This window comes from Tenrec ecaudatus, chromosome 12 (genome assembly GCF_050624435.1).
Source record: "Tenrec ecaudatus isolate mTenEca1 chromosome 12, mTenEca1.hap1, whole genome shotgun sequence".
In the NCBI taxonomy this organism is placed as follows: domain Eukaryota; kingdom Metazoa; phylum Chordata; class Mammalia; order Afrosoricida; family Tenrecidae; genus Tenrec; species Tenrec ecaudatus.
Window position 1 is genome coordinate 16,007,997 of NC_134541.1, and position 68,276 is coordinate 16,076,272.

Here is a 68,276-nt window from a genome sequence, read left to right on the forward strand (position 1 = left end):
AAAGGATACGACCCTGACAGATTACAGTCCTTTCTGATTTTAAACCAGGCTATGTTCCCTTGTCCTGTTCAAACAACTGCCACCTCTTGGCCGATGCACGTGTTCTTCACGAACACAACGGAGTGTTCTGGAATCCTCATTCCTCACAATGTTACCCATCATTTGTTATGATTCAGGTAGTCCAATGCCTTGGCCTCGTCAATAAAACAGCAGTAAACCGCTTTCTGGTACTCACTGCTTTCTGTCAAGATCTGTGCGACATCAGCAATGATAGCCCTCATTTCGTGTCCTCTTCTGACTCCAGCTGAACTTTCTAGCAGCTCCATTTTCCAAACTGGCTTCCGCACAATTTGTCTTGCACCGGGTTCCTCCTCTGTGAAACGGCGAGGGTGATCAGAAGAGCACGGGAAAGCATATTCAGCAACAATCACACCAGAAACAGTAAGGTGGTTTTGTGGCTCTCACAGGCACTGGCATACAAAAGGTGCTTGGATCCAGTGAGGTGCTCTGCCCATCTCCAGCTGGTCGATGTTGGACCTCACTTCTCCCCCCTGCAGCGTGGGATCTGCACAAGGTCCCAGTGAGCATTGAGGGAGACAGCTAGCACGAGTGAGTCCTTGGCCGTGTTTGGATCCGCAGGTGCCGTGATGCAAGCCACCACCCACAGATCTCCACCAACAGAGCAGCTGAGCTGTACCCCACGAAAGGCCATCGCCTGTTTTTGTAAATAAAACTTTCTTGGAACGCACCATGCTAATTAGTGTACATTCACTGTCGCCGCTTCCCCACTCGAACAGCAGAGTCGAGCAGTTGTGACAGAAGCTGAGTGGCCTGCAAAGTCAAAGGTCTTTCTATGTGGCCCGTTATGGAAAGTCCATGGACCCCTGGGAGAGTTAGAGCCACTCCAACTGTTATGGAACCTTCAGCTCTGGTGGCGGTGGTGTAGTGGTTAAGAGTGGAGCTGCAGCCTACAAGGTCAGCAGTTTGAAACCACCAGCCACTCCGAGGGAGAACGACAGGGCTTTCTAGCCTTGTAACGAGTGACAGCCTCGGAAACTCACATGGGCAGTTCTGCCCTCTCCGTAGTGCCATTATCAGTTGGTATCACTCAATGGCAGTGAGTTTGCCTAAGCTCCCAAGCCCCTTGGCACTCACCGTTAAAGTTAGCCTGACATAAAGTCATCTCCAACCCCTAGGTGTTAAGAATCATATAAAAGAACACGTATTCAACAGCTTCTCCATTCTAAACCCACTGCCATCAAAGTGATGTCACTCATGGTATTCCAAAGCCATCTGGGTGTCCCAGAGACCCGGCAGACTGCAGTGACTCGTGAAGAAATGGTGGTTGTTGATGCCAACCCACAGAAGCGTGGCATGACAGAGTGGAACTGCCCCAGAGGAAGGCTCAGAGGAACCCGTATAGGGCTTCCCAGATTGTAAATCTATAGAGGTGCAGACAGCTGCAGCTTTCTTCTGCAGAGTGACTGGTGGGTTTGAACTTTCAACCTTGCAGTTTGTAGTCCAATGCTCCCCTGACAGTTCTGGCAAGGTTCCATGTTAGGACTACCATTGAGTCGATTTGGGCTTATACCTACCTTTTTACGGAGCTGAAAGCCTCAACTTTATCCTGTGCAGCCCCTGGTGGGCTTGAAAAGCTGACCTTGCAGTTGGCAGCCCACTGCCTAGCCCCCTCTGCCACCAGGGCTCCTTTACTCTCTTTAGTCTCTTTGCAGTGTATTTCTTTCTTTATCTGTAAAAAGAAGAGGAAGACCTCCAAGCATTGTTGTAAGGATGTGGGAGATGGGTAAAGGAGAAACTTTGGCATCAAACAGAAAAGGGCTGCAGCCCGGGCTCTGCCCATCTCCAGCTGGGCGATGTTGGACCTCACTTCTCCCCCCTGCAGCGTGGGATCTGCACAAGGTCCCTGTGAGCATCGAGGGAGACAGCTAGCACGAGTGAGTCCTTGGCCGTGTTTGGATCCGCAGGTGCCGTGACGCAAGCCACCACCCACAGATCTCCACCAACAGAGCAGCTGAGCTGTACCCCGCTGCCTCTGCTCAGCGCCCACGGTCAGCCCTGGGTACCTCTATAATTAGCTCCATCTTGGTGCTCACAGCCTCTGACACGACTGTCACCTCCCACTCAGTTCCCCAAACCGCAGCTCTCGCTGCTGTTGAGGTATCCCTGTTGTGAAATAATCCCTGAGAACTGGAGTACAGATTAGTTCTCAACACCTTTTGAGTTGTCACAAGGAGTCCAACTCTTTTCCTTCTCTTCTGGGGTGTGCCAAAAAAAAAAAGTTAAAAAATAACAATCCTGCTGCCTCTTGGGTTGACTGAGAAAGCACGTTCCACCAAACCTCATAGACGGAGGGAAAAGGCCTCCTGTTTCTTTAAGAGACCTCCAGGGGAGGGGCGGAGACCGCCCGCGGTTTCCCCGGCTAGGCCCGCCCTCCTATGAGTGACAGGCAAACAACCCAATTGAACAAAGACATCTCGGCGTGACGGGGAAACAGAGCAATAGGAGCCCGGAACGGCCTCGAGGGGCGGGGCCCCGGGAAGGCGGGGCGGGCAGAGGCTGGAGGAGCCGCGGCGGCGAGACCCGGGCGCGGGAGCTGGGCCTAGGTGGGCATCCTGGTGAGTGAGGGGCACGTCTGGGGCCCGGGCTCGGCGGGAATGGAAGGGGAGCGGGGTCCAAGAGGCGGCGGAGGAAGAAGAAGAGGCCGGGCTGGGAGGGAGGCCAGGGGCCGGGGCCTGCCTCTGCCCTGGGACTGAGGGACTGGAGAGGCCTGAGTGGACCGCGCCCGTTCCACGGGCCCCCAGGGGGTCGCAGCCGGAGCTCGGGCGGGAGCTGAGCCCGGATCCCAGGCGGGGAAGGGGTGTCGGGAGGTTGGGGGGCAGCCGGGCGGGCCTAGCCGGGGCTGGGCCAGGCCGGGCCGGCGTGGAGGGTGGAGGGGCGTCGAGGCACTGGGAGGAGGAGAGAATGGGAAGGGGTCTGGAGGAGCCAGAGACCACATTCTCTCCTGACCTCGCCTCCTTCGCCACTGTCCATCGCCTGCCCACATGACCCGGCTGGCCCCGGAGCCCCCAAAGCATCCATTCCCCGTACACCCTAATGTCAGCTGTCGCCTGCACAGTTGCAGCATCCGCACTGGCCTGACCATAAGCCACTGTCCCACGCCTGCGTTGTGGCCACAGGGCCCTTTTCAGAGCCCTGGACACCCTACTGCTTAAAACAGCCCCACCCCTGCAGGGCCGGCTCCAGGGCCTCACCAGTCCGGACCATCAGCTGCTCCGCCAGGACTGCCACAAACCCCTTATAGCACCACTTGTTCAGTGTTCCTACCTTCCTTCCACTGGCTCCTTTGGGGTTCCTTCCCCAGATCAAGATCTTGGGAGTGAACGATTCCTACTTCTCCCAGGGCTGGGCTGGACTGGGTTGACCAAGCCAAGCCAACTCTCCATCCTCCCCATCTTTGCTCAAGCATCACTTCCCCTGCTCCCCGACTCTCCAAGTCATTTCCCCAATGTCATCACCCTAGGGTACTTCTTCACACACCTCTCACCCAGCTGCAGTTTTACATTTATTTGAGTATCCATTTCTGCCCATCTCACCAGAGGACCAGCTCTCCAGGGGGAAGACGGTGCCCATGTGGCACCATTGCCGCGCACAGGGCTGGGCACTGTAAATATGCACTAAATCAGAGGTGCTCAATCTGCCTCATGCCGTGACCCTTTCATCCAGTTCCTCGTGTGGTGGTGATCCCCCGCCCCAACCATAACATTTTCATTGCTACTTCATCACTCATTTTGCTAGTTATGAGTCGGGTGACCCCTGTGAAAGGGTCGGGCGACCCCCAAAGGGGTTGCGACCCACAGGTTGAGAGCCGCTGTACCAAATGGATGAGTGGAGAACTCGGAGGCCACATGAAGAAGGGCCTGGGAATGGCGGTCCCTGATGCCCGCCCAGGGTGGAAAGGGAGCCAATATCAGCAGTACTTTTTGTGTGCCGGGAGTATGCCCGAGTGATGTTGCCCAGTAGAAATATCATGCAAGCCACGTGTGAAAAGACAAACAAGCAGGTGAAGTTAATTTTAATAGTAATTTTAAAATAAACAAAAACACCAAACCTGCTGCCATCAAGTTGATTCTGACTCATAGTACTATAACCCTTCCCCCCTTAGGGCTGCTAATGGGTTTGAACTGCCAACTTTGAGACCAGCAACCTGACACCTAACTCACAGGGCCACCAGGGTGCCTTAATCTGCATCATATGTTTCACTTAGCCAAGTGTGCCCCCCATTCTTTTATTTCGACATAGGATCAGCGTACGCACATTTTTAATAAGCGGTTGTACCGTGTCTGTATTTTCCCCTTTGTTGTCCTTGGGATCCTGTGTGCATTTTTCACTGCCAGCCTGTCTTGGTTGGCACTGACTACATCTAGGTGTCATGACCCCAACCCCCATGAGTACTGTAGTTTGTCTGTGGGTCAATTCTGAGTCCCAGTGACCCTCTATGACAGGGTAGAACTGCTTCCTGAGGTCTCCCAGGCTGGAGGCTTTATGGGATCAGCTTGCAAAGTCTTTTCTCCTGTTTGAGTGGCTCGAGTTGGGGGGTGGTCAAAGCTCTGGCCTTTTCGCTAGTGTCCAAGCACTGCACCCCTGGACCACCAGAGCCCCTTCACATGTATCCAAACCCAACCCCAATCCATTGCTACGGAGTAGATCCGGAGTCATCAAGACTATGAGCGTGAATCCTTATGGGAACAGACAGCATTCTAGTGTTTCCCTGGCAGTTGTTGGTGGGTTTGATCTGCTGGCCTTGAGGGTAGCAGCCTCACACCTAACCCTCACACGTGTCTGCTGTTATTGTCGTTGCTAGGCTTCGGCTTCCAGCCGCCTGGGGACAACAGAAGGAAACACCATCTGGTCCTGCGCTGTTCTCACAGTCAGTTTGAGCCCAGTGCTGCAGCCACTGTGCCATTAACCCATCTCCTTGAGGGTCTTCCTCCTTGTCACTGCCCTCTACCTTACCAAGCACAATGGCCTCCTCCCGGGCTGGCCACTCCTGACAGACGGTCTCACCATCCTTGCTTCCAAGGATCATTCTGGCTATATTTCTTCCAAGGCAGATTGGTGTATTCTTTTGGCTACCCGTGGTTCTTTCGGTGTTCTTCTCCAGCACCACCATTCAAATGCATCGATTCTTGTGCGGCCTGTATTCAGTGTCCAACTTCCACATGCGTAGGCGGCGAATACAGGTACCATGGTCTGGGTCGGGCCTGCTTTGCTCCTGTGCAGCAGATTTGTGGTTTGATTTCTTGACCGCTTCTTCGATGAGCATTGATTGTGAATCCAAGCAACGTGAAATCCTCGACAACTTCAACCTTTTCTGTTTATCATGCCGTTGTCCTCTCTGTCCAGTTGTGGGTTTTCAGCACATTGAGTTGTAGCGCCTCCCTTGTATATGCCCCCTTGCACTTAATTGCTTCTGGGGGCTTTTGAGGTCATGGTTATTTTGAAAAGGAGCCCTGGTAGTGCAGAGGTTAAGCATGCAGATGCTAAAAGGAAAACTCTGTAGTTCAAACCCACCAGCAACTCTGTGAGAGCAAAATGCAGCAGTCTGCGTCTGTGAAGGTTTGCAGCCCGGGGCACCCTGTGGACACCTTGTCCTCTCCGGTCAGGATGAGTCAGAATCAGTTTGATGACAGTAAGTTTGGGTTTGGGCGTGATAGTACTACCTGCAGCTCCCTTATAGCAAAAGTAAAGCTAACAGTCACATTACCTGTTAGGAACTACCCTAGAGTTTGTGAGTGAAGGAGGCAGAATTAAGCCTTCTCCCTGCTAATCCTCACAGCCTGGTCTTTCCTGGTCCCATGCCACCACTGGAGGTGCCAGGGAAGTTTGGGGGTGCCAGGGAAGTTTGGGCCCACACTTCTGAAAAGCATTGGCATTAGTCTAGGGCAGGTTCTAGTTCATTTCCTGCAGAAGCTGTAATGTCTGGACCCATCAGGACCTGTCCAGCTGGTGTAGGGATGAGAGTATTTGGCAAGATTGAAGCGAGCCCTGCAAGGCAGCCTGTTGGCTCTGTGAGCCACTCTGCATCCCTGAGTCCCGCCGGCACGAACTCAGCCTGGAGTCTTCCCGAGAGCACCCCAGGATCTCGGGAGGAGACTTCGACACCCTGGAGTCCTGTCTCAGGGCTGAGTTGACAGCCTGGCCGGTGAGTTCACTTGCTCGTGAAGGATCTGCATTTGAGCTGCTCTGGGAATCTGAGCGGCAGTCAGCCTTCATCTTCAGGATGTTTGCAGTGTGTTTACGAAGACACGACGAGCTCACGGAGCGTGACCCGAGTTGGTGGTGTGCCAGAGGTGGTAAAGGGGCTGGCGTGGCTTAGCCACCTGACAATACCTTACTGTGTTGGATTGGAACTCTGTTAGGCTAGAGCCCCCATGGTGTAGTGGATATGCATTGTGCTAACTGCAAGATCAGCAGTTCAAAATCACCAGCCACTCCCATAAAGAGTTACATTCTCGGAAACCCACAGGGACATTTCCACCCAGTCTTCTAGGGTCAGTATGAGTCAGCATGGACTAGATAGCAGTGGGTGAGTGAGTGAGTGTCCCGGCTGTGTAGCTCACTGCAGACACTACCCAGAGGCTGCTTGGCTTATGTACTGAGGGGGCAGGCTGCCGGAGACATTGGATTTTATTTCTCCCTTAAGCATGGTCTTCTCTGAGCAAAAATTTGTTAAGGGCGTATTCTGTGCACTAGAACTGACTCTCAAACTCTCCAGGGCTCTTCAGCTAGGACCCTGTCATCATAACACAGCCCCCCGGGAGCAGTGGACTCCTTCTGTATTGATCTTCTTCCCCCGTCGTCTTCAGGCACACTCTCGTTTTGTCGTTGGCCTACCTCAACCTGGCAGGCTGGGCGGTGTTTCCTACCCAGGAAGCCGGGCTGCACTGTTTTCGCTCCTTCCTACATAGGGATTCTGCCAGGTACTTCTGCGGAAGCGCTATAGAAAGCTAACCTTCAGAAGGAGCCCTGGTGGTGCAGTGGTTAAGCACTCCGCTGCTAGCCCAAAGGTTGGTGACTCGAACCCCCCGGCAGCCTCCCATGGTTGTGGAAGGGAGCACATCTGCTTGCTTCTTGTAATTGGACTCTCCATGTCCTGTATGCACTGACGCCTTCTAATCTCATTGAGACAACTCAAAACGCAAGCTCACGGCCATTGATCGGATCGATGTGACCCAATAGGACGGTAGCACTGCCCCCTCTAGGTTTCTGAAACTAACACTTTCCGAGAGTAGCAAGCCCTTTCTTTCTCCCTCAGAGTGGCTAGTGGTTTTGAACTGCCAACCTCACAGATGCAGCCCAACTCATAACCGCTGCGCCACCAGGCTCCATTGTTGAAACAAAGAGCTTGAGAAGCCCTAGGCAAGGTGGAATTCTCTGTTGGTCATATTGTTAGTCTCTTTCAAGGACAGGGCTGGGGACTTGCTGAAGGGGGCTTGGGTGTGGAATTCAGCGGACAGCTGTGTGTTGGGCACACATGAGCCTGGCTTGGGGAGCCCCTGTCCTCAGGAGCTGTGGCCCACCCCTGGCTGTGGGTTCGGATCCCCTGGGGGCACAACCAGCATGGAGACATTCTGGTCTCGAACCCACCTCTCAGACTTTACCTGGGTGGGGGTGCCTTCGTAGGCAGATTCTGATTCGGTCACCTGGGCAGTGCTCCTGGGGTACAGATGGCACTGAGCAGCCCGGGAAGGGAACTGTGGGTCGGCAGAGCTGGGAAGGCATGGAATAAGAGGCCGCGGGAATGCGGATGAGGGTGCAGGTAATCTTGCCGGAGGTGAGAAGAATGTCTGAGGGGGCCTCAAAGTAACCGTTTGCAGCTGGAGTGCGAAGAAGGCCCAGACTCAGGAGGGCAGGGTGTGGGGGATCATGGTGGCCGGGGTTGGGTAGGGTCTGCACACGAGGACTGGCAGGAGGCGGTCCTAAAGCCAGGCTGGAACTGGAGTAGGTCCATCTTCTCAAGGCCCTCTGCCGTACGGCTGGGCAGCTCTCTGTAGATGGTGTCTAAAGGAACCCTGGTGGCGCAGTGCTTAAGCACTTGGCTGCTAACCCAAAGGTCAGTGATTCAATCGGCCGGGGTTTCTGGTGGGGGTAGGGGTGGCCTGGCCGTGTTATCCTGGGAAGTGGGTGGGGGGGTGTGCAGCCTTAGAAACCCACTGGAGCAGTTCTCTGCCCTCTAGTTGCTATGGGTCTGACTTGACGCCACCGCACGCAACTGCCAACCTCCCAGAGGGTTTCTAGACAGGATGAGACGAGACCTAGCACTTCTTGGGGTAGGTCTGAGGGGAAGAAGCCACCTCACACCTCCACCAAGAGGAGAAACTTTAGCTGCCCTTTGTGAAGGTCCCGCCCAGGGTTGTTGGACCCTGAATCCCTGCCCCCTCTTCAGGGCCTCCCTCACCTGTGGTCTGCACTAGGGGAAGTTGAGTCTCTGCTCCTAGGGGGTTTCCCAGGAAAGCCTCCACTCTGGAGATGGTGTGCGTGACCTCGAGTTGCCTTCCTGGAGGGGCTGTTTCTCTGGCCGGAAATACAGAAACCAAACTGTCCCAGGCCTCCCCCACGAAAGCAAAAGCAAAAACAGAACAGAAAGCACACAGCCACCCTCTGCCGACAACCGGAAGGGGGTGCGGAGGGGAGCCGAGCTGCTGGCTGGCCGGTGGGCTCCTTTCTGAATTCCTGCATCCTGGGAAAGGCTCTGCTTTCACATCCTTTCTGGGAAAGGACTCCTCAACCCCTGCTGTCAGACCCAGCGCCTCCAGCAGGCTCTGGGTGATTGGCAAGCTCCAAGGGAGCCCCTCTCCAGAAGGCAAGGAGGGAGCCTCCCACTGGGCCACTTTTCCTTGTTTCCCAGCTTTGCCTCCAAAAGACCTGGCTCCCATCCTCTGGCCTTTTGACAGTCCGCGTGCGGCTCTCCCACGTGGTCGCCTTTGGAGTGGTACAGATTGTCTTTGTACCTGTGCCATGCTCTCTAGAGGGTGTGATGGGGGAGGGCTGGGGAACTGGGCGGGCCACACCGCCCCTCTGGCCCTGGCCCTGGATGGGGAGCCCCCCTACTCCTGCAGTCTGGCCATGCTCTGTTGCTCCAGCACCACTGAGTGTTGGAGCAAGGGCTATTTATAACCCTGAGAATTTTGCAGTGTTTTTGAATTGCTTCGACCTAATTCCCACTCGCTTTCTCAAATGAGATGGAAGAGAGTAAGCAGGCGTGTGCTGGAAGGATTCCCTCCCTCCAAGGAGGTCTTGCCCCCCAGGAGTGTTACCTGCAGCTTCCATTCTCCGTCCTCCCTGGCTTCTCACTGTGAGGAGAAGGGCTCTGTTTTTCCTTTCCTTGACCGGGAGTCAGAGGTACTGGGTCTGATTTCCCAGCGAGACAGGTGCACTCTCGCTGCCCCCTGACCTCAGCTCCCAGGCTCTGCAGAGCCCTTGCTGTGGGGCTGCCCACCCTGCTTTCCCGTGGCTTTCGGAGAACTCCCAGCACCTGGGATCAAATTCCTGCTGTACCACTTACTGGCCACGTGACACTGGGCACGCTCCTTTGTCCTTCCGGTGCCTCAGCTTTCTCATCTATGAAGTGGTTCTGATAGCGTAGCCACACGGGGTGGCTCTGTGGACGAAATGAACCAATATGGGTAAAGCACTCAGAATAGGGCCTGGTACTTTTTGTGTATGTAAATGTTAACTGTTAATCTCATCCTTGTCATGCACAAAGTAGAACTGGTGTTGGGGTCAGAAGACCCAGACGTAGAGACCCTGATCTGATGTGCAATTTCTTTGTATTTGCGGAGGCGGGAAGGAGCCCTGGTGGTGAAGTGGGTTGTACCATGTGCTGCAAATCACAAGGCCAGCAGTTCAAAGCAACCAGCCGCCCCACAGGAGAGAGAGGAGGCTTTCTACTTTCATGAAGAGTGACAATCTTGGAAACCCTTAGGGGCAGTTCTAGTGTGTTCTATGGGGCTATTGTGAGTTGGCATCAGCTGGCTGGCAGTGAATCTGTTTTGGTGTGGTGGTGGAAGGTAGAGGGAACACAAGTTCCCAAGCCCACGTGAGCTGCATTTGCCTCACTTCACATTATTCCCCTAAAATAATGCATAAGCCGCGCACGCCAAAGAGACTGCCCCACGGGACTGTGCTATACCAAGTGATTCCTACCAAGTCGTGTAAGTGATTCGTTTTATATGCATCAGACTTAGCCAACTGGGCCCTGCTCCTCATCCACTCGGCCAGAGACGCCACCGTCTGCTCAGACCTCCCCAGCAGTTCTTTCCAGATCTGGTGTCTCTGCCGCAGGCTGGGTTTCCTTGCAATAAGCCGAAGTGCCGGCCCGCTCTATGGGAAGGCATTCTGTTGGCAAGGGTCAGGGGGATTTCTTGGCCCCCGTGTGCAGGAAGTACAACCATGGGATCTGGAAGGTCACCAGGCAGTCAGCGGCGGTGTTTCCCTCTCTTTCTGGGACTTTGCAGCTTCTGTCTCCACTGGTCCGCCCATTTCTGGATTCTTTCTTCAGCCTTCTGCAAGACTGCCGACTTTCACTTCTCCATCTGGGTGGCTCTGAGTGGCTCTGACTCGCGTGGCACCCGCTCCAGCACTAGCATGGCCTCACAGCTCCAGGGCCCACTGTCCGCCGACGCTCTTGGTCTCTGACTATCAGCTGTGGCAGGGCTGGGCCTCCCTGGTACAGATCTGGCTTCTTGGCCCCCGTGGGGAAGGATAGTCACTGAGAGAGGGTGGGGAGTGGGAGGACTGATGATCTCTTGGATAGTCCTGGTAGTTGCAGATCCCCATGCTTAAAAATGGATATGAATTTTGGGAAGTTGCCAAGAGTCATTCAGGGCTAAATGTGGTAGAGATGATCAGCCAAGGAAATGCCACACGATTGAAGTCACAATCGAGGGTACACAAACCCACTCCCCACCGCTCCAGTGGCACCAGGCGTGGAATCAACTCCGCAACAACACGTGTGGTTTATCTCCACAGATAGTCTCCAGAAAGGATCCCAGACAACCCCCCACCCCACCCCCCGCCAACCACCAAAAAAAGATTGTTTGTTGCAGGATCACTTCAGCAAAATGAGAACTCTAAGATGGTCCGGACTCCTTGAAACGTCCGTAAGTCCATGCCAGAGTCAGGACCTTGAAGCTAGAAGGCACCTTCCACTTGCTGGAGCTCAGCGCTCACAGCCTGCAGCAGCAGGAGGCTGAGACTCCGGTAAAAGGAACATGTCCACTGCCAACCAGAGACTTAGTGACCCTACTTAGAAGAAGGGTCGAGTCCCTCCTGGTTCTAATTCTGGTAGGAAGAAAATCCCTCTAGCCCACTGCTCTTTCTGTGTACACTGCCATCTACTTGTAAAAGAAGAGACCAGAGATCTAAAACTGCGGATCTCATTGTGGCGGGCAAATAAATAAAGCCACACGGTGCCGATTCTGTCTCTTGGAAATCCTAAAAGTACCAAGACTGCTGCCCTGTGATGATGGAAGTTAGAAGATGGTGTCCCTTGAAAGGCTCAGGTGTGAGGGAGTTTCCTGGGGTGATCAAAACACAGGCGGGTCCCAGATGAAGAGCGAGTTCTGTTCTCACTGACTTGGTGGCAGCAAGTTTGTTTCATTGGTGGAGCTGTCGTTAACCCTAATTTGGACGTACGCCAGAACAGTTCGGTGTGGTTCATAGCCCAACCTTTAGTCAAATGTTTGCCCTAGTGTATAGCACATAGTCTGCCTGTCTGTCCATAAAACACATTAAAGAATCACTTCCAGACAGAGTAGCGTGTCTCAGGCTTAATAGTACCTGGTCATCATAATGTGTTGATGTGTAGAACCTGATGGTTGTTATGAGCAGCAGCAGGTACCTTGCCCAGAGTTGTTCTCAGAGGATTCTAGTCTTTAAAATCTGCGACCAATCAGATACTCTACTGTAGACTTTAAACCGTGTGGTACCACTGGGTTTTAGTCCTGCTGGGTTTGGGACCTTCCCCAGCCTTGATGGTGGCAGGGCCAGAGGTGTCCTCTTTACCGCCTCACCAGACCCGTCAGTCCCAAGCACCCACTTGAGGCCCCTGCCTTCAGGAGCAAAGGAGAGAGTTTTGCTCAGGATGGGCGAAGAGTGAGCCTTGACCCAAGGGTTGGGAAGGGGAGGCTTAGGAAACCTAAGTCCAAAGTTCTGCTCAGCCAGCCCCCCAAACCTTACGGACATCCACCACTAACCCCTCGCCCCACCCTACAAAAAAAAACAACAACAACAAAACACCAGAAAGGTAAGAAAACCAACTAAATTCACTGCCATGAAGTTGACCCTGACTCCTAGAGACCCTATGAGACTGGGTAGAACTGCCCTTTGGGTTTCTGAGGCTCTAAATCTTTACAGGAGCAGAAAACCTCATCTTTCTCCCAAGGAACAACTCCTGTGTTTGATCCGCTGACCTTGTGGTTAGTAGCCCAATGCTTAACCCGAGAGCCTACAGGGCTCTCTGTTGGGTTTCCAGACACATAAAATTCATCAGGTGACCGTCCTGCCTGGAGCTGCTGGGCTGTGGATGTTTGAGGGGCTGTCATGCCACTCCTGCGACAGCAGGCACGGAAAATGGGCCCCAGTCCCCTTCCTGGCTTGGGAACGGGGTGAACTTGGGCCACTTAACCCGACTCAGCACTTCCGTGTGTCTGTTTCAAGTGGTGGCAGCAGCAGCGTGACTCTGCTCCTCAGGGAGCCCTCTGGAGACCCATGACCACGTTCTGGGGGCTAGCATTTGGCAGTGGCCTCCTGAAGCAGCCCTTGCTGGTCAGCAAATGTGAGCGATGGCGTCCCTCCTTCTGAGGCTTATGGGTGTGCCAGGACAGGGAGCTTGTCCCCTTTCCCCCAGCGAGCTCTGTGCCATACTTACCCGGCTGTAGGAACTGGCTTCTGTATTTGGACCGAAAATTGATAGCCTACACGCATAACAGCTGAGCCGCGGCCCAGCTACATATGCCCAGAGAGGCGCATCTGCAGGCATGAGAGGAGGGCAAGGGGCTTTTTCATCCAGCCAGAGGTCTTTGCTGGGCCTGTAGGCTAGGAGTGTAAATATACATTGCGTTAATCCATCAGTGCAGTGGCTGCCCTTCATCAGACCTTGGAGAGAAGGCTTGAGCGACTGCTTGGAATACCACTGAGCTAGCAGGGTTGCCTAGGATACCGGTCACATGGGCCCATCTTCCAGACTGGCCCTCAGTGATTTATTTCTCTTTATTTGGGAGAGTAGTGGGGGGGGGGGGCGGGGACTTGCAGAGCCTTGTCCTCCTCTGGAGGCCCTTTGTGTGGTGGCCCCTGGCCTGCCCACCCTTTGCCCTGGGGACTAAAATAGCACTTCCTGCCCCAGTTCTCTTCCCCATTTCTGAGCCTGCGTCCTCCTACACAGAGGAGGCTCCTCTTGCTGTCTTGGGGAGGAGGGCGGGCCGCAAGGAGTGGGGAGAAGGCAAGTGCCCACAGTGCGGTGTGCAGAAGAGACGGGAGCTGGCCCCCTCCTGAGCCGCTCAGCCCAGGGAAGTCCGTGCCTGCATATCCTTCTCTCCCGGGGCCCCAGACGGTTAGTAGTAGGCTCCCCTCCCCGTCGAAGTCTCCTGACCTGAAGTGTCGCATTGTCAGGTCGTGCCACTGGCCAAGCTCCCGATGACAGATGGGTTTGTCCGCTGAGTCGTGATCCTGCGGGGTCAAACTGAGGCGTTCCCTCCGTCCCTCTGCCAGGCCCCATCACCAGACGCTCGTGGAGAAGGACGACTTTTCCCTTTCTCCGCAGGCACCGTCGTTTGCGTGCGTGTGTCTTGGAGAGGTAGGGCTCTTCGGAAACGGCCATGCCGCCACCCTCAGACATCGTCAAAGTGGCCATCGAGTGGCCCGGTGCCAACGCTCAGCTCCTGGAAATCGACCAGGTAAGCTGCTGACATGAGGGGAGGGGTTCTCCATTGGTACTTAGACCAGTGATCGAGGGCTGCCCCCTCCCCCAGTTGTTGACAGCGAGGAAGGGAAAACCCATGTTTTTAAAAAGAAAGCAACAAGTGCTTTAAGGGAAACTTTTGCACGATTGGGAAGTTTGAAAGGGTATGGAGAAGCCTCATCAGAAACCGCGCACCTTCTGCGAAGGTGCCTCCTGCAGCACCCCAAGTGCTCTGTCTCGTGCAACTGGGCCCAGGAAGCCTGTAAAGGAGGGATGTCCCCAGGACCAGGACCACTGCACGAGGCGGGAGAGCAGCAAGGGGAAGCTGAGCTTTGGGCAGTCACCCCGGGGAAGGGCCCCCACAGGGCTTGGGCAAGGCTTCCTCTTCAGCAGGAGCTGTCCCGGGCAGCCCCTCGTGTCCGCACCTGGCTGGGCCTGAGTAATCACAGAACTCCCCCCCACCCTCTCTCTCTTTCAGAAACAACCCCTGACAGCCATCATCAAGGAAGTTTGTGATGGGTAGGTTGGAACGGCCTGTCTTTGGACAAGGCAGCTCAAGACTAGAGGGGCTTGTAACGGTCCTTCCCTTTGCTCAGGTCCCCGGTAGGGGTTTCTGTGTGTGGAGCGGGGTCTTCAGAAGTGTGGTTGACAAGGGTGACCGTAAGACCTCCTATAAATATTTGTTTTGTAAGTTCAGGAATGACCGTGACCTACACGAAGTCCTGCTAAGAGCCGAGTCCCACACTTGGTTGTCCACACGTCCTTTGGTGGTGGTAATCGGTGCCACAGGCGGCTGGCTCTTGTTTCAGCATCACAGCCTGACCCCCCATACTCACCCTTGGAGTCCCCCTCCTTTGAGCAGCCCTGCTGATAAGGACCCAGCGGCAGCTCTGGAGGAGGCCAGGGAGAATGGCTGAACGGGGCTGTATGTGTCCTTATGCACAGGTGGTCATTGCCAAACCCGGAGTACTACACCCTCCGCTATGCAGACGGCCCCCAGCTCTACATCACTGAACAGGTTAGCACTGAGGTGCAAGAGCCTCTGGAGCCCTGCTTTGGGGGAGCCTCGCAGGAGACAGACTTGTTCCCAGGCAGCTCCCGGCCTGGGTGTGGCTGAAGAGCTGCCCCTGGGCCAGATGGGTGGGGGGGGGTTCCCTTATTCCCTGGTAGCTGGAAGAATTGGTTCCCACCCCTGCCCTCCACCCCAAGAGCCTGGGAACCTCTTTGCCAACCAACAAGAAGGAGAGGAGGCCTAACGGGATCCTCCGTGCGGCTGCCGTAACCTGGACAAAGGGTTCCTGCTGACTCAAGCTGCCTACGCAGCTTTCTGGGTCCATATGCTTTCTTTCCTCCCTGTTGCTCAGACCCGCAGTGACATTAAGAATGGGACCATCCTGCAGCTGGCCGTCTCTCCGGTAGGTACCCTGCCTCCTCAGAAGCGCACTCACTTACCAAGCAGTGGAAACCACTCTGGGGGCCCGAGGGTGCGATGGTGGTGGCAGCAGGACAGAGTCACGCTGTCCCCCCGCAGGGGTGCCTGAGCGACGCGTGGTTTCTATGAGCAGATGGCCTGGTCTCTTCTCCCGCGGAGCAGCTGGTGGATCCGAACTGCCAACCTTATGTTTAGCCGCCAAGCATTTCACCGTTGTGCCACCAGGGTGCTTGGAAACGAGGGCTCTACGATGAAGGCCCGTCTGCCTTCACAGCAGAGTGGGGAGTTAGAAAATATAACACAGGCTCTTCAAAACGATGGGGAGAGAAAGTTGCTCAGGTGCTCGGGGAACATGGAAAGGGGCCTGGCTGACTCCTTCCCAGAGAAGGGCATGCTCAGCCCAGATGGTGAAGGGGAAGCAAGGGTTCACTGGAGAAGGAAGAAAACGAGCGATCGACCGCCGTGGCCCTGCGTGTGTCTGGGTAAGCGGCAGAGCTGGGTGGCTGAGGCCCTGTGGCAGCCACTGAGAGGCCAGGGAGTGAAGGGCCCTGGGGACCTGCTCACCAGTCGGAAGGCCGTGTGGGGCACTGAAGGACCTTTAAGCCGGCGACGTGTCATGTTTCAATTGATGTTTTACAACGTTTGCTTCCGTGGCAGCTGGCAGAGGCTTCGTGGTGGTAGGAAGGCCACTGAGAGGCTGATGGAGGTTGTCAGCAGCCCAGCTCGAGCAGGGTGGGAAGGCTGGGTGGGGCATCTTTAGGAGGCAAGCGGATGAACACGGTGGACGGCAAGAAGAGGGTCTTGTTTAGCCCCCTTGGGCTTCAGCAAGAACAGCTCGTAAGGATGGCGAAGGAAGTAGCCAGAAGTCAGGAGGGTGAAGTGGCGGCAGGAGGCCACCTGTGCAGCGCTCCCAACCGGAGGGCAGTGTGACCTGCAGTGTCCAGTGAGCGGGGAGAAGGGAAAGTGAGGACAGAAAAGCTGTCTGTTGACCTCAGAGGTCACGGGATGGCCGGTGCTCAATGGGAATGCTGCTTAGATGGGGCCGAGAGGTGGGAGCTGCTGGCACTGGGTGGAGTGGAAGTGGAAGAGCGAGGACTGAAGCATGTCGTGCCCCAGGAGGTTGGTAATGATCCGAAGCCGAGAGGGTGGTGCGTTTGAGAAGGCGTCTTTAAAAAGAGGGATATTTTACTGTTTCACGAATCAAGACCGTGGGAAAAGGACAGTGAAAGGTCTCCCTTCCACCATGCCCCCCACCACCTAGCTCCCCATCTCCTCCCACCTTCCCAGTTGGCACCTGCGGCTGCAGTTTGCATGTGACTTTGAAGATGTGTGTAAGAGGGGAGAGTCCTGAGTCTGTTGCAAGAAAGAACCAGTAAAGAGGGGGCGCTGGAAGGTGGCTGGTTAGTGAAACAGCCGTGCGGGGTCAGGACCCGGGTGGGGGCTTCTCCCTCGACGGCCCCGCTCTGAGGGAGAAGGTGGGCTGGGGAGCAGCTGGCTTCCATTTGTAGGAGGGCTGGCAGGACAGAAAGAAGGATGTGGTGGCCCCTGCCATCGGAGAGGCTGGGCACCAAGGAGGTGGGAGAATGTAGTCACCAGTAGGGTGTCTCGGAGGAGGCGGCGGAGAGCTGTGTGTCTGCCGCTGGCAGGAGCTAGCCCCGGGATTCCCAGCAGCTCCCGCTCAGAAAGGCCTGAGCCAGGCTGCCCGAAGTGCTCCCGGGCCAGACCGGGCAGGGCCCTGGTGGCTCATACTGAAGTGTTCTGGTGCAAATGCAAAGGATGGAGATTCGAGCCAATCCAGAGGTGCTGCGGGAGAAGGGCCTGGAGGTGAGGTTCCCTAAGGAGTACCGCCCCGAGGGACCGTTGGCTGTGTGTCAGAATTGACTGGGCGGCCAGCAGCAGGCCAGGGTGTGGCCCTGAGGGCTGCTTTCTTCACTAGCAGTTAGCCTTTGCCTGCACCTCCATAAGTACATCATGGCTTTCGGTCCATGCAATCACCTGGCGAGATGGATACTGTTGCTAGACCCAGTTTTCAGACAAGGAAACTGAGGCTCAGGGAGATTAAGTAGCTTGCCACTTGTACAACCCCAAAGTCACAGCCCTGGCTCTCAGCCCACATCTGTCCGACTCAGCGCCAGTTTCCCACCTCCCTCCTCTCCCGGCGTCCTATCCTCCTGAGCTCTGCTAATTTAGCATGACGGCCTGGGAGGTGCATTTATGGAAGCGCCGGATCATTTGACAGGCCTCTTGCAAGGAACGGCTGACTTTCCCCGACGTCCCTCTCGCCTGGGAAGGAGGCAGCGGCCCAGAAGTGCTGTCTCCGGAGGGAAATTGACATTTAGAGCTGGAGTGTATAGTGAGATGCAGACCAGTGCGCTCCCGCTCCTTCTGTCTGCTGCCCTTTCCTCACCGTCACAGCAGGGGTGAGGAAAGGCGGCAGGGATTATTAGCTGCGCGGCCTGCACTCCTTGGCTGTGCCAGAGTGCGGGAGAACATAAAGCCCAGAGTGTCGCGCTCACTACCCAGTTAACACTCCCTGTGTTAGAGTGGAACTGCTCCCCAGGGCTTTTGTGACTCTAGCCTTTACAGAAGCAGATTGCCAGGTGTAGCTTCCGCCGCGCTTCCGAGTGGGTTTAGAGCCAACCTTTAGACGGCAGTCAAGCACCTTTGTGCTGGCCGCCTCACTCCTCCATTCTCTCTGAGAACCGTAAATGCACGCAAAACGTAGAGACCAATGGAAGGGAAGATTGCGTGGCACTGACTAGGACTTCGGGAAGTTCAGCAGAGGGGCCTTGGATGTGGCTTGTTAGAGGAGGCAGGTGTCCTCGCCAAGAAAAGGCCCCAAGGAGTTTGGTGGAGGCTCGCTGTTTTAAAATGAACTGCTCCGGACTCCTGCACATCCTTGAAGTGTCCCCAGGGATTTGAAGAACATTGGTCAGAACTTAGAGTGCTTCAGAACAAAACAAGATGGCGAGGCCTCTCACTGTTCAGGGTTGCAGTGGACCTAACTTTTACCTTCAGTTCTCCGTCCAGTGCAAGAACCTCTTCCAGCACTTCTGTCACAGGTGGTTGTCCACATTCCACTGGGTTGCTCAGTACTTCAAGAGACGACTGTTCTACCCGCATCCCTCTATATTGGACCAGTATGGTTGGCCCTCTGTGTCTGAAGTCTCACCTTCACAGATTCAACTCACCATGCATTGAAAATGTTCGGGGAGACGGAGCAATTAAGTGGTACCCCAAATTGTAAAGCCGTAGCCCAAACACTAAACGGGAGTGTAAAGTGAAATTATGTATTAGGAATGATTAGTCATTAGAGGAGAATTCTACTGGATGGTGTGTGTAGGTGATATGCTAATTCTCTGCCATTTGACTCGATGAGCATCTGTCGATTTTAGTATTGAGGGGGTCCTGGAACCAATCCCTTACAGATAGAGAGGAATGCGTGTGTCTGTGTCTCTGTGACTGAGTAATTAGTGGACTATCCCCTGGGTCACTTTCAGATTCCCGAAGTGGGAACTACAAGCCAGAGTGTACAGAAAGGAGCCAGGTAACTAAGGGTGGGCCTTGGCACTCTGGTAATCCATTCCTTGATGGATTCCATGGCGATTCATATGCCAACTCCTAAGCAGTGTGAAAAGAGCCCTGGTCACACATTGGCCTGCTAACTGCAAGGTCAGCAGTTCGAAACCACCAGCCGTTCCGTGGGAGAAAGACAGGACTTTGTACTTCCATAAAGAGTCGTGGAAACGGGGGCAGTTCCACCCTGCCCTACAGGGTTGCTGTGAGTTGGCCTCAACTTCATGGCAGTGAGTTGGGCTTTTGGAAACTGAACAGAGCCCTGGTGATGGCACTGCCAGGTAAGCACCGGGCTGCTAACCGCAGTGTCCGAGGCGCAAATCCACCAGCTGCTCTGTAGGAGAATGAGGAGGCAGGCTGCTCCTGTAAAGATTTACAGCCCCAGAAACCCTCAGAGCAGCTCTGCTCCGTCCTCCAGGCCACAGTGGGTCCAAACAATGCGCGGGCAGTGGGCCTGGCCTTTGGCAAGCGGCATGAAACCCACTGGTGCTCCGGCACCAGTGTCCACAGAAGGGCCTCTGTGGGCTAGCCCAAGTAGTGACCTGCCACAGGGTGCTGATGGCACGTGTGCCCTGTCGCCGCTCTCGCAGTCCAGGGCCGCGCGCCAGCTGATGGAGAGGACGCAGTCGTCCAGCATGGAGACGCGGCTAGACGCCCTGAAGGAGCTCGCCAAGCTCTCTGCCGACGCGACCTTCGCCACCGAGTTCATCAACATGGACGGCCTCGCCGTGCTCACACGCCTCGTGGAGAGTGGGACCAAGCTCCTGTCCCAGTAAGTCTCTCAGAGACGGGCCCTGGGCCACAGGGCGCCCTGCCCGAGTCTCCTTTCCCACCAACCCAAGAAGGTGCGCATGAGAGCCTCTTGTTTCCTGAACCCTGCGCCCAGCACGAGGGGTGCGCTGTGGCCGCTGAGCTGATTCCCACTCTCAGTGACCCTCAAAGACCGAGCAGGACTGCCCATGGTGTTCCCAAAGCTGGACTCTTCCTGGGCTCACGGTTCAGTTCGCAGCCACGTACCTGCAATCTCGTTGAGAAGGCGGCTCAGGCCCTCAATGAAGGACTGGAGCCCAAGAGCCCGTGGCCAGGTGTCGGCGCGTACTGAGCCCAAGAGCCCGTGGCCAGGTGTCGGCGCGTAGTGAAAACGGGAACTGCCCACGCAGGGAACAGCACGGCCCATGGCAGGCCCCCTTCCCTACCATACAGGCGCCCGACTGCCTCACCCACTCCTGCCCGGCTGTGGTGCATGCGCACACATGAGCACTCCGGCCCCATCTCCTCGCCACGAGTTTTCCCTGGGGCTGTAGAACTCTGCTGGCCACCAGCCCATTCTCGCCAGGTGGTAGGCAGGCTGAGGTGTCCTGGGTCCTGTGTAACCATGCGGAGCCTGAGCTGGCCAAGGACTCAGAAGTCCTCTGTCGGCCACTGCCTCGGCCATCGAGCATTCCACCAAGCCGAGGTAGGAATCATAGATGGGTGTCGTAAGCGTCAGATCCCAGAGCCACTCTGGGGCCCTGCTGCCTTGGGCTGGCCTCAGTTTCCTCTTCTCTGATGGGGAGTGGGTGCCTGTCGGGCCACACTCTGTAAATGGGAAGGTGGCCTGTTAATACAGCACTGGGCAGACGTCAATGGGAGGAGCACAGGGGAGCAATCCTCGCTGCCAGCACTGGGGTGCCGTCTCTGCACACGCTGTCATCCGCCCCCACCATGGCGTTGGGAGGGGCACTCTGGGAGATTAGCCAGTTTTACATGGCAGGAAGTGGGAGTTCAGAGACTTGAAATCGGACCGGTTGTCAAATGGCTCAGTAGGAGTAGAGCCCGGGTCCAGACCTTGCCCTCTTTCCCCTGTGCCATGGGCTGCAGGTTTACGTGAGGAGGTGCCCCTGACAGATGCTGGGGGTCACCCCGGGAAGGGAGGTAAGACAGTGTGCAGGGGGAATGCCACCTCTTCCTCTGGGGGACTCACTCCCCGGGGTTCCGGAGGCACGCAGGCCTGTGTAGCTCTCCGCCCCTTCTGCCGGCTTAGCGTGGCAAGCTGCCTGCACCGTGGCTCGCTCCCTCCTGGCTCCCTGGCCTGACTGTACTGCTGTGTGTGTGTGTATGTGTCTCAGTTACAGTGAGATGCTGGCATTCACCCTGACTGCCTTCTTAGAGCTCATGGACCACGGCATCGTCTCCTGGGACATGGTGTCCATCACCTTTATCAAGCAGGTGAGGCCCTCCACGTCCTCGCACTCTCCTCCTTCAGCTGCCGATTCTCGGCACGAGGGGGCGTCGGGCAGCACACTCATTCCAGTGAGGGTCCCCGGGGCCAGAGGCCTCCGCCTCCACCTCTGCCTCTACCTTCCAGGGGCTCCCATGCTCTGGGTGGCAGTAAACTAGCTCCCTCCCCCTCCCGCACCCTTAAGTCTTCCGAGCTCTCCCTTCTCTTGAGAGAAAGAATATGCATCTCACTCGCCTCCCATTTGCCAGCCTGAAAGGTGGTCTGATGGAGCTGTCAAACTGAACTCAGCAGGCAGGCATGGGGCTAAGGGTGCTTCTAATTCGCTCTCTGTTCTTCGACAACAAAGAGTGGCCTCAGTTCAGAGACCTGAACTGAAACCGGTGAATCACATGCCCCCTGGCCTAGGGCCAGTTTCCCCGAGCGAATGTGGGAGACTCCCTGCAGCACGGGTGGGAGTTGAGAGAATGAGCTGAGCCTGTGTCCAGGTGATTGTTGCAGTGGCAGAGGAGAGGGGTTAGCTGGTTGGAGAGAGAGAGAGAGAGAGAGAGAGAGTATGTGTGTGCGTGTGCGTGTCTGTGTGTTTTTTAAAAACTCCCAGGACCTGTAAAACTCTGTGTACTGCACTCAGCTTGTCCACACCTGAACCTTTCTTTTGAAAGCAGGACCGGGGTCCCCGATTTTGAGGCAGCTCGGGGAGGGGCATGTGTGAGTGATTGGGAAAGGAGGCATCCTGCCTCAGGGTACCCAGCAAGCAGGGGCCAGCTGCACAGATTGGGCAGGAGGTGACTGCTAGTTTGTCCTTTTTCTTCTCCAGCAAGGAGTCCGGGTGGTATCTTGGGTACAGTTGGGCTGCTAACTGCAAGGTCTGAAGTTCAAAACCGCTCGGTGGGAGAAAGACGGGGCTTTCTTGGAGTTAACAGGCTCGGAAACTCTCAGGGGCTGTTCTACCCTGTCCTGTGGTCCTGACTTGGCATCGACTCAGCAGCACTGAGTTTGTTTTTTTGCTTTTCTCCAACAAGGGGCCGTGTCAATACCGTGCACTGATCTAAAGGCGTGAGCCCTAGATCTGCTGCCCAGGTGGAGGCGTCGGGCCTGAGAGGAGAGCCTCCCCGAGGCCTGATGTCCACCCCCCAGCCACCCCTCTCCTGGGCCCCAAGCTCCCAGTGACTGCCCGCTCTGGTTCAGATTGCAGGCTACGTGAGCCAGCCCATGGTGGACGTGTCCATCCTTCAGAGGTCGCTGGCCATCCTGGAGAGCATGGTCTTGAACAGCCAGAGTCTGTACCAGAAGGTGGCAGAGGAGATCACCGTGGGACAGCTCATCTCGCACCTTCAGGTGTGAGTAAGGACCCTGCCCGCCCCACACTGCCCCTTCCCCTGCTTCAGTTCTCTTCCAAGCAGCTGGGCAGCTTGTTCGTCCCGCCACGGCCCTGCCACGGCCCCCTCCGAGCCTCGCCCACAAATCCCACCCTGCCTCAGCACCTCCCCAGCTCTCTTTTGCTCGGAGGGTGAGCAGTGCTATTCCCGCATCTCCGGTCGGGCCCTGGGAGTGCGGTCAGCCTCTGTGAGTGCCCTTCTGTGAAATGCTGGGTTTGCAAGGCCGCTTGCCCCCGTTGAGCCGTGAGCTCCTAGAGCATGGGGACCGTCCATTGTGCGGCCCAAGCTCAGAATTCAGCAGCAGCTCAATCAGAGTTTGTTGAATGACTGCTTACCGTTTAGTCACTGTGGTGGAGGGTAGCACAAGGTACCCTGTTGACCCGCGTCCAGGATGAGACTGGCTGAAGCGGGCCGAGATTCTCGGCAGTTTGGAAGTTATGTGGTGCTGCAGTCACCCCCAGGTTGTGGTCTGATCACCTCCGTTGTAAGGGGTTTAGGGTGGGGTGTAATGCCCTTACTCGGGATCTAGGGTACGTTTCCCTGGGGGGGGGGGGCGGCCTGCATCACTTTGCATCTTAAAAGAATAGGAGGAGCGAGAAAAGAGCCGGGAGGGAGGGGCCTGACTACGGCCCAGAAAGAGCCAGGAGTGGGGCTTGCTCGGGGAGCCCAGGGTCCCTCCACAGAGAACCTCCTAGGCCCAGGGGAAGATTGATGCCAAGACGCAAGAGCTCTTCCAGGAACGCTGGCCTCCAGACACTGAAAGGAAGCGAGGACTGTCCCCGAGGCCTGGCACTCTGAATTTTAAATTCTAGCCTCCTCACCTGAGAGAGAATGAATTTCTAACGTTTGTTAAGGCCACTCGGGGTCTTTATTAGACACCATGCCCCCTCCCTGGCCTGGACACCCACCAGCCCCTTAACCAAGAGCCCCCATCAAGATCAAGAACAAGCTCACTGCCTGGCAGGTGAACACATCTTGTCGAGGGGAAGGGCTACCCCAGGCTTACAGGGGCTTTTCATTTTGTTTGCTTTAAAATCAAGTAAGACAAGTTAGTAGTCAGTCAAACCAGAAAAGGCACAAAGAGTCGGCGAGCTGCCCATTATCTCACTCCCAGGTGTTGTCAGTGCAGCGTTAAAGGTACCCCCCCCCATCCTGGTCTCTAGGTATATTTTCAACCAAATCAACATCTGACTGCAAACATTATATATACCATTTTTTATATTAACTATATCCTGAACATTTCCTCGTGTCAAAGATTCTCTTAAAAGGAAGTCCAAGTTAAAATCCCCGTGATGGCTGGAGCCCTCCCTGGAAAACTTAACTCTGCCCTTTGGGGGGTCTGCAGCTTTGCGAAGTGTGTCCCTGAGCCCCAGCTGAAGGACATGCACCCTCAAAGGCGATTTCTAACAGCAGCTTAGGATTCCCAGCTCTAGGAGGGGCTTCAGAAAGTTCGTGGGGAAATTCCGTTCTCTTCTGTTTCTCCACAGCCTTTTGAAGTCCACTCGTCTATCTAGCAGAGTGGCCAAGTGAACAACCGGGTGCTTACATTTGTCTTTGTTTTTCAGTGAAGCCCTTCTGTATAAACCTCACACACCTCTCTGAAGGCTTGGGTAGGACAAGTCCCCGTTGGGGGAACTGCTGCGTCCAAGTGCGGCAGCTTCGGAGGGCTTTGAGAGGACCGCTTGGTCACGCTCCAGGCGTGGCTTGGCCGCCCCTGCTAAGGCTGTGCACAGGTGCGTGCGGGCGGGCGGTGGTTCACTCTCCTAACCTCCCGCGGCCGTCTCTCCATCCACACAGCTCCAACCAGGAGATCCAGACCTACGCCATCGCACTGATCAACGCGCTTTTTCTGAAGGCTCCTGAGGACAAGCGACAGGTCTGTGGCTGCCTTTCTGGGCTTTTCCATCGGGCTCTGTAAAAAAGAATTCTCACCTCACACACACCCCCTCCTGCCTCATTTGCTGGGCAAAGAGTGGAAATCCAGCCATTTCCCCGAGAATCCGCCCTCTGTCCTGTCCGTCCGTCTGTGGCGGGAGCCCCGGGGTGGGTGGCGGGGAGGGGAATCGCCTGGGTCTTAGGTTAGAGCGGGGCCCAAGAACCCACTGCTATTAAGACCATTCCGACTCATAGCAACCTTGCCGGAGAGAGCTGCCCCATGGGCTTCCAAGACCGGGACCTCTGTGGAAGCAGGCGGCCTCAGCTCTGTCCCCAGGGACAGCTGGTAGGGTCAAGTCACTGGCCGTTTTGGTTTAGCAGCTGAGCGCTTTAACCACTGCACCACCTTGACCTTGACTCCTGAAAGGGCCTGGTGGTCAATTGTTTCCACTGTGTGGCTCCTGAAGTGTGTGAACAGAACTCTCCCAGTGTGGCTGAGCACCGCTGTTGACGGGCCAGCTGCCCTGAAGCAAACCTGCTTTACGAACGGGCCTAATTGGACCCTCATTTGCCAATACCCCCGCTAGCAGGTCAAGAAGGGCAAGGGGAATGTCTGGAACCCAAGGGGAGCTAAGCAAATGAGGTTCTTACTCAGAGAGGGAGTGGAAGGTTTAGCGCTGCATTTCAGGTATAAAAGCTCTGCCTCTCTGAACCTCAGTTTCCTCACTGCAATAGGGAAGCAGCCCCACCTGCCCTGAGGACAAGCCAGACCCCTGTTGGCAAATGAGAAACCTCAGCACCTGTTGGGCAGTGGGATATAGCCCACCGGCCGGGCCACTACTGCTCAATGCTCCGAGTCTCAGCTTCTCTTTCATGGGAGACGACCCTGGAGGGGCCTTCCAATACCAGCTTTCTGTCTCTCTGTGGTAGCCCGCACAGTAACAAAAGTGGGCTGCCAATTCCCCTTGCTGTCATGGGTGCTGACGAAAAGACATCAGGAGGGAGGCCTGGTGGTGCAGCAGTTAAAACACAAGCTGGGCAAACCCACCAGCCACTGGCTGGGCAAAGACACGTGGCCGCCTGCTTCCACGAACATTACCGCCTTGGAGACCCCAAGGGGCAGTTCTTCTCTGTCTGGTAGGGCCACTGTGTGATGGAATCACCTCGACTGGTGTGTTTGTTGTTGTGTCAGCTGTGGTGGTCCTGTCTGCTGAAACCTGTGTGGGGTCATGCACCGAGTCCTGCCTGGGTGACTCTAGTGGGAGGACCAGGGGCCTCCGTGGTTCTGCCTGTCCTTGTCTTTCTTGGGTAGCTCTGCTCTGTGAGCCTCCCTCCCCGGTCCTTGTTGAATGCACGCTGAACGCTCCTCCTGCCGTCTGCTTCTCTCTGTGCTTTTGCTTCCTGCTGGCAGGACAAGCACCTTCACCCTCTAGACCTGCCTGCCACTGTAAGTAGCCTCGCCGGGTCTCGTGGTCTCGTGGAGATGTTCGGGCGGTGTGGTCCGGGCGCTAAGGGGAGCCGGGGCCCCTAGGGCGAAGTGGATCCTTCTCCCAGGGGATGGGCCCAGTCTCCCATTAGCCACTGACTTTGTCGGGGCTCTGTGGCTCAGCCAGGAGAGGTGAGAGCCAAAGCTAGCCAGTGACTTTGATCCCAAAGAGCCCCCAGGTGTCTCACCTTCCCACCAACTTGCTGGAGTGAAAAGCAAGAGGAAGCCCAGCAGGCTCTGGTCTCCTACTAAACCGTGGGAGTGCGAAGAAGAGTTCAGACAGTTGACAAAAGACTTTGAAAGCTCCTTTTTTCAGTTCGTGGTAGAGCAGTCAGCTCTGGGAGGATATAAAAGGAGATGAGCCATTTCCCCCTGGTGTAAAGCTTCCATCATCAGAGCTACAGACCACTGTCAGTTATCCACTTTGTGACTTGTCCACAGCAAGATTTAATCCCAACCACAGAGGCGCTAGACCGCCTTCCAGCCGGTGCGTCAGACGGAATGGACTGTGGCCAGGCCTCTAGACGGCAAGGGGAAAGGGCTCTCAGGCCAGTGCTCACGGATCCTGCTCCCCAGGGGAAGGCGGCCCCTGGTTTAGAACTCTTTCCTCAATGGAGTTAGGCCTCCGTGGGGACAGTGAAGTCATACCACTTAACATTAGTAAGAAATGACGGCTGGCATTGGAAGAGGAGAGCGAAGAGTTATGAAGAGCTATCAGGGAAATTAAAAGCTTAGTAATTTGAGACCATTTTGTTTAGAGGGAAATAGCTTCCCATTTCAATAGCTCCCCCGGGTATGATAGTGTCACAACACAGAATAGTCACTAATGTGCTTTTTGATGAAGCCCAGGCCTTGGCAGTGATTAAATTGTAATCATGGCAGTCTCTGCAGACATAAAGAGATACGTAGAACGTATTCTTAAAATATTTGCATAAGAATGGCCGGGATAATGCTTAGTTCTGAGAAGACCCTTAAAGCGTCCCTCTCTGGCAGACCTCGCTCAGGCAGGCAGGAGCCTTTCTTTCTTTCGAGAGTGTGCCCGGCCAGTAACGCACAACTCTCTGAGGTTGAGTCAAGCATCTCTGTCTGGAGACAATTCCCCGAGAGTGCCCAGCACCCTGTTCTGTGGCCCCATCAGAAGTGAACCGTGGGCTTCCGGTTTCAGCGGTCCCTGCCCAGCTCGGGTGGCATGGCAGCGGTCCAGGTAGACAGCAGGGACCAAAAGCCTCTCCCTGGTGTGGGGCCTCAGCACTGGGCAGCTGTCTGACCGCTGTCTGTGGCTAGGCCCTCGTGCAGCTCCCTGGTCCCAGTGCAGCCGCCAGCCCCAGCCCCCTTGAGGTACGGCCATCCAGTAGTAGCCCACTTGCCCACTTTTATTTGAGCGGGAGAAACACATCGAGAAGATAAAAAGCCCCCCTTGATGACGACAGCTTCCTCCTCTGTTGACCGAGGTGAGCCTGCGCCTGCCTCACACTGGCTTTCTCTCTGCCCCCCCTCCAGGATATGGCCAACGCGTTTGCCCAGAAGCACCTGCGCTCCATCATCCTGAACGTAAGTTTCTGGAACGCACCGTATTGGGGCGCTGTTGTTGTGTTGCTGCTATTGATGGTGGTGGTGGTGGTTGTTGTTGTGATGTGCCGTCAGGTCAGCTCTGACTCAGACTGACCATTTGGGCTACAGCAGGAACTGCCGCCCCGCCCCGCGCTCACCATCCTGGTTAGGCTTCAGCCCTTCATGGTAGCCTTCTTGTCAGGGGCCTTCCTCTTACTTCGCTGCCCCTCCGCTCTACCACACACCATGTCCTTCTCCAGGGACTGGGCCCTCCCGACAACACGGCCAGCGTGCGTAGACGAAGCCCCGCCATCCTCGCTTCTAAGGAGCACCCTGGCTGTGTCTTTGAAGGAGGAATTGCATGTTCTTTTGGCAGTCAGTCCCTGGTACTTTGTCCATGCTCTTCACCGACACCATCACTCCCATGCCTCCATTCTCCTGCAGTCTTCCTGACTCACTGTCCGGCTGCCACGTGCCTGTGAGCCCAGTGAAAATCGCTCCCATTGCTGGTACTCGCAGTGCCTGCTCTGTGATGATTGGTATAGGGATTTACCAGTCGGTGCTGAACGAAGCTGAAGGGTGTGTTTCCCCAGCCCCCCAAAACAGCGATGTGCCTAGGAGGCTGCCCCAGCAACACTGGCGAGGTTGGAAGACCGGCTATCCTATTTTTTGCTCCACAGCTGCCCGGGTTTTATCCAGAGGGAGCGTAGTTTAAAAGGCAGACAGGAGAGTAATTCACTCTGCTAGCACTGACAACAGTGGCTGTGACGTCGAGGGCATCTTGACTCTCAGAGCTGCTGGCTCAGGAGGAAAGGTCAGCACTCGAGACAGCAGGAGCAACAGGCAGGCCTGCCTGGAGGCCAGCGTGGTGTCCGCAGCCCTTAGAGCAGCGGTTCTCAACCTCTGGGTCGCGACCCCCTTGGGGGGGGTGTCAAATGACCCTTTCACAGGGGTCACCCGATTCATAACAGTAGCAAAATGACCGTAATGAAGTAGCAATGGAAATAATGTTATGGTTGGGGTGGGGGGTCACCACCACAGGAGGAACTGTATGAAAGGGTTGCAGCAGGAGGAAGGTGGACAACCCCTGCCTTAGAAGGGTGCCAGTGGGTGAGCCCCAGGTGGTACAGGCAGCCCAGGAAGAAAAGGAATCCTGTGGGAGGCCCGGTCCAGCTGGGCCGGGGAGCCTGTCTGGTGGCACTGGAGGGCCAGCAAAGAGCAGCCCACGTGGGCCGCAGTCTTGTCCCAAACAGCAGCTGAGGGGATTGCAGCCAGGTCACGGGATATGGTGGTTGACTTTTAGGAGAACCCTGCTACCAGGTCTGTTTCCTGCCGGAGGAGACGAGAGTGGGGCTGGGGCGCTAGAGGGCTCTGGGGGGCCTTCGAAGTCCCTGTGGTGCCCAGGAGGACCATGTTTATCCGTTGTCAGAAACCAGCATGGAAACCAGGAGTCCACAGATGAGAAACCAGGAGTCCCTTTGGGCAGGAGCAGCGATTCTGCATGTGGCTCGGGTGGGAGTCAGGCCACCCCCACCCGCTTGGGAGTCGCTTTGATGTGGAGCCATTCACTGCCCTTCGCGGGACTTTGATGTGCTTGGCAGGGTGTTCCCGAGAGTAGGATGCAGGGGGACTGGTATCCCAAGTCAGCTAGGCACACATTTGGAGTTGAACAGGAGGCTGCTGTGAGCTTGCAGAGCCGGCTGGCTGGCCTGACCCTGCAGAGCTGCCTCCCCATACTGGCTAGAGGGTCCCGGGAGCAAATGTCAGTCTGTGCTGGGCATGCTCAGGGACCCAGGCCTTCCTGTCTCCACCCCAGCAGACACCCTCTCCACACATGGGGGGCTGCCCCACAGAGGGCCTTTTCATGTACCTTCACGAGGTTGGGGCTGATTTCCGGACAAACCTTGGGAACAAGCAAAAATTCCAGTGAACAGCAGGTCCAAGGTGTACCCAGAAATGGTTAGTGGGCTCCCTGAAGTCTAAGGATCTGAGACCCGCCAGAGCCCAGGCCTTGACCTTCCTGTGAGACTTCAGATAAAACCTGGGAAACCTGAGCATGCCAGCCTGGAGCCGTATCTCTCTGAGCCATTGCCCGCCAGACTCGTTCATTCTCTCCTGCCCACAGTGCCAGCAAATTGGAGAATAGGATGTTACAGTGAATGGACCCCCCCTGGCCTCCCTCCTGAGCTCTTTTGGGGATTATGGAGAGAGGGGAGGAGGGAGGAGCAGAGGCAGACAGGCAGGAGTGACAGAAAGCAGGGGACAGAGGAGACAGCTCTGAGGGTGGCATGGAGGAGGAAAAGCCGGGGACTAGACAAAAGGAGCGACATCAGTGGGACGGTCCTCGGCCAGAGGGAGTAACCTTGAACCTGGGAGGTACTATGCTGAGTGGGAGCAGTGCGGCACCGCAGGACAAGTACCAGAGGGTCTCACAAGTTCATGGAAAAGGTGCAGTGAGCATCCTTTTCTCCTCACGTTGTTGGAAGTCGCCTCGTTGCTAGAGTGCCGGGAGTGCTGTGGAGGGGGTTCCGCGTACGACAGAAGGCAGCACTGCCCCGCCCGGCCCCGCGCCATCCTCACCACGTACATCTGAGCCCAGTGTTGCAGCCACTGTGTCTCCATCGGGTCCGGGCCTCCTTTCCTTTCCTCTCCTCTCCTGCTGTCTTAACACAGCTCCTCAAGGGCCACACAGTCGAGTGCCTTGGTGTAGTCAATGAAACACAAGTCAACATCTTCCTGATATCCTCTGCTTGGAGCCAAGATCCCTCTGACGTCAGCACATCTCTCGCTCACATCCTCTCCCGAGTCCAGCCCAGACCGCTGGCATTTCTGTCAGTGGATGTTTCAATAATGGTTGGGTGATCTCGATGAGGTCCTCAGACTGTTCCATGGTGGGAGCGTTCTGTTGGGCCGTCTTTCTCTGGACTGGACACACATGTGATCTCTTCCAGTTGGTTGACCAGGGAGCTGTCTGCCGGGTTCCTTGGCATAGGGGCCCCCCTTTTCACCAGCCCTCCACTCTACCTTGATGTCTTTCTCCAGGGACTGGTTAGCAGATGAAGTTTCGCCTTTCTTGCCTCTAAGGAGCATTTTGGCTGTACTCCTTCCAAGACAGATTCGGTTGTTCTTTTGGCGGTCCCTTACCAGGATAGGCAAGTGCATGGGGACAAACGTTTGCTACGTGATTGCCAGTCGCAGGGGGAGGGAGAAATGACAAGCATTGCTCAAGGGGGACTGAGTTTCTGTGAAGAGTGATGAAAAGATTTGGAGATGGTAGTGTGTTGGCTGCACAAGCTGGTGACTGTAATGAGTGTCACTCAGTTAGACAGGTTGAAAGTGTTGATGTGGAGAGAGAGAGAGAGAGTGTGTGTGTTAGCCCAACTGGGAAGTGCAAACAAACCACCACAGCAGTGGGAGAGAAAAGACCCAGGGCAGTGTGGGATGGGAGTGGGGAGGGGAGGGAGGGGGAAGGAGGAGGAGCAAGCAAGGGGAGGAAGGTTGAGGGAACCTAAGCAAGCAGCCCCTGGGAGTGCTTGGGGGGGGGCACCGAGGGAGGGCTAGGCAGGGCTGAATCTGCTCAGGTGCACCCTGGAACCCACTAGAGAGCAGCGCTGGCCATCAATGTTCTGCCCTTAGGGACATGGTGTCTAAAGGGGCAGCTGCCAGCCAGGAATGGCTGGTGAGCACTTGAACTATGTCCAGTGTGACTGAGAACCAAGATTCTCATTTCATTTCCCTTGAAACTGAAGCGCTCACATAGAGGGGGCTGCCATCCTCAGCACTGTAGGTCTCGAGAGACAGAAAGGGCCCCAGTGAAGGGCAGAGGCTACGAGTCGCCCCACCCAGTAGGCATAGATTACGGGCCACGTACATAATTCTGCTGTTATACTGGTGACGACACGATCCCCGGTGGCCTCGCACTTGGAAGCTGGTGGTTTCTCGCCAGGAGAAAGACGACAGGTGACTTCTGCAAGCTCACGGGCCTGGCAGTCCTATGCGGCAGCTCTCCCCTGTCCCGCAGTGAGTGGGGATCACCTGGACAAGAGAGATAGTGACAGCAACAAAGTAACATGAGATGGGGGGACTTCATTTCGGCAGTATATTCCATTTAACCTAAGGTATCCAAAATAGGGGAAGAGACGCGTTTTCTGCTCCCATGAAGGTACAGTCTCGGAAACCCTCCTGTCGTGTAGGGTCACCATGAGTCAGAGAGACTTGATGGCGGTGAGTAAATTGACACAAGTAAAATCTGCACTAGACAATCAGAGTCGGACACTGACTAAGGAAGGCAAAGAAGAACTGGTGCCTCTGAGTGCCGGTGCCGGTGAGGAATACGGAGAAAGCACCACTGGCTGCCAGAAGAACAAGCAACGCTGTCCTGGAAGAAGTACAGCCGGCATGCTCCCCGGAAACACGGAGAGTATGCATCTCACATGCTTGGAACATGGTGTTGGGAGAGACCAGCCCCCAGAGAAAGGCAGGCATCATGCTTGGTAAAGCAGAGGGGCAGCGAAAACGAGGAAGACCCTCGACAGGACAGACGGACACAGCGTCTGCACCGAGGCACCCCAGCATCAGAACACCTCTGAGAGCGGCGCAGGGCAGGCAGTGCTTAGATTTGTGGTGCGCAGGGTCGCAGCGAGTCAGACCCAACAGCATCCAAAAATAATATCATCTCAGCATGTCATCAGTGTCAAAAGCTACCTGTGAGAGTCCCTTTTCCAGCTCTTTCCTCCTGAGGCTTCAGGATCCCGAGTAGACGCTAGGCGTGCAGCACACTGGCTTGACCTGCCATGCTCAAGCGTTCAGCAAGCACAGGTGACTCCTGGCTGCCACCTGGGCAGCGCCAGTCTGAGAGGTTGATTGACGGCCAGAGCTGCTGATCTCAAGTTAGAGTATGCCCTGAAAGCGTTGGCCTAGAAGTAGAGCGTCCAGAGCAACGCTGCCAGGTAGGGGGCAGGGGACGCCGCTGCAGCCAGAAACGTGGGGGCCACCACCAGCCTGTGTAGCTGCTGAGCACTCGAAACGTCGCCGGTGCAACTGAGAAATAGTTTTTCATTTTATCTAATTTTAACTGATGGAAACGCCAATGGTCACGTTTGGCTAGCGGCTACCTCACTGCACCACCCAGCTCTCGAGATGTAAAGCCCGACCAAATGAAAGAACACGAAGGACCCAGGGCAGAGTGGGGACACAAGGTGGCATGTATGGGAAGCTGGGCCGGAGGCGTACTGCAGTCAGGAGGGCCAGGGTTGGTGGAGGGCGAGGCGGAGAGGGCAGGAGAAGGCACAAGCAGGGTATTGTGGGAGTGACAGTAGGCCAGCCAGAGACAAGAGCACAGACACTGACCAGCCAGTAGGGATGGAGAAGAAGAGGGAACTGACTGAGGGGATGGCTGAGGGCCCAGAGAGCAAGGGGAGGCTAGAGTGCCGGGGCAGGGGAGCCTTCAGGAGCCAGGGCCGGGGTGGGGAGGGAGGGATTGAGTAAGGAATTAGCTGTGTGTAATACAATTGAATGGTGGATGGCTACAAGATTTGTAACATCCCCCCAATAAAATGATTGATTTTTGAATAAGAAAAAGACCTTTCCTGAAACCTCCGTGTGGTGCCATCCGAGACATGCTATTCCTGCGAGGCAGACAGAGGCCCTGCTATCCAGTCTGCCGGGCCTCATCCTCCAGCCCTCTAGCTGCTCCCTGGACGTAGCCACCCTCTGACGTGCTGGCTGGCATCTGCTCAGAATCTCAACGGGGCCTCGCTGGCTTTGCAGGGAGGCAAGGCCTCTGCCCTACAGGCTCTGGGGTGGCTACAGCCTGGCTCTGGTGTGTGGGAGGGGAGGACAGGTCACCTCTGTGCCCAAGTGCTGCTACGGCTCTCCTGGCCCATCATCCGGTCCCCTCCTGTACCTCTTCCAGCACGTGATCCGCGGGAACCGCCCAATCAAAACGGAGATGGCCCATCAACTGTATGTCCTGCAAGTGCTGACTTTTAACCTCCTGGAGGAAAGGATGATGACCAAGATGGACCCCAATGACCAGGTGGGTGCACGGTGAAGCGGGGCTCTCCAGGCATACCCTGGGGCTGCTTCCTCCCTCATGGGTGTGGGCACGGGGCCCCTACTGGAGGCCAGGCCCTGCCCTTGCTTCTGGCCTACGGGCTGCCCCCTGGGGGGTGGGGCAAGCCCATCTGTCTGTCCCACCCTGTCCGGGGTGACTCTGTTCAGCTTGCCGAGTGAGTACCCTGGCGACGGTCCGCTTCACCCCACAGGCACAGCGAGACATTATATTTGAACTGCGGAGGATTGCCTTTGACGCAGAGTCAGACCCCAGCAGCGCCCCGGGAGGTGGGACTGAGAAGCGCAAAGCCATGTACACCAAAGACTACAAAATGCTGGGGTTCACCGTACGTACCGTCACCGCCACTTCTCTCACTTTGGGGACACCAGGCTATGGGTCAGTTTCAGCCAGCTCAGTTCAGGTCCGCTTCTCTGACGCCCCCCTCCCTCCCCCCCAGTCTTCCAGATGCTACGTCTGTCCCAATCCTCAGATGCCGGCCGCAGGCTCCGGAGTCCCCACACCTCCCTCTGACCCTCAGGCTTCTCTCACGCGATGCCCCCCTGGGTCAGGGTTCCCACAGACTGACTCCCAGAAGTCTCTGCGCACGTAGAATTAGAGGTCTGTGAGCGCAGAAAGGACACGTACCAGGTCCGGCAGGGTTCTTCACCCCCACGGGCTTCCCATGGTCCCAAGAGGGACTCGAGCGGTCTCCCCTCCACATGCACCGATGTCTTTCACCAGCATGGAAGCCCCGGAGCAGCCGCGCCCATAGCCTCCTTACATAGGCGTGACCCATTGAGCTGTGCTCCCTATCCCCCACCCAGGTCAGCTGAGATCACAGGGTGGGTGTTTCTGGGCTGGCCAGCCCCTACCTGGGTCACACAGGACACCCTAGGTGTGGTCTGGAAACCTCGTCGAAGGCACTTCCATGGACTGGGGTTTTTCCAAGGTTGTAGCATCTCAGGGACCAGGGACGAGGACCAAATTCTTGGAAGTTCATTGGCAATCTCAACATGCAGCTTTGCTCCCCAGGACAGAGAGGTCAGAGGGCCTTCCCAGACAAACCCACCAGGTCCCCTCCATCGAGACAGTGGCCCCGGGAAAGGGACTGTGAGCAGCCAGAGGCAGGGCCATCGAGGAGCGGTCTAGAGTTGCGATGGCAGCCGCCACGCCGCACGGTCTCTGTGGCCTCCAGAGCAAACCTGTCTGTGGAGGGCAGAGACCCTGTGTCCTCTGGCCACACCAACTCAGGTCTTTCAGAAGCTGGACTGGGGGCATGAGGACAGGGTTCTGTCCGTGGATTCAAGACTGCATACCTACTAGGTGCCGGGCACTGCTGGGGCTGGGCGGCTGAGTGAGTCGGCCACAGGGTGGTGCTGTAGGCATTCACAGAGAGGAGAAACAAAGTGATAGATCCGTGTAGTGGGTGGGGTGGGGGGCTCAGGGGACACCCTACACAGGGAGCTCACTAGGTCTCGGGTCGGGTTTCTTCCTTCTCCAGAACCACATCAACCCCGCCATGGACTTTACCCAAACTCCTCCTGGGATGCTGGCCTTGGACAACATGCTCTACCTGGCGAAAGTCCACCAGGACACCTACATCCGGGTACAGCTGGGGGCTGGCTCACCCTGCCCCGGGGCCCTGGCTGTCCTCCCTTCCCTCCCTGATGTCCCCCTCCCCCCAGATTGTGCTGGAGAACAGCAGCCGGGAGGACAAGCACGAGTGCCCCTTCGGCCGCAGCGCCATCGAGCTCACCAAGATGCTCTGTGAGATCCTGCAGGTCGGGGAGCTGCGTAAGTCGGGGCAGCCCCCACGAGTGTGCGCCTGCATGCCTGCAGAGGCCCCACCAACAGCTTCTGCCACTTCTCCCACTTGGGGGCCTTGCCCTCTGCAGCAGAGGCCCCCAAGGCTGTGGGCGAGGGTGCCGTCCCCAGGGCTGGGCTTCACCCGGCCTGCTGCTTTCCCTGCACAGCGAACGAGGGGCGCAACGACTACCACCCCATGTTCTTCACCCACGACCGCGCCTTCGAAGAGCTCTTTGGGATCTGCATCCAGCTGCTGAACAAGACCTGGAAAGAGATGCGGGCGACAGCCGAGGACTTCAACAAGGTCAGTGCCACAGCACCCGCCCGCCACGTGGCCTCGCCCAGCTGGGAAAGCAGCGGGGACCACGCCGCTGAGCGCCACGCGCCCGACTCGCCGTGTATCCGTGAGCAGAGAACGTCTGCCAGGCCCGCTGACCAAGCTGCGTCCCTCCTTGTTTGCCCAGCATCTGCTGAGCCCGCCCTTCAGGAGGGACCTCGGCCACACAGTGGGAGCTGTGGATGGTTGAGCGCTGGGAGCTTGTGCTCCTAGTTGGAGGTTGGGAGGCGGCCAGTCGACCCTGACCACTGGCAGCGTTGTGAGAACACATGCAGAATCCAGTCCTGAGCCCACGGCACGGGGAGCATTGGGCTGGGCTAATCTAGGGGCTGCGTGAACTGCCCTTTGCTCCCGACAAGTTGAGAAAGTAAACAGGAAAGCGGCCTATAGGTCCCTCTGGCCCGTCAGCAGGTGTCTCTGTGGGCGTTTTCCATCAACGGTGTGCGTGTCCCGGGCCTGCCCTGCGTTGTTCAGCCTCGTCTCGGGCAGCAGTGGCTGGAGGGAAACTCACGCACTTTCTGAGCTCGGGGCAGTAGGCCAGGCCCCATGCTTGCCTGCAGATGGCTCCTCACAGGCCTGTGGCAGCATTTGTCAGGGAGGGGCCTACCTGGCTCCCCCCTTTAAGGTGGGGCCCGAGTATGTGCTTTGACTTGCTCAAGGAACAGAGTAAGGGACAGACCAGGGTCTGGATCTATTTTTCTCTGGCTCCACCACTTCTGCTCTGTACCCCACGCCACCAACAAAAGAAGTACCCCAGCTGGAACGGAGCATGTGGTACCTACCATCAGCCCTGTGACCCCAGGGCCAGTCTCAGAAGGCTGGACTTCACAAGCCAGTCCTCTCGGTCAGCCAGCAGACGCTCATGGGGCCTTCCATGCTCAGAATACCAGGTTAGGGCCCGGCCTCAGGGGCGGCCTGCTTCCTGCCCCACAGGTCATGCAAGTGGTCCGAGAGCAGATCACACGGGCTCTGCCCTCCAAGCCCAACTCCCTGGACCAGTTCAAGAGCAAGCTCCGCAGCCTGAGCTACTCGGAGATCCTGCGGCTGCGCCAGTCGGAGCGGATGAGCCAGGACGACTTCCAGTCCCCTCCCATCGTGTAAGTACCCTCCTCCTGGAGGGGCGAGTGGGGAGGAAGCTCTCTGGCCCTTGACCTCCTCGCTCCTCTGCCACCTGCCCACCCAGGGAGCTGAGGGAGAAGATCCAGCCCGAGATCCTGGAGCTGATCAAGCAGCAGCGCCTGAACCGGCTCTGTGAGGGCAGCAGCTTCCGGAAGGTGGGCAACCGCCGCAGGCAAGGTGAGGGGCCTGCTGGAGGAGCCGGCCTGTGCACCCTGGGGCGGAGGGGCTTCCCAGACCCACCTTCTCACCTGCTCCGCTCCCCCTCTGTTGCAGAGCGGTTCTGGTACTGCCGCCTGGCCCTGAACCACAAGGTTCTGCACTACGGCGACCTGGACGACAGCCCGCAGGGGGAGGTGACCTTCGAGTCCCTGCAGGAGAAAAGTAGGTTCACGTGGCGTTGTGCCCGGGCTCACCGTCAGCAGACTGGCTCCGTTCCCAGCAGATAAGATCTTGGGCAGGTCGCCTCCCTGGACCTGGGCCCTCATCTGCCAGAGCACACGCCCACCTGGAGAGGCAGGTGGCAGACAAAGGATCTGCCAAGACACAGTGGGAAGGAAGGCCGTGGTTACAAGCGCCTGCTCTAGGCTGCCCGGATGCCCATGCAGACTGCCCCCGGTTCACATGCACTCTCTGCAACTTCATGCTCCCCACGGCCCCCGTGTCCTCTCCTCAGCATGAAGAGTCACCACGCTGCCCACTCAGGAGCAGCAGTTACACAGTCAGGCCCTGGCACGGCCACCGCCCCTGCTGCTCTGGTGGTTGTCAGGGAAAGCTTGTCCGAGGCCCTTGGGGAGATGGCTCCAAGATCCCCGAAGTGAGCTCCAGCTAGCTCCCCCAGGGCCATGGTCCCCAGGAATGGGAGGAAGGCACAGTAAAGCCCCTCCCAGAGCTAGTCCAGCCTTCTGCGTGGAGCCCGCAGGGCGCCCCGCACAGGATTGCCTCCCAGCTACCGAGGGAGGCTTGCGGAGACTGACTCCCGACCTTTGTCAGTTCCTGTTGCAGACATTAAGGCCATTGTCACTGGGAAAGACTGTCCTCATATGAAAGAGAAGAGTGCTCTGAAGCAGAACAAGGTCAGTGGGGCGTTCTGAGGGTGACTCTCCGTCTGGTGACATCCAGAGAATCTCGCGGGACGGGGTTGGGGGGGGGCGGGGATGGCAGGTTAGATGTATCCTCCCCACCTTGATTTATTCCTGAGTAATTGTGAACGTAACACAAAACTAGCCAGAGCTATATAGACTCGACACCCACCCTCAACAGCCATGGCGATCTAGCCGGCCCCTCCTCGGGGCCCCGTCCCGTATCCTGCCCTCTCCTTACGTAGCACGGCCAGCGCCTCTCACTGAGCACAGCGGGAAACACCTAAGACAGCCCTGTGCGTCAACACCGCACCGTTGCTCACCCCGAGGCGCTGCACAAGCGAGGCCGGTTGTGGTGGTCAACGGTGACGGTGACTTGCCGGGCAGGCGGGGCCTGATTCTCAGTAGTTCTGAAGCCATGTGGTGCTGAACTCCGGCAAGCCACCTGGACTTTGGAATCTAACCACGTCACCAAGTGAGGGGTGAATATTTTGAAGCAAATTCCAAGTCAAGTGTGATATTGCTTCACTTGCACGTCTTTAGTTTATTTTTCTAAACTATGGGGACTCATAAAGCACAGCCATGAATCATGCCGAAAGAGAAAGTTATTTAGCATCATGAAATGTCCCGCTGATGTTTGCTTCCCCACCAATGACCTGATGACACATCACCGTTTCTCTCTGAAAACGTTTGTATGCATAAACTCAGACATTATACACACGCACCTACACATGTACGCGCACACGTATGTACACATGCACAGACACACACATTCTGTCCAGTAGTCAGATCAGGCTTCAGGAAGGTCCCGCCCTGGGATGAGTTGGTATCTTCGGAGATCCTTCATTTTAAGTCGTCTGCCCCACTCCACCCCACCCCCCTTTTTCCCTCCCTCTGCAACTCATTAGTAAAGAACCAGGTTGCTGGGTTGGTACATTTTGCTGATCACGTCCCCAGTGGATGGTTCAGCTCGCTCTGCCCCAGATCTGTACGCTGATAGCAGGGTCCAGAGGTGTGGTCGTTTAGACATTTTGTGTGCGGTTGCTTTTTTTTTGGGGGGGGGTGGCTAAGAGGGCTGCACAGACAGTGTTTTTTTCTCTCCAGAGGCCCTTACTATCCGGCTGTGTCTGTGTCGTCAGCAGGCTGCTGACGCTCTGGTGCTTCCCCTCTGTCTCTGGCTTCTTAGTGATGAGCCCGTTCCCTGACGGCAGCCAGCAGTGGCTGCGTGTCTCCGTGTGGCTTTCTGGAGCTGATTACATTGGTGCCGGCCCATCAGAGTTGGTGTTTTCTTGGTGCTCACAGTGTCCCATGTGAGGCCACCGCACGTCTTCATTGTCTTTATTTTGAACCTTTGAAGACTTCCTCGGGCCAGTTATAGAGATCCAGAGGCAGCCTGTGCCATGGACTCTGGCTTTCCAAGGGTTCTTCCCTAGTGTGGAACAGGACTGGCACCCCGTTTTAAAAGGAGCACATCTCAGGGGTGAGCTGGACGGGCAGTGGGTGAGTTGAGCCCGATGACCACTGGCCCCCGCCTCGTGCTGACTCATATCAGAAGTGATGCCACCTGCAGCCCGGGGCTGACGGTGACGGTAGCGCCCAGTTCAAGGCTTGTGGTGCAGAGCCAGCTTTGTGTGTAGGGCCCGGACCCTCCCACCGCTCTGGCCTAACTGGGGCCCTTTCTCCCCAGGAGGTGCTGGAATTGGCCTTCTCCATCCTGTATGATCCTGACGAGACCTTAAACTTCATTGCCCCTAACAAGTATGAGGTGAGCAGCGGGCAGTGCCTCGGACCCCAGAACCCCCGGGGGACACTTCAGTCAGAGGCAGGGCGGCAGAGCAGGGGCTCCTCCTGCAGGCACTCAGCCTCAGGGTGTCTGGAAGACCTTGTGACCCCAGGGATCCCCCAGCCCTGCCTGAGCTGGGTGCTCCGGGTGACTCTTTAGCGACCTGGGGGCTGTCGTTAGAAAGGTGTAAGGCCTTCGAGGGGCCGCTTACTTGCAGGGAACAAGGAAGCGCGCTCCTTTCTGTTTCTCCTTGGGGTCTGGCCCAGTGCCTCCCCCACAGGGCGCCCCTCCTCACGCAGCAGCGGGTTCAGCCTGGGTTTGGAAGTCAGGTGGGCCTTGCCCATCTGAAAAGGGGCTTCTAGTTTCAATGCAGCTCTAGAGACCAGTGACTGGAAATGACTCGGTGTTCTCTGAGAGCAGGCTGGCAGCCAGCGGGCACACAGGCTGGGCCTGAGTTGCTGGAGGGATTCCACTGGGAAGGGACAAAGGAGCAGCAGCAGGGACATGGAAACCCTCCTGATCCCAGTTGTTGGTGCCCCACTTTTTCACCTAACAGACATTCCCCACCGCCTAGTGATTGCGGAAAGCTTCCCCGAGGGATGAGCTGCCGGAGGCCGGCCGAACATCTGAGTGGCAGCGGGCAGCAGCCGCTTCGTCCTCCTGTCAGGGTCCAGTGGCTGGACTCTCCGTTTGCGGCCTGATGCTTAACACACTGCACCACCAGAGCTGGCTTCTTGGCACTCCTCAGTTGCCCGTTTAAAAAGCCCCATTTCACGGTGTTTTAGGGAGCAAAGATGGTAGAGCACCTCCTAACAGGCAGATCTTTCCAGAAAATGATCTTTCCACCACCACCCCTCTCTGCTGCTGATCGAGGCTTCTGGGCGGCAGGCTTGAGCACAGGGAGACGGCCGTGTTTGTGTGTCCCTGCACAGTGGGGGGTGGCAGCCCTCCCGCCAAGCAGCAGCCACCAGGTGACATTTTGTTCCCTCTCCCCACAGTACTGCATCTGGATCGACGGCCTCAGTGCCCTGCTGGGGAAGGACATGTCCAGCGAGCTGACCAAGAGTGACCTGGACACACTGCTGAGCATGGAGATGAAGCTGCGGCTCCTGGACCTGGAGAACATCCAGATCCCCGAGGCTCCGCCGCCGGTGCCCAAGGAGCCCAGCAGTTATGACTTTGTCTACCACTACGGCTGAGCCAGGCCGGAGGGGCCCGGCCGGGAGAAACTCTCAGCCAGTGCCTTGTCTTTTGTTCACTTGTACAGACTCTGTGGTGACCGTGGTGGCCAGTCAGGGCCAGCCACTCCTCAGACATCAGCTCAGAGTCACGGGGCAGGTGCTCTGCCCTCCCACCACCCCGAGGCCTGGGATCGGCCACGAGGCATGAGCAGCGCGAACCTGAGACCTTGCTTGTGGAGCGGGATCTCACAGCAGCCACCACTCACCTTTTCTCCCTGCACCTGCGCCTGCGCCTGGGTTGGCAGGGCCCCTGCTGAGCAGGACTGGGCCAGGCAGGCTGCCTACAGAAGACAGGAGCACCGGGCCTGTGGGGGACCTTGAGCAGCTGTTTCCATGAGGCCCCTCGGCTGTGGTCTCGGCAGGCACCTTGGGCCTTTCGCTTTCATCTTTTCCATTAGGGCTGACTCCAGCCTCACACGGTGCCAAGATGCTGCTGCTTCTGAGACTGGCCCTCACTGCTCACTCTAGGGAGCCGCCAGGTCTCTTGCCCATGCAACCTTCAGGACAGGTGGAGATTTCTCCCCAACGCACTCTCAGCCTCAGCCTGCAAGTCAGAGGCCTCCGGGTAGCGTGCCGCCCTCTCAGTCTCAAGGAACTCTGCCGGGAGAGCCCAGAGGAGGTCACTAGGTCCCAGGCCCCCACGCTGACACCTTTTCTTTCCAGGGCAGAAACCTGACAGCACTCTGGCCGACCCCAGGACACCTGCCCTTGCCTTCCTCCCCTACCCAGCATTGTGGTTTCAGCCGGGGGCCATGATTTTGGGGTGCCATTGGGGCACCCCTGGTGCTGGAGCATGAGTCAGCCACACACCCGGCCTCTCCGGGGACGCTCCCGGACTCGGTGGCATTTGTAGAGGTAGCCCGGCATGGTAGGTACTGCCCAATGAAGAGTGTACTATATATTTTCTTTACTATAGGCCATACTTATACAGACGTGTATATATATTTATAGAAGATCTACTTATCCTAGGATGCCATGTTGGGGGGGAATGAAACTGGGGGCAAAGAATCATAACATTTCCACTTGTGAGCCAAGATTCTAACCGAGAGCAGCCAGGAGCTTCCTGTCAGTAACCAAGTTTTCAATAAATACTCTTTCGTGTACAAACCACCATTCCACTGCACTTGCTCCCTGCCCAAGGGAGGAGGTTTCCTAGTGACATAGGACACGGTGTAGTGTCTGGGCGGGGGGGGGGGGGGGGGTACTGGAGAGCGCCGCCTGGGACCCTGGACCACCTTCAGAAGCCCCTCCTTTTTAACTCCCCTCCCCACCCACTGCACACCCTCCTGAGCAAGGGCGGTCACAGGTTGTGAGTCCAGGGTTTTCTGCTCCGACTGGTTGGGCACAACAGGGAAACAGTACAGCAGAGTACCTCAGGGCACAGCTGAGCCAGGCATGCTGTACTCCCGGGGGAACACGTCCTCCCTGCCAGGGACAATGCCCGCCCGGAGCGGCGCAGTGCTCATGCTTACAAAGGGGCCCTTCCCTCCCCTGTGCCTGCCTGTGCTCAGGGCTCAGCCTTCCAGCGGGTGCTAAGATTGCTGCTCCAAACCTCCTCGGCCTTGGTAGCTGGGAGGGTTGAGTGAGGGCGGGCATGAAAGCAGATGCTTTCCTCTGCCTCTTAAGAGAGGCACCGGAATTGTGCGTAGGAGAGGCCTTGAGGGTGGCTGAAAGCAGAGACCTTGAGCCGCGATGGGTGCCATTGTGCGTGCCCCGCTTCATGAGAGTTGGCGGAACAGATGCCTGAGGGGTGCCAGGTGGCAGCAGTTTACAGAAAGCTTTGCTTGCAAAGCTGCCTTCAGCCTTCCGTTTAGGGGCCTGGGGGCCTGGCTGAGTCATTTGCAGCCGGAGAGCTAGGAAGGGGGCTGGAGGAGGAGAGCAGAATCCCACCTTGCCTCAGTATGCGAGCCCAGCCCACCCTTGCCTCCTAAGGTACCTCCTCATACCCTCCTGCCTAGACGGGGGCTCTCCCTCCACGCATCCCGATGGAGATCAGGACCCCCCCAGGCTGTGTTCCAGGCACACACAAGCTCAAGGCCATGGAGCTGATTCTGACTCCACCGACCAAACAGGACAGAACCGCCCACTTGGGTATCCGAGATTTTACGCGCAGCTGGTGGATTCGAACCGCCGACCGTCGGGTGAGCAGCTCACTCGCTGTGTAGCACACTTTGCCACCAGGGCTCCCGGAAGATGGTTCATAGCCGTTTATGATGATCGCCTCATCTGTGAAACATGATCATTGCATTGGGGCACCGCCATCGATCACCACCTCCCCAAAGCCGGCCCGTGGTCACTGAAGGAAAAGCGGGCAAAGACTGGTGGACGTGGTTACGCGGCGGGAAACAGTGGACTTGGATCCCGCGGGAGCCGGGCCCTGGGGCTCCGGGGCAGGGGACACGCACAATCACAGCACATGGCAGCGCAGGCGCTGGGCGCCAGGGCTTCCCGGAGGGCGGGCGGCTGCCCTGGGCGTCCGCAGAGCGCACGGTCAGCTCGCGACCCCCGGAGCCGGTTGGCCCGAGCCGGTCCGCACCCAGCCTGCAGAACCAGCCGGCCCCGCCCCGCCCTGCCCTCGGGAGCTTCCGGCGGAAGTCGCCCCTCCCGCGCCGGGTGGCTGGCCTCGCACTTCCGGGTGGAGGGACGGACTTGCAGCTCCAGGGCGGAGGTGAGTGGGTGCGCGGCGGGTCTCCCCGACCCCGTGCTCCCGGGACCCAGGAGGGCCCTTCCTGCACTCCCGCGCCCCTGTCACTCCTGCGGGTCCCCCTCTGCAGAGGGGCCGGGACGGGGGTCGCTGGGCGCCCTCCGGCCAGCCCCCCGCCCCACCCTGCAGTTCCCCAGTGCTTCCTGAGCGCCGCGCCCCCCACCCGCCCCACGCACCCCTCCCCTCCCGTGCTCGGCGCTGCACCTTGCTGAGCATTCGCTGACGCACCCTCGGCCCGCGCGCTGCGAGGCCGCATCCCTGGGGGGGCAGTACGCACGCCAGCAAACGCCGAAGTGGCTGGGGAGTGACACGTGGAAAACGAGGTGGGATGCAGGGTCGGGGAGGGCCCAGGCGGAGTGACAGGTCTCCAGCCCAGCGAAGGCCCTTGGGGACGTGTTCTAGGCTGAGGGAACAGCAAGTACAAAGAAGGGAACCGACTGCGCTGGAGATGCGCCCGGAGGCCCCCGGAGCAGCAGGCTGCTGGGGAGAAGAGTGGGAGAACGTGCTCCCAGAGGTCAGCGCAGGTCCGGCCCTGCAGGCCCTCCCTGTGGGGGTGCTGAGGGGCTGGGATGGACAGTAGGAAGGTAGGATGGAGGCCGCCTTTAGTCCCACTGGGTCAGTGGTTACGCTTTAGGCTGCTATCCGAAGTTTGAAGCCAAGGGTGAAATAGGGCTTTCTAGACCCCTAAACAACTCCAGTCACTATGGGCGAGGAGCCCTGGTGGCACCGTGGGTTGAGCACCAGGCTGCCAACCACAAGGTCATTGTTCAGATTCACTGGGATCCCCAGTCTCAGGAAACCCTTAGGAGTTTGCCCTGCAGGGTCGCCGTGTTGGCATTCCACACGGCCTGGTGCCATGGTAGCCCAGTGGGCAAGCGCTCCAGCTGCTAACCCAAGGGTTGGTGCTGCCCGATCCCCAGCCGGCCGCTCGAGGGAGGACGAGGCGGAGGTCCACTTCCGGGAAAGTTAGAGCTTTGAGGCCCTGTGGGGCTGGGCAGCTGTGCTCACGGTCGACTTGGGTCTGTGGTTGTCTTAGCAGGGCGGGGTGCAGGTGGATGATCAACCACAAAGCAGACTCCTTTGAAGAAAGGCCTGATCTACTTCTGAACAAGCAGCCTTTGTCGCCCCCCCAACCCCAGTGGGGGACAGAGTTGACCCCACTGACACCCATCAAGGTGCTTGGTTGGATCGCTGGTTTGGGCAGCTGCTTTCCGGACTGGGCTGTAGCAGAGAAGGAAGCCGGAGGCCACGTGGAGGCTGTGGAAGTGGCCGTGGGAGCAGAGCATGTGGGTCGGAAGTACACTGGAGGTGCAACTGACGGGACGTTCCAGAGAGCGTGCCCACGATTGAGGCCATCTCTGACTGGGGCTTCTGGGCTGAAAGCAGCCAGGTGTGTTTGGGGCCAGGTGTCAGTCAGTGGCTGCGGAATAGGTGGAGAGCCCAAAGCAGAATCATGGGGGCAAAAGGAAGGGTTGTAGGTGGGATGGATGAGATTCCTGAGAGGGAGGAGTGAGATGGAGAGGCCCACTCCAGCCCTCGGTTTCTACAGCGTGGGTTTTGGGGAGGGTGGGGCCGAGCTAGCAAGGGAGAAATTGCCCCAAAAGCAGAAGAAAAACCAGGAGTCGAGAGCGAAGGTTGCCAGGAGAGGAAGGGGTCTGTTGTGTAAGACACTCGGGAGGGACAGCTGAACCCTTGGAGGGGCAGCTGAGGGCCTGGAGCCTCCATGGCACCGTGGGGACAGGCTCCGGTGGAACTAAAAACCAAGGCTGTGGAGGCAGCAGACTGGGACGCCCCGGGGGAGTTTGATTCGAAGGGGGCAAGGAACAGAGAGAGCTGCTGCCGCCGGCCACCGACACGTTATTCTGATGCCACTGGCTCCTCGGCCCCGGAAGTGGATGGCTTGATCCCTTTACGACTGGGGGTGCCAGGACCAGAGGTTTCCTGTCTTAGGGTCACAGTGGCATAAGCAGAAGCGGCAGGCTTTGCACCCCGATCACTCACACACACTCAGGCGCACTGCCTGTGTTGGAGTTGGGGAGGCCACAGGAGCAGGGTGCTATGGTGACTGTCCCCGCCCCCAGTACCTGCTCTACCCTGGTGTAGGCCTTGCTCCCAGCGAGACTGCCCAGGGGCCGGAAATGAAGCAGAACCGGGAGTTTCTACCCCGAGCAACTGAGAGTTTACAAACCTTGACCCTGGGAAGCCTGGTCGGCCTTGAAAAGTAGGGCTGAGGAAGGAGCCCTGTCCCATGCATCCCTGTCTCCCCGGAGAGACCTGGCTGACAGGTTCACATATCTGCTAGGTGATTTCCAGCTGAAGCTTGTGAGGGAGGGGCCTGTAAGATAAGGACCCTTGACCTTCCAGAGAGTTCTCTCTGGCCTCGGACGAGCTGCAGGCACTGCTGTGTTGGAGCAGGAGTTGTCTCTCAGAAAGGCCAGCACACGCGTGGGAACGGGGTTGCTGGCGGGCCCGTGTGTGCTGGGGCAGGGATCAGGGGCTCTCAGCACCGAGCGGTTTGGCTCCCCAGGGGACACTGGGCAGTGTCTGGAGACCTGGGGGTGGTTGTGCCAAGGCAGCTCATGGGAAGCTGCCAGACAAGGCCGTGGACAGCCCCCCTCCCCTGCAACAAAGAATGACAAGGACCCTGGGGCCACGCCCTGGTGTGAGGAGAGTGGGCCCTGTCCGCCGGAGGTGAGGGAACCCCATGGCCCCTCTAGCTGTGGGGGCTGGCTCTGATGACAGTGGTGGCCGGGTTGGGTCTTCGCTGAAGGCTGGGCTGACAAGTGTGTGTGGAGTGATGGGGTGGGGGGGCCGAGGGGAAGAGGCGTAGGGCGGCACTCTGGGTGCATGGAGGGGCCCTCGCTGAGAGGGGAAGTAGGAGGAGACCCAGGCTTGGTCGGAGGGTGGGCGTGGAGCCCAATTCAGACATCCGGGCAGAGGACAGACAAGCAGGCAGGTGGATATCCTCCTGGGGCCCGAGGGGTGCTCAGAGTTCACTATGACACGTGTGAGAGCTGTGGGTACACAGAAGCCACTCAGAGCTGGTCCTGTGGCACCCGCTGCCTGCTCGGGAGCTCTGACTCACCGCCACCTTGTAGCACAACAGGTCTGCCCCCGTGGGGTGTCCTAAGGCAAAAGCTCTGCGAGGCAGACGCCCTCCGCTCTCCTGTGCCAGCTGCCGACCTTCAGCTGAGCCGAGCACTCAACCCCCTGCTCCCTCAGAGCCCCTGTCACACGGCACATGGGTCCCAGCCCCCTGGGGAGAGCATGTCCTTATACTACAACCCCACCTCCCCTTTTATCCCGAAGTGACACGTAGGATTAAAAATTAACCACTAGCCATTCTGCCAGGAGAAAGAAGTAACCACCCCTCTGTACACACCACCGCCTGGAACACCTCAGCAGGGCCCGGCCAAGTCAGAATCCACGTGACTGGGTGTTTGGTTCCCTGGGACTTCTTTAGATTGAGTGTGTCCTGAAAGTGATGCTGCAGTGTGCACCCTTGTGTGAGTTCCCATCCACGGGGGCGGGGGGGGGGGCGCTGGAGTCAGGCACGAGAGCCACCAGCATCGCCAGACACACCTGTGTGGGCCACTTCCTGCTGTCGGTGATGTGGCCTTCCCAGAGCAGGGACCCTAGGTCCAGTCCTGACAACAGCCACCCCTCAGCGTCCCTAGAAGATGGTACCTTGCCCTGCCTGCCTTTCACCCACATAGTATCAGCTGGGCAGGAGGGACTGCCCACCCACAGCAAGCCGTAGTGCCCCCTCATCCCGCATGGCGCCCCCACTGGTAGCCACATCCCCTGCAGGGAGCCACCGCCCTCACCACCCTATGGACAGAGCCCCGTGCAGGCTGCCCGTTTGTCCTGGCCTAGGGGACACACACAGGGTCCAGCAGGCAAGACAGGACAGAGTGCAGTTACTCCTCTCAGAAAGTATTGGGGCGCGGGAGGCTAGGAGGGCTTCCGGAAGGAAGTAGCAGTTCAGCTGGGTGGGGAGTCCCGAAGGAGGAGCTAGGAGGGTGGGTGCTGTGCAGGGAGCCGGAACACAGCAACACCATGGGGCACCCCCACCTCCCCCACCCCCCGCAGGCCCTCACTGAGGGGCCGGGGTAAAGAGAAGCCAGAGCAGCGGTTTGGCCAGCCCCTGGGACAGGTGTCTCTGTGGGTGGAGTTGTGAGAGGGTGGGGGGAGGGGTGGAGTGGGACCAGGTAGATGTTGGCTCCTGCTTTATTTTTAACCCTTCAAAGATCAGACCCAAAACTCACTGCCGTGGAGTTGATGCTGACTCGGTGACCCGCCAGGACAGGGCGGGCGGCCCTGTGAGCCCCCGAGACTGCAGCTGCTTACCAGGGTGACAAGCCCAGTCTTTCGCCAGAGAACCAGCTGGCAGTTTCGAGCAGCCCACAGTGCAGTTATCAGCCTAACGTGTCAACGCCACGCCACCAGGGCGCCTCAGACCAGTCCCGGATCCACGCCTTACAGGGGACTCACGTGACCCAAACCGACTCACGTGACCCAAACCGTCACATGGCTGGGAACCCTGCAGGGGATCCCGGGGGGGGGGGGAAGGAATGAGGGGCAGCCAGGGCCCTCTTATTAGGTACAGGGAGGAGGCGGGGGTGTTTGGAGAGCTGGGGCCAGGGCTTGCTTGGGGCCTTGTTATCCGCACCGAGGTTCTGGAAGCCCCGGAGTCTTCTACAGTGGCCTCCCAAGATCGGTTGGCATTTTTAAAAGGTCGTTGTGTTGGCAGTTCACGGGGAAGAGTCTGTATGGGATGCGTTGCTCTTTGAATGCCCCTGGTGCCCAGCGGCGTGGCTGCCCAGGTCCTTGTGGTGCCGGGCGGTGTGGCTGTGCAGACCCTCAGAGCGGCCTTTTCCTTGTTCTAGCATCAGCTTGGGGACCCGTGTGCTGCCCATGGAAGGGGTCCATGACCTCCAGCCCCACAGTGATGTCCCTGCCGGAGGCCGTTGACTCTGGGAGCATGGGGGCCAGAACTGCCCTTCTCTGGAGCTGCACCAGCTGAGCCAGGCCAGCTCCCCTGGGCCCTGGGTCCCGTCTGCCCCTAGCAGCCTCGGCGAGCAGTTCCCGGATGGGGCGGTGGGCCCTGGACCTGGCCTTCGTGTGGAAGGCGGTGCTGACCTTGGGGCTGGTCCTGCTCTACTACTGCTTCTCCATCGGCATCACCTTCTACAACAAATGGCTGACGAAGGTAACCGAGGCCGGGGACCCCACGACTGCCCATCAGCCATGCCCAGAGGGGACCAGGACCCCAAGGCCTGTGGCCTGGCCTGCCAGTGTGTAGCTTGTGGGGCAGTCTGGGAGGGGTGCCGAGGGACAGGGTAGGCAGAATCTCAGAGTTGGGGCAGCCAGGGCTGAAGTGGGGAAGCCGTCTGACCTGAGCCCTGGGAAAGTCAGGGAGGCCTGGACCCAGACCCTGCCACCGGGCCCTTGAAGGTGTGGCTCCTGGGGCAGCCCGGGAGGGGTGCCAAGGGCGGGGCGGGGCGGGCTGCCTGTCCCCTGAGCACGCAGCCATCCTGCCCGGCCCCACAGAGCTTCCACTTCCCGCTCTTCATGACGATGCTGCACCTGGCCGTCATCTTCCTCTTCTCGGCCCTGTCACGAGCGCTCGTGCAGTGCTCCAGCCACAGGGCCCGCGTGGTGCTCACCTGGACCGACTACCTCAGGAGAGTGGCTCCCACAGGTGTGTGCGCCGCCCCGCACACGCAGTCAGGACAGCCAGTGTCCCCAGTGCGGCGGTGGCCTCGGGGCTCACCCCGGGTCAGCAGAGAGCCTGGGTGGCCTCCCAAGACCATAGGCTGGGAGGCACACACGAGGGGGCCGGAGCCAGGGCTGAGGGGGTGGGGGTGGGGGTGGGGGTGGGGGTAGGGGTGGTCCTGGGCAGGGGCGACCTCTGTGCACTGCCAGGTGGAGGGAAGGGCCCAGAGCGTTGGCCCTCACCCACCGCCATTCACTGGGGCTTTAGCCCTGATGCTGGTGCGGAGCCCCTCCCCTTCTTTTGGATAGGAGTTGCCCTGGTTGCTGGGTGGCAGGGAGGCTGAGGGCTCCGGAGGAGCAGGGTGGGAGCTGCTTGACCCCTGGGGCAGCCTTCCTAGGCCACCCTGCCCAGGGCAGACCCGGCTCACCCTGGCGGTTGGGCCTTGTCTCCACAGCACTGGCAACGGCGCTTGACGTAGGCCTGTCCAACTGGAGCTTCCTGTACATCACCGTCTCCCTGTGAGTAGCCCCTCCCCGGCACTCCCCGTGCCTCACCTGCCCTGCCTGCCTCCAAGAGGTCCCCGGCCTCATCCTCAAAGTGGTGACGGTCGCAGCAGGGCCGAGAGCCTGGCGTGCAGTGCACACACCTTGAGCACTCGTGGGAGCTCAGGGCACAGCACAGACAGCATTGTCTCTGGCCTCCTGGTCCTGGTCCCCGTGGGGAGGGCGGGGCCGGGAAGATGAGCACTGAAGTCAGGCCTGCCCCGAGTTCGCCCTGAAGTGCCCACAGGCCTCTTAGCCGAGGATTCCTTCCAAGGACAGGTGGCACAAGCAGAAGCAAATGCTCCTATCAGCCCAGGCTGAGCTCTCGCCCTGCTGCCCGCTGCGGACCCTTTGTTGGCGGGGGAGGGGTGGTACCTTGAGCCCCAGGCTCCAGTGGTGCATCACGGCCCCCCTTCCAGGTACACAATGACCAAATCCTCTGCGGTGCTCTTCATCTTGATCTTCTCGCTCATCTTCAAGCTGGAGGAGCTGGTGAGGCCCGGCTTCCCTCTTGTCCCTCCTGCCCCGCTGAGGCCCGCAATCAAGAAGGGACTCTGAGCAGTGGCCTGTCACTGTGAGTGGCAGAGGAGACAGGCCCGGCCCGGGTGGCACCAGTTCCCTTCTCTGATAAGGACCTGGCCACGGGCGAGATTCGGGATCCTTGGAAGCTGGCGTGGCAGGGTATGATGACAGGAGAGAGCACTTGGGGTTGGGGTGAGTTAGGGCAGGGCCCCGGGGCTCCCTGTTGCTCCAGACATTAACCCTTGGCTGACTAGGACCAGGGCAGGGGCTGAGCAGCCCAGGGGTGCCTAGGGCAGCCGCAGGACAGCACTAGAATGTGGACAGCAGGTGGAGCTGCTGAAACAACTACCTGAGCACAGGCCCTTGGCCCAGGGGGGCCCCAAGGGATCCAATGGGGTGGGTGGGTCTTACCCCAGGAGTAGCTGGGCAGGCTGCTGGTGCCCAGACCCTGGATGCAGTGACCCCTGAGTTAGCCGCAGCTCTCCGTGCCCACAGCGAGCGGCTCTGGTCCTGGTGGTCCTTCTGATCGCGGGGGGCCTCTTCATGTTCACCTACAAGTCCACGCAGTTCAGCGTAGAGGGCTTCGCCCTGGTGCTGGGCGCCTCCTTCATCGGCGGCATCCGCTGGACCCTCACCCAGATGCTCCTGCAGAAGGCTGAGCTTGGTGAGGGGGGTGGGGAGGGGTGGGGGCCGGGAGAAGAGCTCTCGGGCGGCGCCCCCTGACACCCCACGTCCCCCTCCCGCCCCTCCGCAGGGCTCCAGAACCCCATCGACACCATGTTCCACCTGCAGCCGCTCATGTTCCTGGGCCTCTTCCCGCTCTTCGCTGTGTTCGAAGGTGCGTGGGGCGCCCGCCTCCCATGGTTTGGGATTGCAGGCGGCCCCTGGTTACCAGCGCCACCCCCTCCCGAAGCGCCTTCATGTCACATTGCAGGTGCAAATCGGACTTACCCAGCCTGAGTTCAGTGCAAGGTGACAGGGCGCGTCCCCACTGGTGAGCTGGCTGGGGCAGTGAGGATGCCCGTGGTGGAGTTTGTTACAGGGAAGGGGGCCAGGTTCTGTCTTCAGAGTGGGGGGCAGATGCATGTCACATCTAAGGGCCAGGAGGGGGGAACCGCCTGTTGCCCCTGGGCCCTCAGCTGTCCTCTCTGCCCAGTCTGGTCTGTCCTCGGGGCTGGGACGGAGAAGCCCGCCCCACGTCCATTTAAGTTTGGAGCTGCGAAGCATCTCCAGCCTCCCTGAGAGCATGCTTCCCCAGCCCGTTGTCTAGGAAACGCCTCCTTGGCGGCCTCGTCTTTCCTGCTAAACACCCCTCCCCGTGCCCCAGCACCAGCCTCTCCCCCGCCCTCCTGGGGTGTGGACACAAGCCCCCAGCTCTGTCCGAAAGCCTGTTAGCTGTCGCTTCGCAGAGCTGCATGGATTTAGTGCCTTTAATCTTTGCTGGTAAATTAATCCCCCGAGCGCCTTCATTACCTGTGGTGCTTCTCCGAATCCTCTTCTGTTCGCCGCCGCCGCCTTTGCAGGACTGCTGAGCCCAGCACCGAACAGGCTGCCCGATATCAGGTGCTCCGAGGGCTGCCGCTCGGCATTTAGTACCTCCCCGCCCCCAGAATGCTCCAGTTCCCTGCCGGCCTTGGCCAGTCCAGCCCTCTGTCTACCCAGGCTGGGGCTCACCCTCAGTCCCGTGCCTGCGCCTGCACCAAAGCAGCTGAGGCACCCATTGTTCCCTGGTGGGCAGCGTCCTGGAAGTGCAGATCAAACCCCGCGGGCGTGGGCATTTTCACAGCAAGCGCCCGGACTGCTCGCAGGCCTGTGGGGGGTGGGCCTGCCCCTGTTGAGACATAGCCGTCAGATTCCACCTGCTTCATCTGAGGGGCTCGGGGGCAGCCTTCTCAAGTCCCCAGTGAGGACACTGAGGTCCATAATAGGAAAGACCTCAGCTCAGGGTCCCGCTGGATTCACGCCTCACAGGAGGGTGGGTGGATTTTGACCTGGTTTGTAGGTATCCTGGTGGGATTGTAGCCACACGGGCTCCTGAATGGCCACCCCGAGGCTCTCCAGCCCGCTGGTTGTCACCCCGGGAGGCCACACGAAGTCACCGTGCTCCACCCACAGCAGGCTGCCTTGTGCCCTGTGGGGCTGTGCCCCCTTCACACAGTCGGTCTGGGCCTGCTCGGGAAGGGGCCGCTGTGCTGGTGGGCCGCACGCCCCAGGCAGGCACGCCCGGACTTGGCCTCCGCCCTCTCTCCCCAGGTCTGCATTTGTCCACCTCTGAGAAACTCTTCCGTTTCCAGGACCCGGGCTTGCTCCTGCGAGTGCTCGGGAGCCTCGTCCTGGGCGGCATTCTCGCTTTCGGCCTGGGCTTCTCCGAGTTCCTCCTGGTGGCCAGGACCTCCAGCCTCACGCTCTCCATTGCAGGCATCTTTAAGGTACAGACCTGGAAGCCACCCCTGCCCGGTCCTGGAAGGGAGCCCTCTCGGGATAAGCAGCCCGAGTGGCTGAGTGGCTCAAGGCCAGGTCTGACTGCACCAGGTTTGGGGTGCCTTTGGCTGGTTCCCAGGGGGCCTGCCTGACCACGGAGCAGTGGTTCACAGCCGCGGGAGGAAAAGTCCCACCCAGACTCAGAACTTAAAAGATCAGTGACTGTGGTCCTGTCTGCCATGGACAGTCTGGAGTGGTAACACGAGTCTAAGTACCGTGTGTCTGTCCATCTGGCTCGCTTTTCTGCTCTCCGGCCCTCCACTCTTCACCCTCCCTGCCCAGCGCCCTGGGGGGGAGGAGAAGGGGGTCTCTGGGACTAGACCAACTTGAAAAACAAGAACACTGTTGCCTCAAACCAGGAACGCAGGTCCCCAGGGTCTCAGAGTGACTTGTCTGCAGGGCCCGTGGCCTGTATGTGCCCTGCATCTCCTGGGGACAGCTCTGGGCACAAGCCCTTCTTCCAGTCTTGGCTCTGGTTCGCCTCTTCTGTTCTAGATGGTTCTGTGGAAGCTACATCTCTGCTGCATCTCAGTAGCACAGAGGTGAACCGGCAGAAGGACCTTCTAGGCAGACCAGGCCCTCCAAGCTCAGGGACCTGCCTTTGCCTGGAGGCCAGCCAGCCCCTCGGCCCTGGCCAGGTGGTGTCTTGGGCCCTGCACCAGACCCAGCTCCTGTGACGCTCCCCCGCTTCTCCGCCCCAGGAAGTCTGCACCCTGCTGTTGGCGGCACACCTGCTAGGTGACCAGATCAGCCTCCTGAACTGGCTAGGCTTTGCCCTATGCCTCTCCGGGATCTCCCTGCACGTCGCCCTCAAAGCCATGCACCCCAAAGGTACTTGCCCTTGCCTGCCAGGAAGAGCTGGCCCTGCGGCTCTCAGCTGCCCCAGAGCAGTGGGAGCTGGTGGCCTTGGGCAGTCACTCTGCGAAGGCATGGCTATCCCTTTGGCTCAGGGAGCATGTCCGGGGGCACTGCGTCCCTCTCTCTGGCCTGCTGGTGGTCCAGAGAGTGGCTGGAGACCAGCACAGCCCGTATGACTCAGGCAGCCTAGGGGGAGCAGGCAGCTGTGTGACCCACCTCTTCCCGCCTAGGTGGCAGTGCCCCGAAGCCTTTGAAGGGGGCAGGCTCCAGCCCGGACCTGGAGCTGCTGCTCCGGAGCAGCCAGCAGGACGAGGGGGACAGCGAGGAGGAAGAGTACTTCGTGGCCCAAGGGCAGCAGTGACCAACCCGGGGGCCCATTCAGGGAACAGGACCAGGAAGGCGCCCGGCTGGACCTCAGGGACACGGGGAAACTAGGTCAGGGCCCCAGGCTCCCACATTCCTAGCAGAGCTGGTGCGGCCCAGAACCTGGTCTGAACGGAGCTCCACAACCTGCCCTGGGCACTGGGTGTCAAAGCTTCCTTCCAGAGGCCTCACAGGACTCAGACCCTATAGTGGGCCAGTGCGGTTGGGCAGGCGGCAGCGGTGGCGGCGGCACCTCCCCACCTGGAGAGCAGCCGTGCTCCGAGAGCAGACTTATTTATAGTGGGAAATAAATGCTTTACACTCCACCGGCCACCCAGAGCTGCCTGGAACCCTACGCACTTGGCCTGGAGGCGCGGGGGCAGGGAGGGCACATGGAAGCCACCGCTCATAATCCCGGTCCAGGTGGCAGGTGAGCGCGGGCCGGCTAACCGCGCAGTCAGCGGTTCGAGCCCACAGCTGCTCTGAGGGAGGAAGGGGAGGCTGGGAGCCCACACTGACTGCTGTGAATCGCCTTCAGCTGGCAGGCAGTAGGCTGGCTTGGTGTGGGGCTGCTCCTGGGCCCGGCAGGCCCGCCTTGCAAACGGGAATAAAACTATCGACTAAGCACCACCGTCGGGTGTTGCCTGCGCTCACTGCCTGCTTTGGAATCCCCCCCGCGCTCACTCGCGAGCTGTGGCTGCCCAAGAAGCCTGACCCCTCTGCGCCACGGTGTCCCTGTCCTTAGAGCACAGGAGCCGATATGGGAAACAGGTGAAATGCGTTGTGTTTAGTTTTCAAATTCTCCTCACAGACCAGGAAATCTTTGGAAAGCTGGCGGCGGGGCTGGGTGCAGAGCCAGTTCTTTGCTCCACCCTCCACGGTCGCCCGAGCCCACCGCCTCGCAGATGAGCCAGTGAACCCACAGCTTGTCCTCTGCACACAAGTCACTGCCCTCCCCCTTTCTGCACGGGTCCCCCTGGGACCGGACGGCCCACGGGCAAGAGTGGCTTTGGGCACGCACAGCAGGTGGCGCCATTGCACCGCCCAGGAGCCCAGGGCTCACTGGACTCAGGAGAGAGGGCGTCCACGGGCAGGGGGAGGACACAGATGGCGCCTGATACACAACTCTTGTGATGGATAAGCCGGGGACCACGGGGCTTTTGAGGCCTTGGCTGTGTAAAGGTCTGGCTGGGGAGTGTTTTCTGTTGGGGGCCACGAGGTGCCTCAGCTTCTCAAACTGCCGCAGTGAGTGAAAGCAGCTCCCGGCTGCCACCAGGCTCTAGTGTGGCTGACCCCTGATGTAGCAGCGTCCTCTAAGATGCGAGTCCTCCCGCGCGTACAGGCGGCGAGACGGGTTCAGGGGCAGTTGGGACAAGCCTCGGAGCCTCGGGGATCAGGTCAAGGCCACGGCTTGCATGGAAGACTGCTGACCTGGGATGTGGTGCCCTGTCTGGCCCCCCTACCTCCACCTCTGGAGACCTCCCTCAGCTCCGGATCCCGCTGGCTGGCAGTGGGGAGGGGCTGCAGGGGGCCTGTTTCCTCACCTCTGCCCAGAGAATAGCCAGCCGGAGGCACTTGCTGTCTGCACCGCAGTGCTGCGTGGTGCAGTAATTACAGGGGCAGAGCAAGCCCTTGCGCTCACATGGAGGTTCGGTGACAGCCCTTCACTTAGCGGCAATTACAGCCGGCCTAGAGGAGGACTGCTCCTCGCCCACCCAATCGCTGGCCCCCCGGCCAGACAGTCCACCCTGGGCTTTGAGACTCAGAACCCCCATGCTGTCTGCAGCCAGTGCATCCCCGGCCTGCAGCATCGCCATGGCAACGTGGTGCCTGCACAGGTTGAAGGAGCTGAGGATGTGCCTTATCTCCTAGGCTGTGTGCATCCTCAGTCCCCACACTGCCTCCAGCTCCGGGGCCAGGCGCTGGGCTGCAGGTTCCAGCCTTCAATGCCCACTCTTTCTCCCTGGGGCCTGAAGGGGGCGGAAAGTGAATGCTCGCAATTTCTGGGAGGTGGGGTCCCCCTGGCAGTGACTGCGGCAGATCTGGAGTGCCAGGCAGGACACGGAACGCCTTCCTTTTCATTCCTTCCCCTTCTCTGCTGGGGGTGGGGGGGGGGTCTATCAGCCTGTCCTTTGCTCTGTGGACACAAATCCAAGAAGCCCAGCATCTTGAGGGGAGCTGTAAAGCACCAAGAGGTCATTTCTTGGGCACTTGCTGCAGCTGTCTGCCCGGAGGCGAATGGTGGGGGGAGCTGGCTCCACTCGCAGGGGTACACGGGATGGGGGTATAAGACGGGCTGCCTTAGCAGACCATCTCTTAGGGTGGACAGGACAGAACTCTGTACTGGCCATGTGCCAGGCTTGGGGACAGACGTTCGTCCTTGGAGAGGTGGTAAATAGAACCCTCCTTTCTGCCAGCCCGGGGGAGAGGTGGGGTGGTGGTGGTGTCTAATGCCTAGTGCAGCTAAACCTCCTTGAGGTTCGGCAAGTCAGTGGCTCAGACGCTAGGCTCCACGGGACATGGACTGGCATCTTCTGGCTGCCCTGTAATACCTCGGGCACGTTGCCAGAATCCTCTGAGCCCCGTTCCCTGTCTCCAAGGAAGGAATGCTACTGCAACTCCCCCAGTAAAAGTGAGGCTGAGCCGCAGTCATGGGTGCAAAGCACCGAGCGCACTGCCAGGTGTGCCCGGATTGGCCAAGGAGCCCTGGCCGAGCCACATCGAGCTCAGCTGCTGACCGGGAGGTTGGCAGTTTGAACCCGCCACCCACTCCGGGGGAGGAACATGTGACCATCTACTTCCATGAGTGTGATTGGCTTGGAAAGCTGATAGGCAGTTCTATGCGGTGACAGGTTGGCCCGAGTTTTACATGTAAACGGCACTTGCCCGGGTAATAAGGCAAGAGAGCCGCTGACACCAGGGCCTCAGGCTGGCGCAGTGGAGACTCAGTAAACCCCTCTGAACTACTGAGGAGTTGGCCCCTTGGACTCATCCCTCTGGTTTTCTGATGAGAACTCTCCACCTGGGTCTGCAGAGACGGAGAAGCGGAAGAAAGGCGTGAAACTACGCCGCTATGCCACGTCAGGTCCAATGTCTGCCCTCAGAGGACCCAGCGGGACTTTTAAACCCCGCCCTACCCCCCACCCCCGTAAGCCCCCTCAGGGAGATTAGCATGAGGATGCTCATGAGAAAGTGCTCTTGGGGAAACCTTGCAGGGGAGAGGGAAGCAGAATGGAGCTGGGACAGAAGTTGAGCGCTCACCAGGATGGTCCTTCAGCCTGTTCAAGGTGAGGGTGCAGGCCCTCCACATTCCTCCATCCTCGGGAACCACGGGCAGAGAGTGGCAGGGGTCTGGCGTGGCCATTCTCTACAAAGTGAGCCCATTTCAAAGAAGGGCTGGCAGCTGAGAGCTCTCTCCCAAGAGCTGGGATTCCATCATTCCCAAGGGAAATCTGAGCTGGGGCATCACCAGCCCCACCACACTGAGGGGCTAGATTCAGGGGTGATGGTGGTCCCTGAGGAGGAGACCAACCTCTGGCATCGAAGGGCAAGCATGCATTTTTCTGGAGGATGGTGTCCTTGAACCCAAAAGACTAGGAGCCACAAGTCTAGGGAAAGCCTGCCTTGTGCAGAACTTCAAAATGACATCAGATAAGCACATGGGGGTGTTCAGTAAATATGGATGATGGACAGGTGGTTGCATGAGTGGGTGGGTGGGTACATGAGTGGGTGGATGAATGAGGATGCATGGATCAACGAGTGGATTGGTAGGTGGATAGATGGGTTGGTAGGTAGGTGCATGAGTGGATAGGTGGGTGCATGGGTGGATGGATGCCAAAATAGAAGAATGAACGGCAGACAGAAAAGGGTATAGCATTCTATCTGGCTCAGTAAGACAGCAAACTTGCACGGGGAGCTGATCCTTGTGAGGTGCGTTTTGAAGGCTGGGTCAGAGTTGCCCAAGCAGACAAACGGAGAAAGGGACACCAGGCCAGAGATGAGCACCGTGCACGTGGGGGGGCACGGAGGAGGGGTGGGTGAGCACTGTGCAATATTAGTTCACGGTGGCTGGCCAGAGGTACATGTGGGGAAAGAGGAAGGGGCTCCATGGACCAAGGACGCACTCGAAGCACCTCCAGGCCTCCTGAAGGCATCGTGATGGGAATTAGCCCACCGTGTTGCTTGTGAGCAGGTAGATCTATTCCTGCTGCACCCACACCCAACCAGTGTGTGTGTGTCCCTGGGTTGGGGAGGGAGTCCTAGCAATGCTCCCGTAGCCAGGGAGGAGCAGTGGGCTATTTGCCATGTCACCTCCTGTCCCTGGGTCCCCTCCAGGTGGGTGTTGTAAGAAGAGAAGGGAGGTAGTGACTCGCTGATTAGGCCCACAGCCCTGCCCCTACCCTCACTTCTCCACCCTGCAGCTCTAGTGCTGCCAGCTGGTCTCCCTGCCCTCCGAGGATTAAGCCTCTGGTTGGGGACACGGGTGGGGTGGCCCGAGGTGCCTGCAAAGGCAGCATCCTGCTGGCGCTCTGTGCTCTGGGAGGAATCCCCCACTGAGCCCCAGCCTCCCTGTCCTGCTCCCAGGCTGCCCCCATGAATTAAACATGCCCCCGTGGTTAACGCGGTAATGCTTTTATTAATAGTTAATTACTCACAGCACACTGGGGGAATGAGACTCGCTCAGGCCTCGTAAATTAAGGCAGTGATCTTGTGAGAGAAGCCAATGGGAGTTCATTACCGGTGCCCCTTCCCACCAACACCTCTGGGCTTGTCATTTAGCGGGCGCTAAACGAGGTGCCCCAAGGAGATGGGCAGACACGAGGGGCAGGGACCCTCTGCGGACCAGGTAGGTGCCGCAGGTTTCCTGGGAGGTCCCGGGGGAGGAAGTGGAGTGTTAGCTAGGAAATGATGTCTCCGCTCCTTGGCAGCCTGTCACCAGGCCTGTGCTCACATCACTGCCAGGGGGTCGGGGAACCTTTGGGGATGGGGGCAAGCCCACCTGTCTCCTGAGTCTGCTCCTCCACCAGGGGACCCGGGATGCCCCAGCTGTGGGTTCTACCCCAGGCCCATCTTCCCCCAAAGAGACCTGAGGTCCACCACCACCTCCTCCAAAAACCTGCCATATCCCCCATGGAGAGATGAGACCTGGAGTCCCCCACCCACCTGCCCCAAAGACCCTCTCAGTGGGCAGGAATGATCTGAGGTCTCGGCCCTCACCTCCTCCCAAAGTGGAGAGATGAGACCTGAGTTGTCCGTCCTCCCACAAACACACACACCCCCTCATTTCATGAGCGTGGAGATGGCTCTTGTAGGTTTCTGTGGTGGCTGAAGCCAGTTGCCTGCCCTGACACTGCTGCAGAACTGAACTGGACAAGGGGATCCTCCTACCCTGCTTTGGCTTTCCTAAATTTAACTCTCTGCATAGGGTAGGGGGAGGTTGTGTTTCCCAGGAGATGGAAGCCCTCCCATTTATCTCCCTGGGAGGAGAGCGCCAGCACCAGGGCCAGACCTACTGTGTGCCGGGCCGGATTTCCACCTGGGGACTTGGGGGCAGGGCCGTCTGTCTCTGCGCCTCTGAAGGTGTCATGGTGGATGGACGGAGATCACTGCTTCACACTGAGCCGGCTGTGGTGAAGGGCTACACAGAGGCACTGCCAGCAGCACGCTTCCCATCAGACACGCACAGCGAGCGAGGTTTCAGGGCAGCTCCGGGGGCGAGTCTGAGGACACAGGACCCCACACTTCCTGTAGCCACCCCCTCCAGGAAACCACGCTGACTGAAGTCCCCGGGCCCCAGAGCCTCCCCAGGGCAGCCCGGGGTGAGATGTGGGGAGTCTGGGGTCTGTAATGGGGCCAGGCTTGGTCCCAATCTTTCCATACTCATTAGCTGACATGTCAACCCCTGAGCCTCAGTTTTCACACCTGGGAAAATGGGCTACAGTCACGGTCCCCGCCTTGGACAGCTGTAAGGATTTCGGTATAAAGTGCCTGACCTCTAGATAGCTCCTCTTGGCATGTCCTGGGTGACATTGTGCCGCCCCAAATGCTCATCTATTTGGCTGATCTGACTCCCACCAGCAGTCATTTAACGATGTAATCGTCCTCCACCGTGTGATCTGATGCAGTCAACCTCTTGGAAGGATGCTCTCCCTGGGGTGTGGCCTGTATCACCTTTTATCTAAGGGGTCAAAGGAGAGAGAAGAGACAGTGCGAAGAAAAGGAAAGAAAGCCTCCCCATAGAGCCCACACTCGGCATTCGGACTTGCAGCCTCCTGAGCTGTGAGAGAATCCGTCTGTCTGGGAAAGATGCCCGTGTGGCCCACATGTCAACACAACCCCAGAGGTCCCAGAAGGAGCCCTGGGGGTGTCGTGGCTACAAGTGGGTCTGCAAGATGCAAAAGATCGGGGTTCAAAACCACCAGCCACACTGCCAGAGAAAGATGGGACTTTCTACCCCAGAAACACGGACCGTCTCAGGCAGTTCTGCCCTCCCCTGTCTCCGTGGTAGCTAGCTTTTGAGCACAGAAGGCAACGTGGATTCTCCACACATAAATGGGGACTAGGGCCAAGCTCTCGCTGAGCCGTGTCAGACCCCTGAAACCATGCGTCTCAGCCTTGTCAGTTGGATGGTAATAATGGGCAAAGTGTGTGTGTGTGTGTGTGTGTGTGTGTGTGTGTGTGTGTGTGTTTGGGGTGGGGGCTGTCAGCATTCCTTCTGGAGCCCCTTACCTAGCAAGGGCTCTAGGAGAGCTGGGGTCACAGACTGGCCCATGGGGATGATGCCCCCTGGCCCAATGAAGGCTCTCTTGGGCCAAACAACCCTGAGGGTAAGGATGGGTGGCCTTCTGATACCTTCGCTGAGCCGCTTTGCCCAGGGATGGGAGGTGGGCCTCCCTGCTCTGACCCCTCCTGGTTGTCAGAACCACGCGGGGGGCAAGAAGCCCAGGGCTGGAGAAGGAGCCTCCCCATTCAGAGTGTGGCTCTGGGTTCATCTCTAACGCGCCGCCGTGTCAGATTTAAATGTCTGCAGCGGACGACTGACCTGGGTCCCTGCACAATGGGCCACCAGGGGCGCCCACGCCACCGCTTCATCTTCCCAGGCGGGAGCTGACCAAAGGGAGGGAGATTTGGTTTCTTAAAAAACTAAACAGTTGTTGCGCACTATGGCGTTGCCTGGGCAACAGCTAAGGGGGAGACAGAAGCATCTTATTGTTTAAAGTTATTCCTGCTCCATTTCAAAGGGCTGCTCTGAAAAGACCACATCCTCCAATCAGCTGGCTGTCCTCCACTCACCCCCACCCCACCAGCCCTTTCTGTTGGTTACTACCCTCCCTGTGGCTCCCCTTTCTGAGGGAGGCCAAGGATGGGGTCACAGCTAAGCAGGACATTGGTCGGGAGGTGCTGTCCCTACTGCCCTCTGTGCAGTCCCCACCCTGGGCTCTCTTGGTGTAAACACGCCAGGGACTTGTTTGTTCTCCCGGAGCTGCCACTGTGCCTCCAGGGCATGTGGACACAGGGGCACTGCTGGGCCTCTGTGACAGGATCAGCTCAGTAGACATGCCTGAGCATGGAGATGATTCAGCTGCACAAGCTGTGGAGCGGACTACTTGGTTTCAAACCCAGCCAAGGGCAAGACCCAGGCGACTGTGGCGGGTCACTGCTCGGGGGCAGTGGCTGAATGCCGCCGGCAGGATCGTTGCTGAGCATGCCAAGTGGCCTGGCAGCCTGATGCACTTGCTTGGAATTGTTTACTCCTCTCTTCCCCAGGAGACCAGCAGGGCTGCGTCGAGTGCTCTGTGCGTTCTTGTAAACCACCCCAAATCCTTTCAGGAACAAGGAAAATTCTGCATTGACAAATGAGACGCACATATATTTTTAATTTAAAAAAATCTTTAGGGAGTGAATACATACGAAATTCAAAAGACACAGAGAAATAACTGCCCATGTCCCTGGTGCCTGGATGTCCTCTGTGGCAGCGCTCGTGGTACCCAGCTTCCGTGGATCTCTCCAGAGGTCTTGTGTGCATACATGAATATGGTGTGTCTAGCACAGGGCCCAGCACACAGAACGTGCTCCGCAAAGTACAGGATAAACAGGTGGTTGGCTTGAGGAAAGAAGGAAGAAAGGAAGGATGACTAGGCAGACAGATGGATGAACCAATGGGTGCATGTATTAATACATGGATAGATGGACTGATAGAGGATGGATGGATGGATGGACAGACAGAAGGACCAATGGAAGCATGGATGAATGCATGGATGCATGGGTGATGGATGAATGGGTGGACTAATGTATGCATGGATAAATGTATGCATGATGGATGAATGGATGCAAGGATGATGGATGGGCAGATGGACTGATGGATGGATGGATGGATGGATAAGTGTAACTCCTATACACTTTCTTTCTCAACAAGAGAACTAGAAGTATAAGGGCTCTTGTTCCTCAACAAGAACTTTCTTGAGAGAAAAATGGCAGACAGCCTCACACCAGTCCTGTGGACTCTAAGGGACCCGAGGCTGCTCATACGGAGCCGCTCATGAGCCGCTGGAGTTGTGGCTGCGTCCGTGGAGCTTGATGCTGCAAAGACCAGAGAGCCCAGTGTCATGGCCTCCGCCCAGAAGCATTGATTTGCCTCAGGCAAAGTCTGCAGGAGTCTTTAAAGATGTCAAGGTGGAGGTCACTGTGATTCTCTTGACCTTTCCCTCTTGGTCTGAGAGGCTGTTGGGGGAAGGCTCCTCCAGCCAGCAGGGAGGAAGAGGAGGACCAAGAGGATGAGTCAACCTCCTATAAAAAGCCTATTCCTGGAAGCTCCACCCAGTGACTTCTAACTCTGTCTCCATGGTAACTTGCAGCTCCAACGGAGACCAGGGTGTGTAGCCTTTACGCTGGGCACATCACTCCCCCAGAGAATATGAAGGGCCTGTGAGTAAGAGCCACGCCCTTGTGCTGCGGTGGCGTCCGTGTCTCTGTGGTGTGGGAAGTGAAGGCAGCAGTCGGTGTCGCAGGGCCACCCGTGGTGAAGCAGCTTCCAGTGGAGCTTTGAGACGCAGACACAATAGGAAGCAATCTCCTTCTCAAAGCACGCCGTGACAGCCCTAAGAAGACTCCAGGGGCCCCAGCAGAATATTGTCTGATGGAGAACCACAAGCTGGGCCTTCTGGGTAGGAAGACACGGTGCAGAGTGGCCGTGGTCCTGGGCTCCCCGGTACCAACCTCGGTGAAAAGAGTGCTTGGCCACGCCATAGCTCCTGCTGCTATATGCAAAGCCACCCGAGTCTGGGGCTGGTTCAAGGGCAGTCAACAACAAGTTAGTAAGAAAGACATTAAGAATAGATACGAAGCAGAGGCAAGGAGCAGCTTCTGCCACGTGGGCCTGGTTACAAAGAGAGCTTAGGTTACAAAGGGATGAAAAAGCAGGGACGTGCATACCAGGAAGAGGGAACAGCATAAGCAAAAGCAGGGAGGCATGACAGTCCGTGACTCCTCCAACCCACTAGAAGATCCTATTGTTCACGACTCAGGATGTAGCTTAAATCCGACCACTTCACTCCCATGCCCAGGCCCTGCCATCCCCCGCCTGCGCGACTGCTGTAGGCTGGTGCCTGGTCTCCCACCTGTTTTTACCCATTGCCAGTGCTCTGGCCTCTGCCCTGGTGGTGGAGGTGGTTACGCATTGGGCTGTGACCCTCAAGGTCAGCAGTTCGAAACCACCAGCCAGCTCTGAGAGAGAAAGACAGTTATATAATCTCCTGTCAATCAACTTGAACAAAGGGGTGGAGTCTAGTCTATCAATCAGGTCATAGCCAATGATTCCTGTGTGAACATAGCCTTCCCCTGAGGATTCTGGGAACACCCTTCTTCCTCCCTGGAGGCAGGACACACGCTCTGCTTCATATTCCTGTTGACAAGCCACATGAAACTATGTTGATGGCAGCCAGAGCCCTGGAGCTGGAGGAGCCACATGGAGACCCACACCAGCACTGAGATGCTTCCACCACTAGATCCAAAAGACTTCCACCCACTGGCCTGTGATCTTTCTTTCTGCACTCGGCATCATTGCATGGCTGCATGAGTCTAAAGGGGAATTTATGGACTGGCACCAGATGGATGGGCTAATATCAGACTCATGGACTTGATATGGAGTGGGCTGGGATGTTTTCTCCATATTCAATTGCTCTTTGAGATAAACGTGTCTCTTGCATAGAAATGAGCATCTAGATTTGTTTCTCTTAGTCAACCCGGATGGACACATGATGGTACCAGGAGTGGGGTGCTAGAGAAAGAAACCAGAAAGATGGACAGTGGATGCTTGTCTGACCTCTGTCTCGTGGGAGTTCTTCTTTGGCTGGCCAGAGGTCAGGTAGGGCCATGCAGTTTACTGGGTTGTTTTCTGAAAATAATATGGGAAGTTTAAACTTTTGATTATTTTCTTTGGTTGTTGTCTTTGGTTATTCCTGTTTGAAATGGTGAAAATGAATGTGATAAAGGTATATTTTGAGCTCAGGACTTGATCTGCGCTGGGATGTTTTCTCAATATACAATTGCTCTTTGGTATAAAGCTCTCTCTTCCGCACCTCTGAGTGTCCATGAATGAGTTTCTCTGGTCCACCTGGACTGACGCACGGGGCTCTTTACTCTCATAGAGTTAGTCTGGCACACTGACAGAGGAAGTTCTATCCTGTAGGGCAGGAGTCAGCATCAACCCGATGGCAGTGAGTTTGGTTTGGTCCACTGGCCACCTGGGTCCACGATGAACGCCTGTGGCACTTTGTCTGACGTGACAGGCGAGATGTGACCTGGTTGGTGGCATCAGTAACAGCGTAGTTGGAGAGAGAGGGTCTATGTCCCTTAGACAGTCCGTGACATAAAAATGTCCCCACCCCCACCTGAGGTCCCTGAGGGCCTGCATATTTTCCCCTATTAAGCCTCTCTCACTACTCGACTTGGCCCAGACAGGCCCAGCGTGGCTCTATGGTGGGCTCACTCCCAGATCACCTCGATTAAGGCAGTCGGTGCATTCTGGGGCTTCCCAGGACGGAAAAAAGCGGTGTTGGCGCTCGGCTGTGTTTCGCTACATGTGCTGTCGTGTGATGACGCAGCGGTCAGGAGGACCCAACGACACCTGGCGCCGAGTGGCTCTGCAGCCCAAGCCCTCTTTAGAGTGTGGGGGAGCAAGGAGCTACCTCAGAGGACTAAAGGTGCACCGGACCCAGTCCTGGTATTTTCAGTCGCCTCATGTGCGGGTGAAAGTTGGACGCTGATTACGGAAGACCGAAGAAGATTTGATGGATCCGGATGTGGGGCCGGCGAAGGATAATGAAAGCCCCGACTGCCAAGGGGACCTACAGGCCTGTCCCGGAAGCGGTGCAGGCCCAGTGCTCCTTAGAGGCAACGAGGACGCTTCCCTCTGGATTCCTCACCCCTTGGTCTGAGTATTGGTCTGCATGACCGAAAAGGGAGCAGGGGGAGTAAGACAGAAATGGACAGGCTAGTTCGTTTCAAACCTAGGAGCAAAAGAAAGGCTGGGTAGACCTGGCCTTGCACGCTTAGGGCGTGTGGTCGGGAGAGCAGACCCTGGAGGAGGACATCCTGTGTCCGGGGAAGGCAGAGGAAGACCCTCTAGGGGATCCATCGGTACAGGGGCTGCCCCAGTGGGCACCGAGCCACCGTGAGGCTGGTGCAGGGCCGCGGGTGCTTCCATTGTCCGTGGGGTCACTGTGGGCCGGCACGGGCTGAACGGCCCCCCACGGCCCCACAACCGGCTGTATGATGACAGAACTGGAGATACAGTGGGCGTGACCGAAGGGACCAGAGACCGAGGCCCCGATGGACTTGCCGGACGCAGGGTGGCCACGAACCTTGGATCCACTTTCTGGAAACCCTGTTATCCACGTGGCACAGGAGAGAGGGAGGCATGGCGGCATCGGCTCCGCCACTGGCTCAGGGGCGCCCTGCCTGCTCTGCTCCGTCTTCAGCACCTAGGACACCGCCAGGCACGTGGGGGATGGAGGAATCATTATTAATGGAAGGGACAAGCAAGAGACGAGTCTGGAAAGACAGATGTGAGCGGCCAGAAGCCAGGCTGTGGCTGGGAGAGGAAGGCTCGCTGTAGAGGGCTGAGTCCCCAGGGAGGGGAGGAGCAGGGGAGGCTGAGCCGAGAAGGCAGGGGAGGGCGGCATGTTGTAAACACCGCCCTGCATCCATCAGACATGTCAGCGGGGCTGTCACTCCCTTCTCTCCCACCTCCACCTTGGCCTCCCCAGGTGGCAAGCAAGGACCTTGGGGAAGGCGCACCCTCCCTCCTCCCGCCCCCCCGTGCTGCCATCCCTCTTCAGTGTCTCTTGGGCAGCAAGGCCAGGCCCCAGGGGTGGAGAGCAGGGCTGGGGACAGAGAGGCCTGCAGACAGCTCAGTGGCAGCTAGTGTCTGACCCTGAGGGGCGGGAGGCAGGTGGCTCCCTCCAAGGTCAGGGCCTTTCCTGAGCCCCACCAGGAAAGACGCAACTTCTGAAACCGGGACTCGAAGGTCTACCTCCGCCGCCTCTGTTGCAGGCTTCTGAGTTGGAAAGGACATTCTACTTTCCCAGGCCTCAGCCTCAAAATCTGGTTGTTGTTGTTTTGTTTTCTTTTGTTGCTTTGTTTTTTCTCTGTCTTGTTCTTTGTACTTATTATTATCTCTGCAGGTCTATCTAGATAAGATAGGCGGGATAAACAATCTGGAGGAGGAAAACAACAGGACTGATGGTTCGGGGGGACATGGGAGAGGGGGAGGCGGGGGAAAAGAAGTGGGCATTAACCCCAGGGACAAGGGAACAACAAGTGATCCAAAATCGATGGTCAGGAGGGTGTCGGAGGCCTTGTAGGGTTTGATCAAGGGCAATGTAACCCAGAGGAATTACTGAAACCCAAATGAAGACTGAATGTGATAGTGGGACAAGAGGAAAGTAAAAGGAAACAGAGGAAAGAACTAGGAGGCAAAGGGCATTTATAGAGGCCTAAATACAGTCATGTACATATGTAAATATATTTATATATGAGCATCTGAAAATAGATCTATGTGCATATATTTATAGGTTTAGTATTAAGGTAGCATATGGTGTAGATAGTTCACTACAATGCATTAAAAAAAATTTTTTAAGCCCAGATTTGGTGGGATCAAGTCACTGAGAGATTCCCGGCGCTACACCAACCGGAAGAAAGGCTGTATTTGGGCACAGATCTGGCAGGAAATGCCCCAAGCTCAGACAGAGCCCGGGCACAGAGACGGCCATAGGCTGGCGCTGTCCCAGAACAGGCCAGGCTCACAAGAACTCTGCTCATGGGGATGACTCTGCTCACTGTGACCCACAGGATCCCAGACTGTGTGTTTTGTGAGCAAGAGCCCTAAAGGGTCCCCCGGTCAAATGCATGCAGGTAAAAGACACTCTCTCCTGCCCCTCCATCCCTCTGGGAAGCCCTGCAGAGAGCAAGGCATGTGACCCACAGCTTCCCACACGTTCTGGCCCCCCAGTCCTTTCTCAATCCTCCCCCTCTCCAGTAACTCGGAAAGACACTGCAGCAGTGGAGAGCACCCGCCTCCAGGAGCCAGAGTGGCTTGGGGGAGAGGCCCAGCCCCAGAGGGGTTAAGCATTGCTTGCTGTTGAAACTCCAGGGGAGGTGACTGGCCCAAGGTCACCCTTCCGGCCCCTTCAGGTAGGTACAAGGAAGCTGTAGCCCCTCAAACCCCAGGCCATCCCTGGGTAAGGCACAGAGGGAGCTGAATTTCAGCCTCCATGTGATTCACTGACCCTTGTACAGGACACAACCCATCCCACTCCCCATAGCAACCCTCATCAGCTCCTTCCCATCCCATCTTCCCTCCTTGACTCCGGCACCCCCAACCCTTGTGTGCCAGGGCGACTTCTCTCAGGGTGCTGGGTCGGCCATGCTGCTGAGTCTGGAATGGAAACCACACTGTGGCCGGACCGCACTTCCCAAGCTACAGAGCGCCCCGGGGCCAGAGGTGCTGACTCAGCAGACTTTAATTTATCTCACAGGCCAGGGGTGCGTGTGAAGCAATTAGTGAAATAATGGTTATGTCGCACTAAAAATTATTTATAGAGTCACTGCACACACAGCTGTGATTAAATTAGACAACCAGGGGGACTTAACTGCCTGAGGAGCCGGTCC

At 57.8% G+C, this 68,276-nt stretch overlaps 2 protein-coding genes across 5 annotated transcripts; both read left to right on the forward strand.

The window, feature by feature from the left end:
- The first annotated feature begins 2,551 nt into the window (after positions 1-2,551).
- On the forward strand, positions 2,552-42,031 carry ELMO2 (engulfment and cell motility 2). 2 transcript variants are annotated; one of them, XM_075528665.1, is made up of 21 exons: positions 2,552-2,636; positions 13,844-13,976; positions 14,460-14,500; positions 14,927-14,999; positions 15,346-15,396; positions 19,580-19,761; positions 21,098-21,197; positions 22,396-22,547; positions 24,384-24,462; positions 27,448-27,498; positions 33,413-33,535; positions 33,765-33,899; positions 35,055-35,159; positions 35,239-35,347; positions 35,527-35,663; positions 36,630-36,793; positions 36,880-36,992; positions 37,089-37,196; positions 37,806-37,888; positions 39,582-39,659; positions 40,676-42,031. In XM_075528665.1, exons 2-21 carry the CDS (start codon positions 13,899-13,901, stop codon positions 40,874-40,876), a joined length of 2,163 nt encoding a protein of 720 aa, XP_075384780.1. In that variant the 5' UTR covers positions 2,552-2,636; positions 13,844-13,898; the 3' UTR covers positions 40,877-42,031. The 2 variants fall into 2 exon arrangements, with proteins under 2 accessions (XP_075384780.1, XP_075384781.1); XM_075528666.1 differs by having other exon boundaries at positions 2,578-2,624.
- A 1,487-nt stretch (positions 42,032-43,518) lies between these two features.
- Positions 43,519-54,737, forward strand: SLC35H1 (solute carrier family 35 member H1). Of its 3 annotated transcripts, XM_075528667.1 has the most exons (10): positions 43,519-43,586; positions 48,512-48,834; positions 49,176-49,326; positions 49,796-49,859; positions 50,303-50,375; positions 50,901-51,069; positions 51,160-51,243; positions 52,659-52,834; positions 53,588-53,717; positions 53,975-54,737. In XM_075528667.1, exons 2-10 carry the CDS (start codon positions 48,715-48,717, stop codon positions 54,103-54,105), a joined length of 1,098 nt encoding a protein of 365 aa, XP_075384782.1. In that variant the 5' UTR covers positions 43,519-43,586; positions 48,512-48,714; the 3' UTR covers positions 54,106-54,737. The 3 variants fall into 3 exon arrangements, with proteins under 3 accessions (XP_075384782.1, XP_075384784.1, XP_075384783.1); XM_075528669.1 differs by lacking the exon at positions 50,901-51,069 and having other exon boundaries at positions 52,700-52,834; XM_075528668.1 differs by lacking the exons at positions 53,588-53,717; positions 53,975-54,737 and adding an exon at positions 53,382-53,581.
- Positions 54,738-68,276: the final 13,539 nt, after the last annotated feature.

Excerpts from the sequence above, each read along its gene's own strand:
- ELMO2 (XM_075528665.1), top strand. The coding sequence starts at position 13,899 with ATGCCGCCACCCTCAGACATCGTCAAAGTGGCCATCGAGTGGCCCGGT. Across the intron at positions 27,499-33,412 it reads TGCGCTCCATCATCCTGAAC|CACGTGATCCGCGGGAACCG; the intron begins GTAAGTTTCTGG and ends TACCTCTTCCAG. Across the intron at positions 33,536-33,764 it reads AGATGGACCCCAATGACCAG|GCACAGCGAGACATTATATT; the intron begins GTGGGTGCACGG and ends TTCACCCCACAG.
- SLC35H1 (XM_075528667.1), top strand. The coding sequence starts at position 48,715 with ATGGGGCGGTGGGCCCTGGACCTGGCCTTCGTGTGGAAGGCGGTGCTG. Across the intron at positions 48,835-49,175 it reads ACAACAAATGGCTGACGAAG|AGCTTCCACTTCCCGCTCTT; the intron begins GTAACCGAGGCC and ends CCGGCCCCACAG. Across the intron at positions 52,835-53,587 it reads CCATTGCAGGCATCTTTAAG|GAAGTCTGCACCCTGCTGTT; the intron begins GTACAGACCTGG and ends TCTCCGCCCCAG.